At 48.0% G+C, this 62,570-nt stretch overlaps 2 protein-coding genes across 2 annotated transcripts; both read left to right on the top strand.

Annotated features, from left to right (window-relative positions):
• The first annotated feature begins 22,838 nt into the window (after positions 1–22,838).
• LOC130265975 (olfactory receptor 14J1-like) lies at positions 22,839–23,771 on the top strand. The gene has a single exon (XM_056515318.1). It carries the CDS (start codon positions 22,839–22,841, stop codon positions 23,769–23,771), a length of 933 nt encoding a protein of 310 aa, XP_056371293.1.
• An 18,998-nt stretch (positions 23,772–42,769) lies between these two features.
• Positions 42,770–58,464, top strand: LOC130265974 (olfactory receptor 14J1-like). The gene is made up of 3 exons (XM_056515317.1): positions 42,770–42,809; positions 47,590–48,101; positions 58,441–58,464. The coding sequence occupies exons 1-3, from the start codon at positions 42,770–42,772 to the stop codon at positions 58,462–58,464; spliced, it is 576 nt and encodes a 191-aa protein (XP_056371292.1).
• Positions 58,465–62,570: the final 4,106 nt, after the last annotated feature.

Below are 62,570 nucleotides of genomic sequence, written 5' to 3'. Positions count from 1 at the left end.
GAGAGATCTTGGATCAGTATCAATCACTGAATGCTGCAATCACCTCTGCTCTAAAGACAACAGTACAGAATACACCCTTCAAAATAGGAATGTGTATTTCTCAGAAGCTCTTTAATGTATTTCTCCATAACTGGAGTTGAAAACCTTCCTGATGAACTGCACCAGACCAGAGGGAAATCAAGGCACAGCCATGGTTTGTTAGGAAACCTCTCAAGAATTCAGTCATAATAAAACTCTAAAGTTTGTGATCCCGTTCATGGGTCCCACTGAGGGACACAACTGAGAAAGTGTCCCCAGGTTTCAGTTAGAGCAGGAAATTGGAGGCAGAGATAACAGGTGGGGACAAAGAGAAGCCAAGTCTTGGTGCCCTGGGGCACAGCAGGGTCTGTGCCACCAAGGGCTGTGAGGAGACACCTTGTCCTGAGGCACTGGGGCCTCCTGGCACAGCCCCAGCAAGGCTGGGCACTGTCACCCCTTGTGCTGCCCTCAGCATCTCCCCACATCCCAGTGGCCTCAGGGATCTGCTGGGACCAGTCTCTGGGGAGCCTTGGTCAGGAATGGCCCTGGGGGCTCCTCCATGCTCCCAGGGACTGCAGGTTTTTCAGAGGCCTTTGGGTTTTGCTTTTGCCTTGCAGTCCCTGAGAGCTTTGTGCAGTCATGGCCTCAAATTATCTGCTTTAATTAGTCTCTTGAGAGCCTTTGTCAGGAACAACACTCAGCGGGGCTCAAGTTTTCTGGGTACTTCAGCTTTCAAAGTTTCTTTACTTTTTTCTTTCCACATTTAATTTCTAAGAACTAACACCACTCAGGCAAAGATGGAGTTTAATTTTTTTTTCAAGCATTTTAATAATCTTAAGTTTTTCCACTGCAAACAGGCACAAGGTGCCACCAAGGGAATTCTTCATGCCCAAGGCAGAACCCTGCAAGGAATGTTTGAGACCTTTGCACTCCTTGGTTCCCTGAGGCCTTGCAATGTCAAAAAGGCCCCTTTGGTTCCACCAGGTTCTGTACTGTCACAGTGGAAATTTGAGTCCATGGGGCCCCACAATGCTCTTTTTGGTTCCTTGAGGCCTTGTTCTGTCACAATGGACTTTTGGTTCCATGAGGTTCTGTGCTCAGCAATGGTCTCTGTAGTTCCAATGTGTCACGATGGACCCTTGGTTCCATGAGGTTCATTGGTGTCACCATGGTCTCCTTGGTTCCATGAGGTTCCTTGGTGTCACCATGGTCTCCTTGGTTCCAGGAGGCATCACAATGTCACAATGCACCCTTGGTTCCATGAGGTTCCTGCAGCAGGGCATCCTCTATGGACCAGCAGAGCTCATCTGTTCTGTTCATCAGCTGGGGCCATAACTCAGGGCACCTTCCCCCTCTCAGGAATTGCTGAGATAACTGTCCTAGTTTGAAGGACAGGGGTCTGCCAAGAAAGGCAGAAATTTTCCTTTTAAACAGAGACCCGAATTGCACTTCCCCCAAATATTATAAACGTTTGAATCAAGGACTCTGAGGCAGAGATAAGGGGGTAGGAATAACAGCTCTTTTACTAATATATCCAACTGTACCAGCAGAAACAACAGCAATTATTAAAATTACTAACAAAACAGAACAGATAACTCGGTTCCAGTCCTTTCTTTAGCTGAGAGAATGCTCTCTCTCGGCGGGAGCGGAGGCGGGAAGGGGCGGCCATGGCCGCGCCGGTCTCAGAGGGGGAGCGGCTGGAGCGGGCAGCTCCTCGCTCACCGTTCGGGTTCTGGTGCTCAGCTGTGTCCGCAGAGACTGGAGGCTGGAGCAGGGCAGATGCAGGGCAGGTGATCGCAGAGGCTCTGGCTCTCGTGCGTCCGGCCGCGCGGCTCCAAGACCGAGAGGATCCTCCTCCCCACCCCCGGAAACACAAGTCCGCTCCGGAAGCATGAGAGCCCCTCTCCAAGCCGATCCCACCTACCCCTTTTTGTCCAGAGCCCGCAAAGATCCGCGGTGTACCTGGCAGCTCCATTGGCATGACAATGGGAAAAATTCTTTAAATTGACACAGCAATAGGAAAAACACTCAACCCCCAACAATAACCCAGGCCAGACATCTGTCCTGTCCTGAGTTCTCTCTGGTGCCAGGCATGTGGAATTTCCAGCTGACCATGAACATCTTGTCTCGGGAGGAGACTGAAGGGAGACTAAGCCTTGAATTTCTGAGTGACTCACACTTCACTGTACAAACTAGAAAAGCCACACAAAACTTTGATAAAGCAGAATTCTTCTGCATAGTCTCTGCAAACGGGTAGGGCTTCTCTCCCAAGTCTGGATGCATCTTTGTGGTTCCTTTTCTGGAAGCTGAGTGAAAGGGCTCCATGTGTACTCCCTCATCAATTCAGTGGTAAATTACATTGACTCCTGATCTGTGCTATTTCTTCACTAGCTGTAATACAGGTAACTTTATTGTGCATTGTGTTTGTATCAACGTGCACTTCTTTTGTTTATTCTGTGCAGTAAGTAGTCCATTTGAAGATTCTTCTCTGTTTATGTTGATTCCATTCAGTAAATAATTCACTTTAGACTAGACCTAATCAGCCATTCTAAAGAGCTTGTGAGCAAGAGCAATTTGCGCTGCAGATCACCTGAAACAGAGCTACTGCCAGAAACCTGAGCATAAGACAGGACTCGTCTAAGCTTTCATTCCATTTATAACATATTTAATTTAAAAACAAAAAGAGACAAGGCCTTTTCTTTTCCACATTTATTCCTTTCCTGTTTATAGACTGATATCACCAATCTCCAGTTGGCATTGATCCCCAGCACCTCCTAAAGCAGTCTGAATAAATATGAAAATCAAGACACTTTATGGCTGACAATCAACCACACTTTGTCCCTACCCCCACCCCACCATTTTCCCTATCCAAACTCTGGCACTCAGAGCAGCCTTGTGCAAATCTGAGCTTCCTCCACTCCAGGCTGTGCCTGCAGCTTTCAGCTCCTTGGCACCAACTCCCACCTGCTTTCCTTGCAGAAGGAGCTGCCAGAGACACAGAGGGATGTTCACTTATTGTGAGCAAACAAACCAAGGGAAGGCACAGATCCATAAAAACATGCTGCATATTGCATTCACTTCCCACAGCAGACAGTCTCAGACCAATGGGAAACACGTTCGTGCCCAGTGCTGATCCCAAGATGCCCCAAACCGTCCCTGCCCCGATTCTGCCCAGATTTGCTCTTTGCACTGGAGTAATGCTGGACAAGGTTTAGGCCACGGTGGACATGTCTGTTCAAATCTGGGCCTTGCATGCACCAGCCAAAATCTCTATTCAGTTTCTATGTTTTGCTGTCTAGTTATTTTTGCATATTTTACTGTTCGTTCACACGCTTCTTTCACACACTAGCTGTTTTTGTGTGTTTCTTAGTTTAGACCAGTGTTTATAAGAGGTGCACAGGGTGAGAAAACGTTAGGAGTTTTTCAATAACTTGTTGAAACCCGTCCTCCAAGGCCCAAGGAACTTAAATTATGCTAAATCAGGAGAGACGAAGTTGAAAACACAGAATACCAAGATTAGAAAATTCAAGATAACGGGAGTCGACGAAGATTCTGAAGATTGCCAATTACAGACTTTTAGGGGTTTGAATGGGTGGATCAATACCCTAAAATTACCAATTATAAAGTGTGTCCCCAGGTCGTTGATGGTTCCAGAAATGTATTATTAAAGTGAATTGTAAACAATAAATGGGCTTCTGCAAAATCATATTGGTTTGCTGTCCAGAAGTCCTGTGTTTTTTCCTGCATTGCACACACGAGTCACACACTGAAGTCAGGAGCTCCATCCATGCCCAGAAAGAGGAAAAGAGAGAAAGTGGCAGAAGAGCTCTCTTGTGCACAGCTACAGCTGCACTAATGCCAATATTCTGGGCTCACAGGAATTTGATCCATCAGCCTGTGCAGCATCTGTTCCCTGGGTAGGAATCTGGCTGGATGGCCAGGCCCAAGGAGTGCTGGGCACTGGAGCCACATCCAGGGGTGTCCCCAGGGCTCAGGATTGGGGCCAGGGCAGTTCAGTCTCTTTCTTGCTGATCTGGACGAGGCCATCGAGGGCACCCTCAGTCAGTTTCCAGGTGAGCCTCAGCTGGGTGGGAGTGTGGCTGTGCTGCAGGGCAGGAAGCTCTGCAGAGGGATCTGCACAGGCTGGAGCCATGGGCCCAGGACAATGGGATGAGGTTCACCAAGGCCAAGGGCTGGCTCCTGCCCTGGGCTCACAGCCACCCCAAATTCCTGGCCGTGCCCTGCCCCTGATCCCCACAGCCTGTCCTGTTTCCTTCATCCCTGCATGGCCAGGGACTTTCTGGGACAAGGGAGCTCTGCTGTGGGGATGGAGGGAGGTGCAAGTGCCACCACTGCAGTGGGAACCACAACTCATCAGGTTTGTGTCCTTTGGGCTCAGGAACTGGTGAGACTCAGAGGTGTAGACAGGTTTCTCTTCATGGCCAACATAAAAAATGTAACAATGATATAATTTTAATAAACATTACAATTCTTCCCTCAGCTCTGTGCAATGTCAAAGCATTATCTGATGTGTTCTTCATGCACAAGGGATTTCCATACAGGAACAGTTTTAGACAAAGATATTAGAAAGGGTGATTCTGTGATAGATGTAGACATAGTTAATATGTTGACTACTGTGGAACATTAGAGAACAACTGGAGGAGGCAATCTGGGAGCAATGGGATGGCCATAGAACCACGTGGTCTAGTGAAGAGATGTCCTTAGACATGGCCATTTAAACAGGAGAGGTGGAATCACCCAAATGAAGAGGGACATGAAATAATAGACAGTATGGTGGTAACACAGGTAGAAGGGGAGATCAGTATTTCTTCTCCTGCCATCAGTAGAGTTCCAGGAAATTTCGGTACTCTCCTGGTGAGAAAAATTTGACATTTCTTCAAGTACTCAAATGCCCCAGCTTATGAGATTTGCTTGTGCACTGTGCAGGCTGCAGGTCTGCTACAACCCCAGAGGTCTCCTGTCCCATAAACATCTGCTCTGGCCCATTCCAAAATGGGGAGCAGCACGTTCCTAGGATCATCAGGGAGCTGGGGTTGGAAAAGAAGCTCATCAGGCCTGCAGCCCAACTTGTTAGAAACTGGGTCAGATCAAGTAGTTTAAAGCTTGTTTTGGTGTGAATTTGAAACTCCCAAAGGACAGGGAATGGGGCAGCATCTCAGAGCCTGTCTAAGCCCATGGGAACAAAGGTTTTCCATATGTTCTGTCTGATCTCCCCTCATTCCCCTTCCACCCATTGTGTTGTGTCTCCCCCCAGGCCCCCAGTGAAGAGCCTGGCTCTGTGTTCTCCATCAGCTCCTGGCTGGCACTGCCAGGCTGGCATGAGGAGCCCCTCAGCCTTCCCTGCTCTGGGCTTCCTCAGCCTCTGCCGACAGCCAAAGGGCTCCAGCCCACCTTGGAGGCCCTTCCCTCACCCTGCTCCAGCTGCCAGACATCTTTCCTGCCCTGGAAAACCCAAACCAGCCCACAGTGACCTGGATAATCCACATCCTTGATGTCCTGGTCACACAGCCCTGGCCCCTTGTCCCTGTGTCAGGCTCTGGGGTTGATTTGTGGAACATCCTTGGGGGAGGCTGTGGCTCCAGGTGGACCTGGGGGATACAGAGGGACAGGGGTCCCTGCTGGGCATGAACAGCCTTGGAATTCTCTGGGGAAACTGTGAGGGGGGCTGGGGCAGAGTGACCAACACAGTGACCACACACAGCCCTGGATGTCACAGAGCCCCGTGTGAGGTCACAGTCTGCTCTGTCATGGCACAGACACACCCTATGATGTCATAGCTGCTCAGTGACCTCACATAGCCCACTCTGTGATGTCATAGCCCACTCATTGATGTCATAGCCCACTCTGTGACCTCATGTTACCAGGTGATAAACTGCCCACCCCAGGTGAGATAACACAATGCTTATTCTCCAAAACCACTAGCCTCTGGAAACCACACAATGCCTGTTGTGTAAGAAGGGGAACTGGAATTCACCAGCCTCAGTGTCCTGCCAACTCAGCCAGGCTGACTGGAACATTGGGGTCCACGACCATCAGCGACCACCAGAGAGACTCCCAGGATAGAAGAACACATGGGTAAAGGGGAGGGGAAATATGTTAATGATCTGGGGGTAATGATTATCATATGTGTGTTTAGTCCAGGACAATCAATGGATATGTGTGCAGAACACAGAATATAAACAGAAACTTTCCTGTACTCAGCATGCACAGCTTCAGGAGGAGCTGTCCCCTGAGCATCCAGCCAAATAAAGAATGCTGCTTTTTAATGCTGCATGGGTGTTAAGGAGTTTTTTATGTTGCAGAATTTTTAGCAACACTGCCACTTCCCAGGAAAGCTCTGTCTCCTGCTGTTCACAGACAGAGAAGGGCTGGTGGGACGTGGAGTGTTTGGAGGCTTCCTGGGTTACAGTGACCATGAAATAATGGAGTTTTCAATACTGTGTGAAAGGAGGGCATCAACAAAATTTCTTCCCCAGACATAAGGAGAGCAGACTTTGGCCTGCATTCATGGTACAGATTTGGAGAGTACCAAATGAGGTACTGATTTTTTAAGTGAAACAGCCCTTAAAAACAAAGGTGTCCAGGAAGAAATCTTAAGGGAGAAGGAGTATTCTGTTCTTGTGTGCAAAGAGGTGAGACAGCAAGGAAATTGACTGGCCTTACTGCACATGCAGCTGTTTGGAGGAACCTGGGGGAGAAAAAGAGGATGCATCTCCTTTGCACAGAAGGGCAGGCAACTGAGGTTATGATTAAGGATATTGTTAGGTCATGCAAAAATAAAATTAGAGAGGCAAATTAACAATTAGGACTTATCCTGGCCAAGTCTGTGAAGGATAACAAAAGTTATTATATAAATACATTAATGGGAAAAGGAGGGATGAGACCAACATCCATTCTTTATTGCAGGGGATATGGTCACCAAAGATGAGGAAAAGTGTGAGGTACTTAACGCCTTCTTTTCCTCAGTTTTAAACAATAAGCCAGGTTGTTCTCAGGACAAGTGTTCTGAGCTGCTAGATGGGGACAGGTAGCAGAAGAGAGCCCCTGTGTCGTGGGGTGAATTTATGATGCTTGTATATCCCCATTTGTCTGTTCTGTTGGTGTTGAATATTGAGTGCTGCAGCTTTAAGACTGGTTCCAGGAGTGAAGGGGGAGAGAAGAGGTGCAGAGTTTGTTATCAGAGACTGCACTTGTTCCCCTGCATCTTTCACACAGACTGTGTTGTCTGCAGTGGACAGCAGGAGGGAACTCTCCTTGGCTCTTGGTTAGTTTTTGGGTAACTGAGGCAGAGAAATTATCTGAACTGTGGTTTTTTTTCCTTTTTTTTGGAATTGTTTGAACCTGCTCTGGACTGAAAACTCAGAAGAGCACCAGGAGCTCACACCTGTGGCCCACCAGACCTGGCCTGGCTGTGGCATTTCCAGAGCTGGAGGGACTGAGAACAGACTGAGTGAGCTGGGCTGCAATCCACAGAAGGGACATTCTGAATTTGTCGTCTCTTCAGAGCAGTGAGAGGTTTTGTTGTTTAGTATTGTTCGTTTTTGTGCTGAGAAATGTTTTGTCTATTAAATAAACAGCTTGTTTTTCTACTTCTCTCTGAGGAAATATTTCCTCGAACCAGATAAGGGAAGGACTGCTTGAATCTGTTTCCTAGAGGGACCCCATTCAGAGATTTTCTCCCTAAATTTGCCCTAAACCAGGAGACCCTGTCATCCAGGAGGAAGCAGCTGGTGACCTGCTGAGCCACTCAGATGCTCACAGATCTCTCTGGACCAGATGGGATCCATCCTAGGGGGATGAGGGAGCTGCTGGATGAGCTCCGCAAGCTGCTCTCCATCATCTTTCATCAGTCCTGGCTCACTGGAGAGGTCCCAGAGGACTGGAGGTTCCAATGTTTGTGAAATGCAGGCACGGAGAGCTCTCAGGGCCTTGTGCTTTCAGGCTCAGAGATAGAAATGAATACAAGGTTTGGAGAAGGCCTTGGAGAAGGCTTGGAGAATTAGAACATTGAAACAGACGAAAAACAAGGATAAAAGTTTTTAGTTTAAGTAGAAATATGTTTTAAGCAAAGAGAGATATGCATTACGTAAGCAAAGCAGTATGTTAAGTCAGAGAGTCAAAGATTTTAACGTTTAGCAAGAGAACCTTTTATAAAGTTAGTTAGAAGTTTAAGATATATCAATATAAGTTTTTGAAGTATTATATGACCAGTTGGAAAATTATTCATTGCAGGAAAGCCACAAAAAGAAAAGCAATTAATGCTTGGTATAAAAAGATGTTACCAAGTTTTGTAGAAGTATGTGATTGTCTAAAAAAGTAACATAAGGCATTGCAACTAGGAATTAGATGGCTTCTGATATTATGGCATTAACTATATAACACCTTTAATGTCTCACCCTTCTATCAGGCTGACGCCATGAGGCAATAAACCATCTTTTAAAAAAGTCTCTCAGCTGCCCCGTGTCTCATAATTTTGATCACCCAGTAATTGGTGCACTTGTATTGAGGAGCAATTGATTTTATCAAGCTATCAGCCCCAAGTGCAGCAGTTAAAGGCTGCTGGAATGAAACAGAAAATCTGTGGATTTAATTGCTCCTGAAATGATGGAGGAACAGATTCTATTGGCTGTTGCAAGAAAACAGAAAACTGAGCTTGCGGTTGTGCCCAGCTGGAGCCTGTCTAAAGAAGGGCTGTGACAGGATGACAGGTGAGCTTTGGGGAACATGGGACAAAAAATGTTCATGGAACAGAGAGATATTTATATTCATTTAAAAGCTTTAATAAGGTCTAATTCACGTGCTGTGCCAAATCAAAAGACCTTTTATGCTGGGCATAGAAAAATTTTGCAGACACTGTCCTTACCTCTGCTTTTTCCAAGTCTCTTTGGGACTCTGTAGAATTAAAACTTTATGAAGTGACCACCCATCAAGATTTTGTGGCTGCTAAATTACTCCCAATAAGCCGTATACTTATTGACATTTTCAGTAAACAGCCTGCCTGCAGTGCTTCATTCAGCTTCTCCCCTGGTTTGGTCTCACTCTTTGGATTCTGCTGTTCCTGTAGCTGCTGCTTCTACCACGTCTGTGTTACCTTTAGATGCCTCTAAAACTGCTAATGAAGGGAAAAATGAGAAATTGAAAGCTGTAAATCGGTTGTGAGTATGCAACAGCAAGACAGTGATTCTACTCCTGAAGAAGAGATTGATTCAAAGAAAGAGACTGATTTGTTTCTTCCTGACCCCACAGACCTCTTAAGTCTGGTACAATTAAAAGAATGTCCAAAAACAACTTAAAGCTGACAGATTGCACTGATATTAGGTGTAAAGCAATCAAAGATGGTGGCCTTGATTTAGCACATGAAAAACTTTTAGCTATGCCAGTAAGATACAGGAGACAGAATGCAGACTTGTCAGGAAACTCAAAAATGAGTGTGCAGTGCCACCGTGTGACAGCACAGCAACAACTCAGCAACCTGAGAGTTTTCCAAGGTTGTGTTAACAGAAAGCTAGACAGAAATATCCTTAAGCAATGATTTTACATTACATGGACGATTTGTTTATTGCAGCACAGACACAAGGAGAGATGCAAAAATACACGAGTACTAATGCAAATGTTTCATATATCTAAGGATCAAGAAAAAGCAATTATAAATGCTTGCCCTGATTGTCAACTTGTGCAACCCCCTATGTCCACAAGAGCTGTCAACCCACAAGGGTTACAAAGCCTGACATTATGGCAAAGAGATATGACCAAATATCCATCTTTTGGGAAATTTAAAAACATCAGTGTATCAGTAGACACTTTTGCAGATGCAGTTTTTGCCTCCTTACACACAGGAGAAACATATAATCATGCTTGTCAATATTTTTTACAAACATTTGCTTCGTTAGGACTACCTCAGGAAATCAAAACAGACAATGGTCCTGCATATACAGCTCAAAAATCAGCCACATTTTTAATGGTCTAGGGTGTTTGCCACATTTTTGGATTTCCCTACTCTCCCACGAGTCAAGCTATTATTGAAAGAACACATCACACTCTGAAATCTCTTTTAGATAAACAGAAAGGGGGAGTAGACAGGGAACTCCCCAGATGCAATTAAATAAATCTTTGTCTGTTTTTAATTTTTTTAACAGCTCCTTTGCAAAGCCAGATCCACCAATTTAGGTATTTTTCTAATAGTACACAGGCAATGTTAAAAGAAAATCCTTTAGTTTTAATTAGAAACCCAGAGAAAGGGCAAATTGAGGGTCCGTTTTCTCTACTAACCTGGGGCAAAGCTTAATGCTTGTGTTTCCACAGGAACAGGACCTGAATGGATTCCAGCAAAGAATGTGAAACCATATCATGTGCAGAAACACATTGACAACTCCATGAACAGAGAAATAAGCACACAGAGGTGAGAAACACAGAGACTAATTAATGACTGACGTCTTTTGCCCCATCTGCAAAAATTGTGAACCTTGGGTTTTATGTCAAATAAAAAGTGTGGGAATTGCTGGTATTGTAGAGCTTCTTTAACAAAATCCTGGTGTATATTTTGTTATTTTATTTTAGAGTCAGAAACAAGGTAAAAAGTAATTGAGTTTTTGGTTGTAGTAGGTCACGAAGAAAGAAATAGCCCCTGTATCTCCACTCTCAGAGAGGAGTGCAGAAAAGAATTTTTGAAAGAATAAGAAAATATTCAAATTTGTAAAGTTGAATGCAAACAAAATAACTTAGTGCCTTATCTTTGTTCTCTCCCAGAGCAAGTTTGGGAGAAAACAAAAAAGAAATGTGTTGAAAGATTTTCTAGAGATAAAAGTGAAGCATGGAACTAAATCAAATATTAGACTTACACTGTTTTATTGTTGTGTTTGCGACATTGCCCATTAGTGAGCCCAGAACAAATGTTTAGGTGACTTTAGCAAATGCATCTGGCTTGGACACTGTATGTTTAGACACTAAAACCCCAGAAAATCCCTTTTCCACTTGTTTAGTGAGGCTTCCTGGGGATGCATGGCCAGAAAAGATCAAGACAACTTGTGCTTTAGGAAGTAAAAGCACTGGCAGCATGTGGAGTTGGGATCACAACCCTGTAGGATCCTGGAATCGTGGGGCAGGAGACCTTTCCCAGCCATCCTCAGAGCCTCAGGAAACAGTTCTTCTTAGCTCAGTAAAAATGGGATTTTGCATTAAATTCAGCTATCCGGGGAAATTGTTCTTGGTGATCAAAGATGTTTCCCCCCATCAGCAAGTATATAGAAACCAGACTTCTCGGCGTAACCACACTTCCCCAATACTTGCTTGCCTTGTTATTCCATCACACATCATAGGTGGTCCATGGAGCTTGGGAAGGCTTACTTTGCTAACACCGAGTATAAAAATGATCACTAAAAGTAGATGCAGAGGAAAAAGATTTGTTCATCATTGTGAATCAGAATGTAAAGAGGATTTTGAACCTTGGGGTTTTGGAAAAAGGCTTTCAACATCCACACTTTTACCTTAACTTGCCTCGGCAGTAGCATTAAAGCAGTTGGATAAATTGGGCTGTTGGCTAAGTAAGCAAACCAATGCTACTTCTCGTGCACTGATGGTTTGTTAGCTGATGTCAAAGACGTGAGACATGCAACTTTGCAAAACAGGGCTGCAATTGATTTTCTCTTACTTGCACATGGACACGAAGACTTTATTGAAATGTGTTGTATGAATCGATCTGATCATTTGGAAACCATCCATAAAAGCATACAGCAATTAAATAGAGGAATTTACAAGATTAGGGTTAACCATGGATCTTGGTTAGATGACATGTTTAATGGATGGAATTTCACACCTTGGTTAAAAGAACTTCTAAAATTGTTTCTGTATTTATTAATTGTCATAAGAGTTGTATTAATAATGGTGCCTTGTCTGCTTCAGTGTATACAGCAAATGACTGACAAAGCTATCAAGGGAGTATTCCTGGTTCAAGAGAGAGGGAGAGATTTGGGAATTGCGAGCATAGAGAGCTCTCAGGGACTTGTGCTTTCAAGCTCAAAGACAGAAATGGAAACAATGTGTGATCTAAGACCTTGCAGAAGGCTTTGAGAATTAGAATATTGAAACAAACAAGAAACAAGGATATACGTATATTAAGTAGAAATATGTTTTTAGTAAACAGAGATATGCATTATGTAAGCAAAGCAATATGTTAATAAAGAGAGTAAAATATTTTAAAGTTTAGCAATGAAATCTGTTATAAAATTAGTTAGACCTTTAAGATATATCAACGTAGGTTTGTGGCATGTTATGATTGATTAAGATATGATGCATTGTGGCAATGCCACGAAAAGGAAAGCAATTAATGATTGGCATAAAAAGATGCTACCAAGTTCCATAGAAGTATGTGGTTGGCTGAAAAACTAACATAAGACATTCTAACTAAGAATTAGACGATTTCTGATACTATGGCATTGAATGTAACACCTTTCTTGTCTCATCCTTCTATGAGATTAACACCATGAGGCAATAAATAATCTTTTAAAAGGTCTCTCAGTTACCTCGTGTTTTATAATTTTGATCTCTCAACAGAGAAAAATGGAAGGAACTGTTTGTTTAATAAGCAAAGTACTCACACACATAAGAAATTGAATAATATGAAACAATGAAACCCCTTGTTGCTTTTAAGATATTGCAAATTCAGAAATTCCTTCTGTGGTTGGAGAGAGTCCTTTTGTGGGGTGTGGCTCAGCTCACTCAGTCTCTCTCAGCCCCTCCAGTGCTGGAATGCCACGTCTCGGCCCCAGTGGGACACAGGCGTGAGCACCTGGTGTTCTTCTGGGTGTTTGCACCTGAGCAGGGCTGAACAGTTCCAAGAAAAGGAACAGCCACAGCCCAGGGAACTTCTCTGCCTCAGCTAGCTAAAAAAACAACTAAAAGCAAAGGAGATCTCTCTCTTATTCACTGTCCGTGCTGCAGAACAACACACACCAAGAGAGCGAAAGAATTCCATGGAAGTGAAGATGAAACTTCTGCCCACACAAACTGTGTGTGTATCTTTCCCCCCTTCCTTCTCAGAGCCAGTCCTAAAGATGCAGAACTTTTTTCTGGGCCAAACAGATGGATGGGGATATGTTATAGCACGAGCAGGTGGTAAGTTGCTGCAAGCTTCCTGAAGCATCCCCATGAAGGGAGTGCTACACCAAGCACACAGCAAACACTCACACACAACAGCTGGTTATCTGAAATGGTGGAGGAAGGAAGGGTCTTTGTATGGGTTTCCAGTGGTAGTTTATTTCACCTACACACTGAAAGGCCCTGGGACAATAGACAGGAACAGGTAGAGGGTCCAGGATTATATACTGGTACAAGGAGGAGGAGCCAAACAGCCACATCCAATCACCTGAAGGCGTGGGCAGGAAAAGAATTGCACTGACCTGTAGGGAAACACAAGGTAAACAGACAGGGATACAGACCAATGAGGGTACAAAGAACAAAGAAACTGCTAGAACCTTGACCACGTATGTAGGATCGTATTTAGAGGAAAATGGACATATACTAAATGAGCCAGCTTAAGCCATCTGAAATAGGTCATCTTAGTGGGTAAAAAAGCTGATGCTGCAAGAAGAAAGAAGAAGCAGAAAGTTGCCAAGAGAATATAGGTGTGTCAACCTGAGTAAAATAATATGGTATCAACCAATTAGATGAAGAAAAAGGGCATGTGTGTGCCTCAAGGACAATAGAGAGCCACCAATCAAAAGATGTGTGGGCAAAGCAGAGCAACCAATAAAATAATGTGTGACTGTGTAATCCAAGATAGGAAGTAAATATAAAGAATGTTTAGAAGCAAAATAAATGGTTTTTGCTTGATTCACATTAATTCATGCACAGTCCTTTGTCTTCTGTCCTCAGATGGTGCCAGTGACATGATCTTACTTGGAAGGAAGGTGGCAGAAGAACCCAGAAGGAGAGAGTGGCTGGAGGACAGCTCAGTGGGGCTGAGATCCACAGGTCAGAGGACGGCCTGGGACTGACTAACGTATGTTGCAACGGATGCCCAGTGAGGGGAGCAGCTGGGAGGAGGTGATGGGACAAAATCTGACTAAAGAAGAAAGTCTTTAGTGAACTTTAGTGAACTTTCTCCCCCATATCCTTTCTAAGAGAGGGATTAAATATGAAGAAAGTATCCTCAGAAAAGAGTTATTATGAATTTGGGAACAATTAGTGTCTGTAGAAGCGAATGTTGCGTTTAAAATAGAGACATGGGGAAAAAATAGGAGAGTTTCTGGGGAATGAAGTAAGTAATGGATCAAAGGAGGCAAAAGAACTAGCAATAGCTTGGAAACTGATAATTACTGTAATCCGGGAAATGAAGGCAGAATGCAATGTTGCTGCTGGAGTATTTGCCACTCTGGACCTGAACTCGCTGTCCATATATCTGACATGTATTTGGAAATGACCCTGACATTCCTTCCTTTGCTCCTCCATCAGCACCACCACTGGAAGAAACAAAAGAAGGAGGGTCACAGACTGTGCAGAATTTTTCTCCAGCACAGGACCCAGACATTGTAAGCCCCCAAGGGTCAGCCCAGCACAAAATAATCTGATTGAAAATTGAGCCTGAGGGAGAGAGCTGCAATCTTTCCACCACAACCTGCCCTTCGTACCTGCCACCTGTTCCTACAACTCCCCTTGCCAACTCCACCATCTCCCATTGGCCAGTATACACAGCATGCAATGGGTGATCAACCTGTATGGGCAGTGGAGTTATTTAAGATATTGCAAGATTTGGAAAAACAAAAAACACCTGCATGAGCAATTCATACCAGACAACATGGCAGCCTGGCATCAACCAATTAGATTAAGAAAAAGATGTGTGCTTGCCTTGTGGAAAATATAGAGGTACTAACCAAGAGATTCATGGACAAAGTGGAGCTACCAATTAAATATTGTGTGACTGTGTAATCCAAGATAAGAAGTAAATATAAACAATGTTTAGAAGCACAATTCATGTTGAATCATGCACAGTCCTTTGTCTTCTCACTAGACATGCCAAGGCCATTTGGACCAGTCAGGCCAAGCCAATTAGACCTGTTATCTGTTCCCTTGGATCCATGGGGCCCCGCAGTGTCACAATGGCTCCTTGTTTCCATGGGACCCCTCAGTGTCACAATGGTAGTGTCATACTGGATCCTTGGTTCCATGAGGCCTAGATGTGTCACACTAGCCTGTTGTTTCCATGGGGCTCCACAGTGTCACAATGGTTCCTTCCTTCCAAGAGGCCTTGCAGTGTCAGAATGCTTTCCTTGGTTCCATGGCACTGCAGAATGACACAATGGTCCCTTGGTTCCATGAGGCCACTGCGTGTCACAGTGGTGTTCATTATCCCAGAAGGCCTTGCAGTGTCACAGGGGTCTCCTTGGTACCACAGTATTGGGATGTAAATATTATGAGAGACAGGGGAAACTGAGCGACCTTTTTAAAGTTGATTTATTGCTTTATGGCATCAGTCTCATCAAAGGTGTTAGATCCAACACCATAATATCAGAAGCCACTTAATTCTTAATTACAGCATAATTAAAATTATATTTTCATTAATATAATATTATTATAATATGATTAATTTTATTATAATTAATTATAATATATACTTCTATAATTTTTTAGCCAATCAAATACTTCTACAAAGCTTGCTGGTGTCTTTTTATACCAATCATTAATGGCTTTGCTTTTCATGGCTTTACTGCAATGCGTTATTTTTAACCAACCATATAACATTTCACAAACTTCGTGTGTTGTTTTCACGTCGTTGGTGGGAGGGGTGGATTCACCTCAGAGCAAGCTCCATGAGGCTGGCAAGTGGGAGGGGCTCTCCCGTATCTGGCAGCTTCCTCTGTGAGCTGCTGGCACCAATCAGAGAGCTGATTTGGTGATGGGCGGCTCTGGAAACCAATGAAAAGTTATTTTGCTTTCACAAATCACAGTGGATCAGGTTTGTTAGCTCTCTTTCGGCTTCTGGTCTCCGGGCGTGGTGGTCCCTGGCCGGGGGCTGCGGCCCGGCTCTGGGCTCGGCCTGGAGTTCGGCCCAGTGCCCCAGCTCTGCGGGGAGCCCAGCTTGGGACCCCGGCCCCGGCTCTGCGGGGAGCCCGGCCCGGCCGCATGGTACTGGCCCCGCCCCCTTCCCCGACCGCATGGCCCAGCAGGGGGAGATCGGGGAGCCACCAAAGGCTCTCCCTCCCCCCCCACCTCCCCTCCTCGCTCTTAGACAAGAGGCCTCTAGCTGCCCATGTTGTTCTTCACGATCTGGATACAATTGCAACTTCTTTATGCCTGGTAAGATCCCTGATTTTCTAAGCTCCCTTGAATGAGAAGAAATAAAGCATGGAAACTGCAGACGTCAGCAGAATGAAGATAAAGTTCCTGGTGGGAAGAGATTGAAAAGATGCAAACTGATAAGTAGCTGAAAACCTTTATGTGGGCTAAGGAGATTGTGACTTTGCTAAAATTCCTTTAAACTGTGAAATATACTTGGGAAGGTTTGGATGCTTGAGAAGAAGACCTTGTTTTTGCCTTGAGGAAATTGAGCTCTCTGTTCTGGAACTGAAATGTGAACAGAGACATTTAATAGAGAAAGAGATGACTTTTTGCCTCGGGGAATGGAGCTTTCTCTCTGTTCTGGGACTGGAATAAGGACAGAGACATTTAATAGTGAAGGAGATGAAGAGAATCTTGTTTTTCAGCAGCCTGCCTTTAAAAGTAATACCCCATGTGTGTAACATAACCCATTGCACAGCTCTGAAAGGACTGTGACAGAATGAGAGGCAAGTCATAATCTGCAATATTTTCCCGGGCGGATGTGGATTGTGAAGGTGAAGATGCCCCCTAAGCCATAACCAAAAAAGGGACTTTTCTCTCTTAAGTGTACTGCACTGATTATTTGAATGTATCACTGACTGAAGTGCTCTCTGTATGTTTGTTGGTAAGAAATGTTGAATGAAGGGGAGGAGGGAACAATCTAGGGATCTTATTCTGAATATTTTTTTTTTTTTTTGTGTTATTAATAAATTTGTTCTTGTACCTTTCTAAGTTTTAAGCCTGTCTTGCCTCTACTCCTGGGTCCCGTCTCTAAAACAAATTAAATATATTAAGGTTGCAAACCCAAGTGTCCTAGTTTGGACAAACTTCGGGGAAAAAACCCCCAGAAGAGCTCCCCAGGGAATAAACCCCCAATTCTTTATCCCACTGGACTTAAGAAAAAAATATTTCACTCAGGGGGAAAAGTGGAAAAAACCTATTTATTAACACATACAAGAGAAACACTTCCCAGCACAGATCCAGATGACAAAAAAAATTTTCACCGAGAGAGAAAGAGAGACGTGGACGATTCGATCTTCACTAGAAGGACGAGATGCTTTTCTGGCCAGTGTCCAGAGGCAGGACGCAGGGTTCCTCCGGAGCGAGCTGGTGCTGATCCTCGGGAGGTGAGGGGGGGGAAAGGGAGAGGGAGAGAGAGAGAAAGGAAAGAAAAAACAGCCAGCAAGCCTTAAACAACAGCGAGCTAAAACAAATAATTCAAGCAATATAAAGCCAAAAAATCAAGCAAAAAAAACCAGCTAACTAACAAACCAGGCAACGAACTACTACCACAGCAGTGAAAAGCCACAAGCAGCAGCAGCCAGAGCCAAGCAAGCAACGGCAAGAAGAAAAAAAAACCAAGACCAGTCCACAGAGCCGAGCCCAGGCGGCCCCTCCCCCTGGAGAAGACAGCTTCATGGCCAACGGGGGCAGGGTGAGGAGTCAGTCAAAACACCAACCCAGGACACCAAGTCACACCGTGACACTTAGATTGATATATCTTAAGCTTTTAGCTAACTTTATAAGAGGTTCTACGGCTAAAATTTAAAATCTTTCACTATCTTACTTAACATATTGCTTGGCTTATATAATACATATTTCTGTATATTTTTACTTAAACTACAAACTTATATTCTTGTTTCATGTCTGTTTCACTTTAATGCTGCAATTCTCTAAGACTTCTCCAATGTCTTAGGTCAAAGCTTGTATCCATCTCTATCTCTGACCCTGTACACACAAGGCCCTGAGAGCTCTCTGTGCCTGCATTTCCCACACCACAGTATCACAATGGACCCTTGGTTCCATGGGGACTCACAATGACAGAAGGGTCTCCTTGGTTCCATAGGGCCCTGCAGAGCCCCTTGATTCAACAAGGCCTCAAAGTGTCATCAGGATTCCATGAGGCCCTGCAGTGTCACAATGGACCTTTGGTTCCATGGGGTCCCGCACTGTTACATGAATCCTTAGTTCCATGGGGCCCTGTAGTGTCACAATGGAATCCTCGGTTCAATGGTGCCCCACAGATTGACAACTGCCTCTTGGCCTGAGGAGACCCATAGTGTCACAACAGTTCCTTGCTTCCATGAGGCCTTGCAGTGTCACAATGGAGTCCTTGGTTCCATGGGGCTGCAAAGTGTCACAACAGACATTGATTCCATGACACCCCACCGAGTCACAATGGCCCCCTGGTTCTGTTGAGCCCCACAGTGTCACTAAGGTTTCCTTGGGTTAAGAAGGCCCTGAAATGCCACAATATCCCATTTGTTTCACAAAGACTCAAATTGTAAAAATGGCCTCCATGGTTCCATGAGGCCGTGCTGTGTCACAATGAAACCTCAGTTCCATGATGACCCATAGTGTCACAATGGTCTCCTTGGTTTGCAGTGTGAGAATGTCCCCTTGGTCCCTTGGAGCTCACAGTGTCGCTCTTGTGCCCTTGGTTCTATGAGGCCCTGCAGTGCCACAATGGTCCTTTGGTTCCACAATGCCTCAAAGTGTCATCATGGTCTCCTTGGTTCCATGGTGCCCTGTAGTGTAACAAAGCTCTCCTTGGTTCCACAGTGTCAGAATGGCCCCTTTGTGCCATGGAGCCCCACACTGTCACTGTGGTCCCCTTGATTCCATGAGGCCCTGCCGTGCTACAGTGGCCCCAATGGCTACAATGGTCTCTAGTGAGACCCTCTACAACTGCCTGAACAGAGGTTGTAGTCAGGTGGGAGTCACTCTCCTCTCCCAGTCAACCACTGAGAGAACAAGAGGACACAGTCTTAAGATAAGCCAGGCATAGTTTAGGTTTGGCATTCGGAAAAAATTCTTCACGGAAAGAGTGATTGGGATCTGGAATCTTTTGCCCAAGGAGGTGTTGGAGCCACTGTCCCTGGCGGAATTTATAAAAAGATTGGACGTGGCACTCAGTGCCATGGTCTAGCTGATGAGGTGATGTTAGGTCAAAGGTGGACTTAAAGGTCTCAAAGGTCTTTTCCAACTTCATTAATTCTGTGATTTAGTGTCATAATAGTCTCCATTGTTCCACAAGGCCCCACAGTGTCACAATTGTCCCCTTGGTCTCATGAGGCCAGGCAGTATCAGAATGGCCCCTTTGTTTCATGGAGCACCACAGTGTCTGTATGGTCCTCTTGGTTCCACAAGGTCCCACAGTGTAACAATGGGCCTTTGGTTCCATGACGTTCCTCAGTGTCACAGTGATCTCCTTGGATCCTCAGTGTCACAATGGCCCCTTGGCTCCCTGTGGCCCTGTGGTGTCACAATGGCTCCTGTTTGCAGGAGGCACGGAAGTATCAAAATGGCCCTTTGTTTCCATGAGGTTCCACAGTGTCACAGTGGTGTCCCTGGTTCCATGAGGGTCTCCTGCATCACAATGGCCCCTTGGTTCCATGAGGTTCTAAGGTGTCACAGTTGAATCCTCAGTTCTGAGAGGCCACACTGCCAAGTCTTGAAGTATCAGAATAAGACTCCTTGACACCAATTTGGTGTGGAAGAGGACATCATTTATTTATGCCTTAGGTTTAACCCGGGATAACTCCTAACCTTATTTGGAAAACTGATTCTACAAGTGTATTGTTTATATTCAGTCACCACATGTGTATAACAATTTACACATTTCCATAAAACCCAACCCAAATTCCCAAGATCAAGAGTCCTTGTTTTTCTATCACCACACACTTAAGCAAGATGTCTTCTTCTCTTTCAATTGTCCCTCCTGGAAAAGCAGGCCCGGCATGCCTTGTTCCTGTGATAAAAAATCACAGACACAGTAAAACTTGAGTTAAAACATTTAGAATCAGGGCCAAGGCTTTGTGTGGCCAGGCAGAGGCAGGAAGGATGCAGAGCTGTCAGCAAAGGAAGGGGCCAGCAAGGTGGGGCAGCCGGGGGATGACGACAGCCTGCAGGGACAGAGGCACACCGTAGGACAGCCTGGGCTGCAGAGGGCACAGGGATAGGCAGCAGCTGAAAGGCCCTGCCAGAGCCAACTGCTGCAGCACTTGGGCCATGGCTGCTGGCCCTGGGCCTGAGGCCAGCAGGGGACAAGTGAGCCTTGCTGTGCTGGGGCCTCATTGCCTCCTTGTCCCTGCTCAGCAGCCTGGCAGGGGCTGCCCCTTGGTCCTGCCCTTGGCATTTCACATCCCCAGAGCCAATTGGCCCGGGAAGAGCCCTGAGCAATGAGGGAGGGACAGGATGTGCCTTGCCAGGGGCTGGGGCACAGGCCTTGGACTTTTTGCATTCCTGAAACACGTCCAGGTTTGGTCAGCATCAGAGACACCTTTCCCTTGTTTGTCCACTCCTGTCATCACTGCCTCCAATGTTCTACTGTAACTTAAACCTGGGGACACTTTCTCAAGTGTGTTCCTCCATGGAACCCATTAAAACTTCAAGAAACTTTGGAGTTTCAATCTCACTTTGAGTATTTAAAAAGTTTTTTGAACACTCTCTAAGGGACTGAGTCTGATGTAAACAGCACCAAGGCCCTGAGAGGTTCATTAATGTCCTTGTGCTGTGTCTGTGCTGCTGAGCTGGGCTGGACTCATGGCACAGATGCAGCTCCCAAGCTCAACCAAGAAAAGCTTCAAAAAGACATTTCTGCTGATGAGCAGCTCCTGTCCCAGCTCAGCAGGGCTGAGGGCACTGCCTGCAGGCACTGAGGGGACAGGAGCCAGGCACAGACAGGCTAAAGGCAACCAGGATTGGGAAGACATTAAGCTGATACTTCACTTCGGAAAACATCTTTACAGCTCTCTACATGGTGAGAATGTGGGGGTAATGATGTCTTGGGTTTTAGCTTTTATATTTTCCAGATTCTCCGCTGTTTAGTCTCTTACTCTGAAACTTCGTGTTACATGTTAGTAAGTTCTCTTCATGGGCTAGTTAGACAAAGCAATCGATTCCCAGATAGACAATCAAGTACAACCGGTACCCAAAAATCATAAACAACGGCTTAGAGCAGAGGGCAAGCCAGGGAGCTGACGTTCCATAACCTGGGGCTGTGGTTGGATAATTGTCCCCAGGATACTGATCAACCAAAATTAATTAAAGCGTAAAAATCTTGTGAGCAGTATCCATTTGGATTTGACTTGCATTTGGTTCCTGCCAGGTTCTTGCACTGCCCAGCGTACCCTTTCAATAAATACCTGTTTTATTCCATTTGCTTTGTCTAGCCTCTGCTCCCCGTCAGCCTTTCCAGGCATCAGTTCCAGGGCAATGTCCCCTGTGCTCCGGGAGAGATGTCTTGGAGCCAGCACATCCCACAGCCTAGAGGATGTGTCAGGAGGATTGTCCCAGTTTCTCTGAGGCAGGGGAGGAGGAGGAAAAGGGGGAGGAGGAGGATGAGGAGGAGGATGTGCTGCAGAGCAGGGCTGCCCTGGGCACCGTCAGAGGGAGAGGTCAGGACGGTTCCTGCTGCCAGGGACGGCTGCAGGGGCTGAAGCTGGGGCTGCAGCCAGGGCTGCCCAGGGCTGTCCTGCACAGCAGCTCCTGCAGCCCTCAGGGCTCTTGGCCAGCCCAGGGCATGTGCCACCTGCCAGGGGCAGCTCTCAGCGTGCCTGGCAGCTCCCCATGGACTGTGGGGAGAAGTTGGAGGGGGAAGGAGCCACCCCCATCAGGGCAGATTCCTCCTGCTGTGCAGATGGTGCTGCATGGCCAGGGATGCTCTCAGCTTTCTCCTCCAGGGAAGGGAAAGGGGCTGTCAGGTGTGTCTGTGTCACTGAGACTCCTGCACTGTCCCACTGGGCATCAGAAGATCTGCCTCACATCTCCCTCACAAAGTGCCTCCCCACCCTCCTGTGCCTACAGACAGCAGCAGCAGCACCTTGGCTTGCAGCATCTCAGTTTGTCTGAGCTGCCATTAAGGCCCTGCTGGCAGGGAGATGCCCCTGGGCAGTGCCCTGTGCTGGGAGTGGTGTGCAGGGCAGAGCTGAGGCCCCATGGCTGGGCTGAGCTCTGGGAGCACTGACAGGGACAAAGCTTGCATAGGAAGAAATAGGTCCCAGTAGGCACAACTCCAGGCAACTGAGAGCCACATCAAACCTGGATATCCCATCCTGTCTAGCTGCATAGGGAAAGAAACGTGGGTTTAGAAAATCTTGCTTTGAAACCAGAATATTTAAAATGTCTTCTTTATTTTTCAAGCACATTTAAGTGCAGTCATTCTGAAATACAGGTAGGTGTATATGAGTGAAGGGCAGCTGTGTGGGACGAGCAGGTCTGACTCTACTCGGTCACAGGGACCCCTGTGTTCCCCCTGGGCTCCCCAGTGTTCAGGCTCAGAGCAATGCCTAAAGAGGATTTCTCTCCCTTCAAAGAAAGCAAAACCCCATGCTCAAAGATAAAAAAACAAAGTGAGAGGAATTTCCCCAATAAAAGAGAAGCAATTTTTAGTAAATCTCTAAGAAAATAGCTTAAGATTGACACAAGGAAACCTATCCTAACTACTCTGTCTTCTTCCTACAGCTCACCATGCCCTGAGTGAAGGTATGTCCAACAGCAGCTCCATCAGCCACTTCCTCCTGCTGCCATTGGCAGACACAAGGCAGCTGCAGCTCCTGCACTTCTGCCTCTTCCTGGGCATCTCCCTGGCTGCCCTCCTGGGCAACGGCCTCATCATCAGCGCCGTAGCCTGCGGCCACCACCTGCACACCCCCATGTTCTTCTTCCTGCTCAACCTGGCCCTCACTGACCTGGGCTGCATCTGCACCACTGTCCCCAAAGCCATGCACAATTCCCTCTGGGACACCAGGACCATCTCCTACCCAGGATGTGCTGCACAGCTCTTTTTCTTTCTCTTCTTTATCTCAGCAGAGTATTCCCTCCTGACCGTCATGAGCTACGACCGCTACGTGTCCATCTGCAAACCCCTGCACTACGGGACCCTCCTGGGCAGCAGAGCTTGTGCCCACATGGCAGCAGCTGCCTGGGCCAGTGGCTTTCTCAATGCTCTGCTGCACACAGCCAATACATTTTCCCTGCCCCTGTGCCAGGGCAATGCCCTGGGCCAGTTCTTCTGTGAAGTCCCCCAGATTCTCAAGCTTTCCTGCTCACACTCCAGCATCAGAAAGGTTGGGCTTCTTGTGGTTAGTGCTTGTCTTTTTTTGGGTTGTTTTGTATTCATTGTTTTCTCCTATGTGCAGATCTTCAGGGTCGTGCTGAGGATCCCCTCTGAGCAGGGACGGCACAAAGCCTTTTCCACCTGCCTCCCTCACCTGGCTGTTGTCTCCCTGTTTGTCACCATTGGGACATTTACCTACCTCAAGCCCCCCTCCATCTCCTCCCCATCCCTGGATCTAACAGTGTCAGTTCTGTACTCAGTGGTGCCTCCAGTCCTGAATCCCCTCATCTACAGCCTGAGGAACCAGGGGCTCATGGCTACAGTGTGGACACTGATGACTGAATGCTTTCAGAAACATTGAACTACTTTTCAGGTTCTGCAAATCACTTGTAATAAAAGTTATCTTTGTTAGTTCTTGTTTGGTTTGGTTGGAGGTTTGTTCTTTTCTTTCCTTCGCATCTGTTTCCTAATATTGTCAACAAAGCAACTTCATTTTCGCTGGCATACCTCATTTTGTTTTTCTCCAAATTTACTGTTACCCAACGACTGTGTAAATGAGGAGCTGTGCTCTCAGTGGCATTAAACAAAATAAAAGATCTCCCACCAAAGTTTCCTCGAGAGATCCCCTTTTGTTCCTATCTCTATAGCTGCAGCAGCAATGTCTGTGTGCAGAGCTGGGGCAGATCAGTGCTGGCACAGCAGCTGTGCCCAGCAGCAGCAGCACTTGCTGTTGCCAGTGCTGCTCCCGTGCCACTGCCCTGCTGCCCTCCTGCCCCTCGTGTTGCTGCAGGGCCTGAGTGCTCTCGGGGCCGGGCACAGCCCTGGGGGTGGCAGTGCCGGGGCTGCAGCAGGGACAGGCCATGGGCACTGCTGGGGCAGCGCTAACGCCTCAGGGCAGGGCCTGGGGGCTCCAGGCTCCTTGGCCAGGCTCTCTCCACAACACTTGGCCAGGCCAATGCTGAGCGGAGAAAACCCCTGTGAGCAGCCCCAGGCTGGCTGTGGGCAGGCTGGGGGCAAACAGCATGGCTGGTGCTCTGCAAGGTCCCTGCAAGGGACAGACCCTGGCAAGGAGCAGCAGAGCAGGGGCTGATCCATCCCCACTGCACTGGACACCCCAGGGCAGCGTCCCAGAGCGTCCTCATGCATCTGCCAACAACATCCCCCTCTGCAGCCCTGGCCTCTCCCCCAGCTCACACAGGTACCGCATCCTTGCAGGCACAGACACGGCAGCACTGGCTCAGGAGCCCCTGTTTGCACTGCACAGAGCAGCACCCCCATGGTGCTGCTGTGGGGAGATGGAGCTGAGTGAGCACAAATGCCATCAGCCCCTGGGCCAGCAAGGGCTGGGGCACGGGAGGGAAACCACTCAGGTTTGTCGTGGCCTCTGAAGTCAACCAGAAAGTTTGTTCCCATGAGCTGTGAGCTTCCTGTCCCACTGCAGACATTGTTCCTCAGAGCCAGGGCTGCCTGGGAGCCACCCCCAAACTGCCCAGAGCATTTCCTTGGCTTCACCTTTCCTTTCTTTCCTCTCTCCCAATCCAGATTTCTTCCTCTTGCATCCCTGTCCCCTCCCCTGCAAACAGCCCATCCCTGTTTGCCCTTTCCTCTCTGGCCCCACTTTTCAGTTCCTGAGCTGGCACCATGGGAATGTCCCTTGGAGAGCAGGATCATCCTACAAGTGCTGCAGGAATTGTCTGCAGGGTCCTGCAGTGCCTCGTGCTGCTCCCTTGCCAGAGGCACCACAGGCCAGGGGGGGGCACATCTGGGCTGCTGTGTCTGGGTGTGGGGCTCCCTGTTCTGGGCAGTGAGGAGGGGCTGGAGAGGCTCTGCAGGACTGACAAGATGGGCTTTAGGGCTGTGTGTAGAAGCTGAGGGACCTGGGCTGCTGCACCTTCTGAAGAGGAGGCCCAGGGCTCATCCTGCAACTGCTCCAGGAGTGGTTTCAGAGAATCACAGAATCAGCCAGGCTGGAAAAGGTCTTGGAGATCATTAAGGCCAGCCTGTGCCCTGACACCACCTTGTGTCCCTGGGCCTCCTCTTCTCCAGGATCAACAACCCCAGCTCTCTCAGCCACTCACCACAAGACTTGTGTTCCAGACCCTTTACAAGCCTTACTGCCCTTCTATTGGAAATGCTCCAGCCCCTCCATGTCCTTCCTAAATTGGGGACTCCAAGAGTCCTTGCAATGGAACAATGGCCCTTAGGTTCCACAAGGCCCTGCAGTGTCACAGTGGCCTCTGTGGTTCCACCAGGACCCAGACTGTCACCATGGACTCTTTGCTTCCATGTAGCCCCACAGTGTCACAGTGGCCCCTTGGCTCTGTGGTGCCATGTCATACACAGTTTCACTCTGGTCCTCTCAGTTCCATGAGGCCCTGCAGTGTCACAATGGCCCCTTGCTTCCCCTGGGCCCTGCAGTGTCACAATCATCACAGAATCACCCAGGCTAGAAAAGACCTTTCAGAGCATCGAGTCCAACCTGTGACCTAAAACCACCTTGTCACCCAGACCATGGCACTCAGTGCCACATCCAGCCTATGCTGAAACACTTCCAGGGACGGTGACTCACCCACCTCTCTGGGCAGCCCATTCCAATGCCCAATCACCCTTTTTGTCAAGAATATTTGCTAATGTCCACGCTTAAACTTCCCTGTGGCAGATTAAGGCTGCATCCTCTTGTCCTGTCACTGTTCCCTAGGAAAAGAGCCCGACTCCCATCGGCTGCACCCTCCTGTCAGGGAGTTGTAGAGTGATGAGGTCTCAGCTGAGCCTCCTCTTCTCCAAGAAACAATCCCAGCCCCCTCAGCTTCTCCTCGTGGAACTTGTGTTCCAGACCCCTCACCAGCCTTGTTGCCCTTCTCTGGACATGCTCCAGCTCCTCCATGTCCTTCCTAAATTGGGGGCCCAGAACTGGACATTGCACTTGAGGTGCTGCCCAACCAGTGCTGAGCACAGGGGAAGAATCAATGCCCTGCTCCTGCTGGCCGGAACATTCCTGATCCATAGGAGTCCCAGGAGTTGGATGACAGGAATTTTAGGGATGGGTTGTTATAATGTGTCTTTGATTGTGAACCATGAAAAGTCTTGATTTTCAATATCTCTTCAGACTGCATTAGAAGGTTCTGGGGATCAATATCATTTTGACATTGCTGATATCAATCTATAAAGAGGGAAATAATACAAAACAAAATCCATTTCTCTCCATTATTTTCAAGATAGTATATTCACTCGGATAAACCTTCTGAAATATTTCTAAGCAACCACAGAATAATTGAAAACTTAAATTATTCCCAGGGGCTTTACTTGTTTGGATGTTTTGAGCAAATGTTTATGAGTCCTTGTCACTGAATTTCTGAACTGAAGAGCTCAAGAAAGAAGAGGCTTTCAGAAAAGTAAAATTCACCAGCAACCTCCAACTGTCTGAGGATCCATCCTCATCAGAGCAGGAATGAACAGAAATGGGCACAGCTTTGTGGCTGCCCCAGCTCTGGGATGGGCCCTGGGCCTGGAACAGGAGCAGCTCTGGAGGGCCCCAAGGCCGGGGCTGTTGTGCTGGCCAGGGCAGATGGGATGGCAGCAAGGGCTGCAGAGCTCTCAGGAGCTCAGGGAGAGGGGAGCAGGGCACACAGGGAGCCTCCTTTTGCCTTGGCCAAGCACCTTCCCGATGACCGCCCCAAATGGCCACACACACTGACCACACTGTGCTGACCACCCTCACTGACCAGAACCACTGACCACACCCAATGAACACACCCATTGCCAAGACACCAATGCCCATACCCCCATCGACCACAGCCCACCAAATTTTCCCACTCATGACATCCACAGCCCACGTCCCCTGACCACACCCTATAACCACTCTGCACAGCTTGGGCCCCCTGACCACACCCCAATGACCCAAAAACTGACTGTAAACCCACCAACCACTCACAATCACAGCACCCACTGACCACACCCACCGTTCACACAAGCTGCCCACACCCAGTGACCAAACTCCTGGCCACCCAAGTGATCACACTCACCTGACCACCCAACTGACCATAACCTGACTCACTACACGCCACTGACAGCACCCAGTGACCACATCCACTGACCACCAACTGACCATGCCCACTGACTGCACCCATTGACCACACCAAATAGCCACTCCACTGACCACACCAACTGACCACACATCAGTGACCCACCAACTGTCCACACCCACTGACCACCCAAACTGACCACCACCAATGAACACACCCACTGACCAAACCCACTGCCCAGACACCAATGCCCACACCCCACTACCCACACCCACCGACAATACCCACTGACCAAATACAGTGACCACCCCCACTGACCAAACCACATAGACCTGCTCAGTGACCACAGCCACTGACAACACCCTTGGCCCACACACCACTGCCTACACCCCACTGACCACACTCACTCACCACACCCACTGACCACTGTGCCACTGACTGCAGCCAATGACCCCACCCATTGATCACCCATGAACACACCAATTGACCATCCAAATGACCACACCTACTTACCATCCCCCCACTGACTTCCCAACTGACCACATCCACTGACCACAGCTGCTGATCACAATCTACTGTCCACACCCTCTGCCCTCAACAACTGCCTGGACATCAATGGCCACAACCCACTGACCACACTGCCACTGACCACATACCACTGACCACCTCGAGGGACCACAACCACTGACCACACTTCTACTGCCCACTCCCACAAACCATACCACAATGACCATCCACAGCCCACAACTACTGACCACGCTGCACTGCTCACACCCACTGACCACACCCACTGACCACCCCTAACTGAACATCCCTACAGCTACCTTCAAAGTGACTGCACCTACTGTCCACAGCCAGTGTCCACAGCCAGTAACCACACCTTAATGCTCACATAGCACTGACCACCCCTCACTGACCACACCCACTGACTGCACCCCACTCACCTCCCAAATGACCAAACCTCCACTGAGCACACACACTGAATACCCCCACTGACCACAACCACTGACCACACCTTCTGTCCACACTCACTTGCCACATCCACTGACCAAACCTGCTGGCCACACCGCTGCCCACATCCCCCTGCCCACCCAACTCACCACATTCCCTTCCCAAGGGCCAGGGGACAAGGTCCAGCAGCTGTGCTGGTTCTGCAGAGCCACAACAGCCCCTGGTTCCATGAGTTTCTGTACTGTCAGCAGCAGTTCCTTGGTTCCAGTGATGGCCTGCTGGGTCACAGTGGATGTTTGGTTTCACGAAGTTCTGCAGTGTCACCATGGCCTACCTCGTTCCATGAGCTTCTCTGGTGCCAAAATTGATTCCTTGGATGGGCAGGTTAACAATGGACCATTGGCTCCATGCAGCCCCACTGGGTCACCATGGACTCCTTGGTTCCATGAGGTTCTGGTCGTGTTGCCATGGTCTCCTTGGATCCAAAGTGTCACAATTAACCACTGGATCCACGTGGCCCTGCTGTATCACAATGGGCCCTTGGTTCCACGGGACCTCAGTGTCACAATTGACTCCTTGCTCCCATGGAGCCTCTCAAAATGACCCCTTAGTTCCATGAGGAATACACAAGTGTTTTAGAAACATTGAGAAAACCATGCCTAACACAGCTGAGAACATGTTTCCATTCAAATAAAAAGTGAAATCTGAGTGATACCGAAATAATGAGAAAAAGGACTAATGTAGATATAGTAGTAGTCATGCTAAGGCTTAGAAAACTGCAGTTTTCGGACAGGCCCTGGAAACCAACATTGTGAAACAATAGTTAAAGAAATTAGTAGGGCGTATAGAACATTTAGAACTGTGAAAACAATAAGGAATCAGTAGGGCATATAGAACATTTAGAAACTTACAAGATAAGGCTAAAGTATAATAATAAATAAAGGGTTCTGGTGATGGGAAAACATGCAAGGGGGGATTAAGGGGGGTAGCCTATAGTTCTGAGTAGACAAGCATACAGAATTTATAACTTTTAGGAATGATATCTACAAGATATATGTATCTGTATTGTCTTGAAGAATGTGTACTTTGGCAAGTAGACCATTTTGTAAAAAGGTATAAAGACCTGACGGAAAAAGGGAACTGTGGGATCCTGACTTTGGACGCTAGTCCGCAGGTTCCCCGGGCCCTGAATAAAGCACCGCATAAACTAACTCTGTTAGTTTGTGTTCTTTTTTGGGGCATCGGGCAACATGAGGACGGCACCAGCAGCTTCCATCTGCAACAGAGATCCAGGGAAAAGACAGGGTGTCCTGGTTTGAAGGACAGGGGTCTGCCAAGAAAGGCAGAAATTTTCCTTTTAAACAGAGACCCGAATTCCACTTCCCCCAAAATATTATAAACGTTTGAATCAAGGACTCTGAGGCAGAGATAAGGGGGTAGGAATAACAGCTCTTTTACTAATATATCCAACTGTACCAGCAGAAACAACAGCAGTTGTTAAAATTACTAACAAAACAGAACAGATAATTCCGTTCCAGTCCTTTCTTTAGCTGTGAGCACGCTCTCTCTCGGCGGGAGCGGAGGCGGGAAGGGGCGACCGCAGCCGCGCCGGTCTCAGGGGGGAGCGGCTGGAGCGGGCAGCTCCTCGCTCACCGTTTGGGTTCTGGTGCTCAGCTGTGTCCGCAGAGGCTGGAGACTGGAGCAGGGCAGATGCAGGGCAGGTGATCGCAGAGGGTCAGGCTCTCTCCTCCATTCAGCCGCGTGGCATCCAAGACCGAGAGGATCCTCCTCCCCGCCCCCGGAAACACAAATCCCCTCCGGAAGCATGAGAGCCCCTCTCCAAGCCGATCCCACCTAGCCCTTTTGTCCAGAGCCCGCAAAGATCCGCGGTGTACCCGGCAGCTCCATTGGCATGACAATGGGAAAAATTCTTTAAATTGACACAGCAATAGGAAAAACACTCAACCCCCAACACAGGGACAGAGAATTCAGCTGAAAGACTCAGAGAATTCTGCTTACAGAGATCAGTTCTGCTCCCACTGTCCCTTGCAGAAAGGTTACTATGATACTTTGTGTCTTTTTCCTAATTACTTATGATCAGACAAGTATCATAGCATGGATGGAAAAAGGATACAAAGGAGGCTCTTTCAGTCTCAGTTTATTCCATGGCGATGGTGTGGCCCGAAAGAGGGCGAGACTCTTTGGGAACCAGGTATTCAGGAGAGGGGAATGGGAGTGGCCTTGGCTGGCAGCCAATGGGATGAGGACACAGGGGGACTAGGATCAGAATACCCAAGCCCTCGGTGGGCTACAAGTTCACAGGGGAAGGTCACAGGACCGGAAGGAGGACATGAACTGGGGACTAGCTGGAAGGAGGTTGCAGGGCATGCTGATTTCATTTCTTTTACCTCATTTACCGAATTACAACACCTGTCTTTTGTCCCTGGACTCTTTCAGTGTGTAGGTGAAATAAACTACCACTGGAAACCCATACAAAGACCCTTCCTTCCTCCAGCATTTCAGGTAACCAGCTGCTGTGTGTGAGTGTGGTGTTTGCTGTGTGCTTGGTGTAGCACTCCCTTCATGGGGATGCTTCAGGAAGCTTGCAGCAACCTACCACCTGCTCGTGCTGTAACATATCCCCATCCATCTGTTTAGCCCAGGAAAAAGTTCTGCACCTTTGGGACTGGCTCCGAGAATGAAGGGGGGAAAGACACACACACAGTTTGTGTGGGCAGAAGTTTCATCTTCACTTCCCTGGAATTCTTTCGCTCTCTTGGTGTGTGTTGTTCTGCAGCACGGACAGTGAATAAGAGAGAGATCTCCTTTGCTTTTAGTTGTTTTTTTAGCTAGCTGAGGCAGAGAAGTTCCCTGGGCTGTGGCTGTTCCTTTTCTTGGAACTGTTCAGCCCTGCTCAGGTGCAAACACCCAGAAGAACACCAGATGCTCACGCCTGTGTCCCGCTGGGGCCAAGACATGGCATTCCAGCACTGGAGGGGCTGAGAGAGACTGAGTGAGCTGAGCCACACCCCACAAAAGGACTCTCTCCAACCACAGAAGGAATTTCTGAATTTGCAATATCTTAAAAGCAACAAGGGGTTTCATTGTTTCATATTATTCAATATCTTATGTGTGTGAGTACTCTGCTTATTAAATAAACAGTTCCTTCCATTTTTCTCTGTTGGGAGATCAAAATTATAAAAGACGAGGCAACTGAGAGACCTTTTAAAAGATGATTTATTGCCTCATGGTGTTAATCTCATAGAAGGATGAGACAAGAAAGGTGTTACATTCAATGCCATAGTATCAGAAATCGTCTAATTCTTAGTTAGAATGCCTTATGTTAGTTTTTCAGCCAATCACATACTTATATGAAACTTGGTAGCATCTTTTTATGCCAATCATTAATTGCGTTCCTTTTCATGGCATTGCCACAATGCATCATATCTTAATCAATCATGTAACACGCCAGAAACCTATGTTGATATATCTTAAACGTCTAAATAATTTTATAACAGGTTTCACTGCTAAACTTTAAAATCTTTTACTCTCTTTATTAACAAATTGCTTTGCTTACATAATGCGTATCTGTTTCCTAAAAACATATTTCTACTTAAACAACAAACGTATATCCTTGTTTCATGTTTGTTTCAATATTCTAATTCTCAAAGCCTTCTCCAAGGCCTTAGATCACACATTGTTTCCATTTCTGTCTCTGAGCCTGTATGCACAAGGCCCTGAGGGCTCTCTGTGCTCGCAATTCCCAAATCTCTCCCTCTCTCTTGAACCAGGAATACTCTCTTGATAGCTTTGTCAGTCATTTGCTGTATACACTGAAACAGTCACTGAATTTTTTAAATTTCCCAAAAGATGGATGTTTGGTCATATCTTTTTGCCATAATTGCAGGCTTTCAACACTCATGGGTTGACAGCTCATGTGGACATAGGAGGTTGCACAAGTTGAAAGTCAGGACAAGCATTTATAATTGCTATTGCTTGATCCTTAGAAATACAAAACGTTTGCATAAGTGCTTCTGAATTTTGATGAAAATTGTCATGAATTAATTGATCTTGTTCAAAAATGTTAGGTAAGGCTCTTGTAACAGCCATTGTCTATTTATCTGCTCTTGCATTTCCTTCTGCTAAGAAATGAGGAATGCGCCCTAATATGGGAAACAAAATATTTGTTCATTCTCTGTTGTATAATTCTGTAAAGACATGTGAGATAACAATACAGATCATCATTATTAACTTCTTTTAAAACTGATCTTCTATTCTAACAACATTAGCAGCATAAGTGGAATCTGTAATTAAATCAAAAGATTCTTGAAAGAGTTGAAAAGTTCTGACAACTGCTGCTAACTCAACAATTTGAGGAGAGCAAAACCTCTTGCTGCTCTGAAGAGATGACAAATTCAGAATGTCCCTTCTGTGGGCTACAGCCCAGCTCACTCAGTCTGTTCCAGTCCCTCCAGCTCTGGAAATGCCACGGCCAGGCCAGGTCTGGTGGGCCACAGGTGTGAGCTCCTGGTGCTCTTCTGGGTTTTCAGTCCAGAGCAGGTTCAAACAATTCCAAAAAAAAGGAAAAAACCACAGTTCAGATAACTTCTCTGCCTCAGTTTACCAAAAACTATCCAAGAGCCGAGGAGAGCTCTCTCCTGCTGTCCACTGCAGACAACACAGTCTGTGTGAAAGATGCAGGGGAACAAGTGCAGTCTCTGATAACAAACTCTGCACCTCTTCTCTCCCCCTTCACTCCTGGAACCAGTCTTAAAGCTACAGCACTCAGTATTCAACACCAACAGAACAGACAAATGGGGATATACAAGCATCATAAATTCACCCCAAGGCACAGGGGCTCTGTTCTGCTCCCTGTCCCCATCTAGCAGCTCAGAACACTTGTCCTGAGAACAACCTGGCTTATTGTTTAAAACTGAGGAAAAGAAGGCGTTAAGTACCTCAGCCTTTTCCTCATCTTTGGCAACCATATCCCCTGGAATAAGGAATGGATGTTGGTCTCACACCTCCTTTTGCCATTAATGTATTTATAAAATAACTTTTGTTATCCTTCACAGACCTGTCCAGGTTAAGTCCTAATTGTTAATTCACCAGTTGCCTGCCCTTCTGTGCAAAGGAGATGCATCCTCTTTTTCTCCCCCAGGTTCCTCCAAAAAGCTGCATGTGCAGCAAGGCCAGTCAATTTCCTTGCTGTCTCACCTTTTTGCACACTAGGACAGAATGCTCCTTCTCCCTTAAGATTTCTTCCTGGACACCTTTGTTTTTAAGGGCTGTTTCACTTAAAAAATCAGTACCTCATTTGGTACTCTCCAAATCTGTACCATGAATGCAGGCCAAAGTCTGCTCTCCTTATGTCTGGGGAAGAAATTTTGTTGATGCCCTCCTTTCACACAGTATTGAAAACTCCATTATTTCATGGTCACTGTACCCCAGGCAGCCTCCAACCACCCCATCTCCCACCAGCCCTTATCTGTTTGTGAACAGCAGGAGACAGAGCTTTCCTGGGAAGTGGCAGTGTTGCTAAAAATTCTGCAACATAAAAAATCTCATTAACACCCATGCAGCATTAAAAAGCAGCATTCTTTATTTGGCTGGATGTTCAGGGGACAGCTCCTCCTGAAGCTGTGCATGCTGAGTAAAGGAAAGTTTCTGTTTATATTCTGTGCTCTGCACACATATCCATTGATTATCCTGAACTAAACACTCATACGATAATCATTACCCCCAGATCATTAACATATTTCCCCTCCCCTCTACCCATGTGTACTTCTATCCTGGGAGTCTCTCTGGTGGTCGCTGATGGTCGTGGACCCCAATGTTCCACTCAGCCTGGCTGAGTTGGCAGGACAGTGAGGCTGGTGAATTCCAGTTCCCCTTCTTACTCAACAGGCATTGTGTGGTTTCCAGAGGCCAGTGGATTTGGAGAAAAAGCATTGTGTTATCTCACCTGGGGTGGGCAATTTATCACCTGGTAACATGAGGTCACAGAGTGGGCTATGACATCACAGAGTGGGCTAAGACATCAATGAGTGGGCTATGACGTCACAGAATGGGCTATGACATCACAGAGTGGGCTATGACATCACAGAGTGGGCTATGACATCACAGAGTGGGCTATGTGAGATCACTGAGAAGCTACAACATCATAGGGTGTGTCTGTGCCATGACAGAGCAGACTGTGACCTCACACGGGGCTCTGTGACATCCCAGCAGGGCTGTGTGAGGTCACTGGGTTGGTCACTCTGCCCCAGCCCCCCTCACAGCTTCCCCAGAGAATTCCAATGCTGTTCATGCCCAGCAGGGTCCCCTGTCCCTCTGTATCCCCCTGCTCCACCTGGAGCCACAGCCTCCCCCAAGGATGTTCCACAAATCAACCCCAGAGCCTGACACAAGGACAAGGGGCCAGGGCTGTGTGACCAGGACATCAAGGATGTGGATTATCCAGGTCACTGTGGGCTGGTTTGGGTTTTCCAGAGCAGGAAAGATGTCTGGCAGCTGGAGCAGGGTGAGGGAAGGGCCTCCAAGGTGGGGCTGGAGCCCTTTGGCTGTGAGGAGAGGCTGAGGGAGCTGGGCTTGTCCAGCCCAGAGCAGGGAAGGCAGAGGGGCTCCTCATGCCAGCCTGGCAGTGCCAGCCAGGAGCTGATGGAGAACACAGAGCCAGGCTCTTCACTGGGGGCCTGGGGGGAGACAAAACACAATGGGTGGAAGGGGAATGAGGGAAGAACAGACAAGACTCTGAGATGCTGCCCCATTCCCTGTCCTTTGGGAGTTTCAAATTCACACCAAAACAAGCTTTAAACTACTTGGTCTGACCAAGTTTCTAACAAGTTGGGATGCAGACCTGCTGAGGTTCTTTTCCAACCCCAGCTCCCTGATGATCCTAGGAACGTGCTGCTCCCCATTTTGGAATGGGCCAGAGCAGATGTTTATGGGACAGGAGACCTCTGGGGTTGTAGCAGACCTGCAGCCTGCACAGTGCACAAGCACATCTCATAAGCTGGGCATCTGAGTACTTGAAGAAATGTCAAAGTTTTCCCACCAGGAGAGTACCGAAATTTCCTGGAACTCTACGGATGGCAGGAGAAGAAATACTGATCTCCCCTTCTACCTGTGTTATCACCATACTGTCTATTATTTCATGTCCCTCTTCATTTGGGTGATTCCACCTCTCCTGTTTAAATGGCCATGTCTAAGGACATCTCTTCACTAGACCACGTGGTTCTATGGCCATCCCATTGCTCCCAGATTGCCTCCTCCAGTTGTTCTCTAATGTTCCACAGTAGTCAACATATTAACTATGTCTACATCTATCACAGAATCACCCTTTCTAATATCTTTGTCTAAAACTGTTCCTGTATGGAAATCCTTTGTGCATGAAGAACACATCAGATAATGCTTTGACATTGCACAGAGCTGAGGGAAGAATTTTAATGTTTATTAAAATTATATCATTGTTACATTTTTTATGTTGGCCATGAAGAGAAACCTGTCTACACCTCTGAGTCTCACCAGTTCCTGAGCCCAAAGGACACAAACCTGATGAGTTGTGGTTCCCACTGCAGTGGTGGCACTTGCACCTCCCTCCATCCCCACAGCAGAGCTCCCTTGTCCCAGAAAGTCCCTGGCAATGGAGGGATGAAGGAAACAGGACAGGCTGTGGGGATCAGGGGCAGGGCACGGCCAGGAATTTGGGGTGGCTGTGAGCCCAGGGCAGGAGCCAGCCCTTGGCCTTGGTGAACCTCATCCCATTGTCCTGGGCCCATGGCTCCAGCCTGTGCAGATCCCTCTGCAGAGCTTCCTGCCCTGCAGCACAGCCACACTCCCACCCAGCTGGGGCTCACCTGGCAACTGACTGAGGGTGCCCTCGATGGCCTCGTCCAGATCAGCAAGAAAGAGACTGAACTGCCCTGGCCCCAATCCTGAGCCCTGGGGACACCCCTGAATGTGGCTCCAGTGCCCAGCACTCCTTGGGCCTGGCCATCCAGCCAGATTCCTACCCAGGGAACAGATGCTGCACAGGCTGATGGATCAAGTTCATGTGAGCCCAGAATATTGGCATTAGTGCAGCTGTAGCTGTGCACAAGAGAGCTCTTCTGCCACTTTCTCTCTTTTCCTCCTTCTGGGCATGGATGGAGCTCCTGACTTCAGTGTGTGACTCGTGTGTGCAATGTGGGAAAAAACACAGGACTTCTGGACAGCAAACCAATATGATTTTGCAGAAGCCCATTTATTGTTTACAATTCACCCTAATTATACATTTCTAGAACCATCAACGATCTGGGGACACATTTTACAATTGGTAATTTTAGGGTATTGATCCACCCATTCAAACCCCTAAAAGTCTGTAATTTGCTGTCTTCAGGATCTTTGTCGCCTCCCGTTATTTTGCATTTTCTAATCTAGGTGTTCTGTGTTTTCAACTTCTTCTCTCCTGATTTAGCATAGTTTAAGTTCCTTGGGCCTTGGAGGGGGGTTTCAACAAGTTATTGAAAAACTCCTAAAGTTTTCTCACCCTGTGCACCTCTTATAAACACTGGTCTAAACAAAGAAACACACAAAAACAGCTAGTGTGTGAAGGAAGCGTGTGAACGAACAGTAAAACATGCAAAAATAACTAGACAGCAAAACATAGAAACTGAATAGAGATTTTGGCTGGTGCATGCAAGGCCCAGATTTGAACAGACATGTCCACCGTGGCCTAAACCTTCTCCAGCATTACTCCAGTGCAAAGAGCAAATCTGGGCAGAATCGGGGCAGGGACGGTTTGGGGCATCTTGGGATCAGCACTGGGCACGAACGTGTTTCCCATTGGTCTGAGACTGTCTGCTGTGGGAAGTGAATGCAATATGCAGCATGTTTTTATGCCTTCCCTTGGTTTGTTTGCTCACAATAAATGAACATCCCTCTGTGTCTCTGGCAGCTCCTTCTGCAAGGAAAGCAGGTGGGAGTTGGTGCCAAGGAGCTGAAAGCTGCAGGCACAGCCTGGAGTGGAGGAAGCTCAGATTTGCACAAGGCTGCTCTGAGTTCCAGGGGTTGGATGAGGGAAATGGTGGGGTGAGGGTAGGGATAAAGTGTGGTTGATTGTCAGCCATAAAGTGTTTTGATTTTCATATCTATTCAGACTGCATTAGGAGGTGCTGGGGATCAATGCCAACTGGAGATTGGTGATATCAGTCTATAAACAGGAAAGGAATAAATGTGGAAAAGAAAAGGTCTTCTCTCTTTTTGTTTTTAAATGAAATATGTTACAAATGGAATGAAAGCTTAGAGAAATCCTATCTTATGCTCAGATTTCTGGCAGTACCTCTGTTTCAGGCAACCTGCACCCAAATTTCTCTTGCTCACAAGTTCGTTAGAATGGCTGATTAGGTCTAGTCTAAAGTGAATTATTTACTGAATGGAATCAACATAAACAGAGAAGAATCTTTAAATGGACTACTTACTGCACAGGATAAACAAAAGAAGTACAGATAAATACAAACATAGTGCACAATAAAGTTACCTATATTACAGCTAGTGAAGAAATAGCACAGATCAGGAGTCAATGTAATTTACCACTGAATGGATGAGGGAGTACACATAGGGCCCTTTCACTCAGCTTCCAGAAAAGGAACCACAAAGATGCATCCAGATTGGGAGAGAAGCCCTGCCCATGTGCAGGGACTATGCAGAAGAATTCTGCTTTGTCAAAGTTTTGAGTGGCTTTTATAATCTTTTAAGTGAAGTGTGAGTCACTCAGAAATTCAAGGCTTAGTCTCCCTTCAGTCTCCCAAGACAAGCTGTTCCTGGTGAGCTGGGAATTCCACCTGCCTGGCACTGGAGAGAACTCAGGACAGGACAGATGTCCGGCCTGGGTTATCTCAGCAATTCCTGAGAGGAGGAAGACGCCCTGAGTTATGGCCCAGCATATGGACAGAACAGATGAGCTCTGCTGGGCCAAAGGGGAAGTCCTGCTGCAGGAACCTCATGGAACCAAGGGTGCATTGTGATATTGTGATGCCTCCTGGAACCAAGGAGATCATGGTGACACCAATGAACCTCATGGAACCAAGGGTCCATTGTGACACTTTGGAACTACAGAGACCATTGCTGAGCACAGAACCTTATGGAACCAAAAGTCCATTGTGGAAGATCAAGGCCTCATGGATCCAAAAAGAGCATTGTGACACCGTGGGGCCCCATGGAACCAAATTTCCATTGTGACAGTACAGAACCTCATGGAACCAAGGGGCCTTCGTGACATTGCAAGGCCTCATTGAACCAAGGAGTGCAAAGGCCTCAAACATTCCTTGCAGGGTTCTGCCTTGGGCATGAAGAATTTCCTTGGTGGCCCCTTGTATCTGTTTCCAGTGGAGAAATGTGAGAATTTTAAAATGTTTGAAAAAAATTGAAACCCCCTCTTTGCTGGAGTGATGTCAGTTCTCAGAAACTCAGTGTGGAAAGGAAAAAGTAAAGAACCTTGGAAAGCTGAAGCACCTAGAGGCATTCAGCCCCACTGAGTGTTGTTATTGAGAAAGGCTCTCAAGAGACTAATTAAAGCAGATAATTGGAGGCCATGATTGCACAAAGCTCTCAGAGACTCCAAGGCAAAAGCAAAACCCAAAGTCCTCTGAAAAACCTGCAGTCCCTGGGAGCATGAAGGAGGCCCGAGGGCCATTCCTGACCAAGGCTCCCCAGGGACTGGTCCCAGCAGATCCCTGAGGCCACTGGGATGTGGGGAGATGCTGAGGGCAGCACAAGGGGTGACAGTGCCCAGCCTTGCTGGGGCTGTGCCAGGAGGCCGCAGTGCCTCAGGACAAGGTGTCTCCTCCCAGCCCTTGGTGGCACAGACCCTGCTGTGCCCCAGAGCACCAAGACTTGGCTTCTCTTTGTCCCCACCTGTTATCTCTGCCTCCAATTTCCTGCTCTAACTGAAACCTGGGGACACCTTCTCAGTTGTGTCCCTCAGTGGGACCCATGAATGGGATCACAAACTTTGGAGTTCAATTATGACTGAATTCTTGAGAGGTTTCCTAACAAACAGTGCCTGTGACTTTATTTCCCTCTGGTCTGGTGCAGTTCATCAGGAAGTTTTCCTACTCTAGTTATGGAGAAATATTTCAAAGAGCTTCTGAAAAATACACATTCTTGCTTTAAATGCTGCATTTTATTCCTGTTCTCTTTAAAGCAGAGGTGATTGCAGCATTCAGTGATTGATATTGATCCAGGCTCTTGCCTCAGGAGGTCTGGCCTGCTCAGACAAGCTGTGCCTTGAGGTCTGACACAGTGTGGACAACCTTGCCCCACATTCCCCAACCCTATCCTGTGTGTCCTTCCTCACCCGGACCTCTTTTGCTTGGAAAAGTAGTTTCACTCAGGCAGAGGGATGTTTCCTTTTTGTTATCTTGCACGCCATCTACAACTCCTAATTTTCCCCAGAGCAAACAGACACATTGCTCAGGTGTGTTCCAGCCCTAGCCGCCACCAAGGAGGTTCAGGCCGGGGATCGGTGCTTCGGGGGCGGTGCCCAACGTCAGCGCCATCTTTCCTTTCTGCCTCTAACTCCCGTCATGCCCGCGGCCCCATAGAGCCCCATTGGAGCTGGGACTACAATGCCCGTCATGCCCTGCACCCCACAGAACCACGATATCTCCCCATGTGTCCCATAAGTGTTCCCAGATCCCCAAGGATCCCTAAGTGCCCCCTCTGCTCCCATTCGGGAACACCCAAAAGCATCCCCAGATCTCCTGAATGCTCCCAACACCATGATGCCCATTACAGGCACTCCTGGGAATTAATCTCCTGCCATTCCCCATGAGCTCAGAGCACTCCATAACCCAGTCATGCACCTAAAATTCCTGCCGTGGCCTGCTGCCTAAAGAGCCTATTAGAGCTCCCAAAACCCCCCCTAAGTGCTCGCGAACCACATAGGTTTCCTCATGAGAACACGAACTCGCTGCTCAGAGGCAAAAGTGTCCCCCAAGTGCCCTCCCGAACCCCAAATTCTCAGCAAGAACCACTTCCGGAACTTCAGCACCCATCATGCTCCGCAGTCCTGGTAAAATGCCATTCTAGCTGAGACTTCATCTCCCATCATGCCCTGCACCTCACCAAGAGGCATTGCAGTTGCGCCTACAGCTCCCATGATGCTCTGCGAGGCTTAAAACCCTGTTATTCCTGCGTCTACAACTCTCATTGTGCTCCGCGCCCCGGAGAGCCGGTTAGAGCCCCCCAAGTGCCCGCCCGGATTCCCCTCCTGCCCTCCAAATGCCCCCTGGACACCCAAGTGCCACTGCGAAGCCCAGACCTTCCCTCAGGATCCCTAAGTTCTCTCTGAGATCTCACTCGATGCCCCCAGGTGTCCTCCCGTCCCTCAACTTCCTTCTAAATTCTTTCCCCAGATCCAAAACTACCCCAAATATGCCCTAGAAATGTCTCCCTGGACAAGAAATGCCCACATTGACCCTGCCTGAGAAAATAATGATAATAAAGATGACAAAAAAACTACAAATATTATGAATTATCTTAAAGAGGGAGAAATCAATAACCAATAGAGCTTATTTAATTAACGAAGGGAACTGTGTAACTTAGAAAGAATGACCAATAATTTTTTTGGTTGCTAATTACATATGAAGTTTTAATATAAAAATTAAAAATTAGAGTTTGGAAATAAAGAATAGTAATATTTTAAATAAGAAAAATATAACCCTAATTTCAAAATTATGAACATGTTTTTTTAAAGATGAATTTAGCAGGTTTTTTTAATATTATGAATTCTCAGTCCCAGGTGGGAGATATCATGACATGGTAAGGTTGGGTGTGAGGAGCAGGTTGTCTAAACAGGGTCAGCCCACAAGAGGCTGTTTCTTCAACATGTCCAGACCTCATAAGGAGATATTTGGCATCAAGATCACTTGGGGAATGCTTCTATCACCATCTCTCTGAACTGAAAAAAAGAAAAACATTCCCATGAAAATAAAGTCATGAGGGGCATTTTGAATTCTTCCTCCTTAACAGAATTCCAAACTGACTCCATTCAGCTGCACAAACCCTGGAGACTTGAACACAATGGAAGAATGAAAAAGAGCTACCAAGGGCTTTCTGTATTTTAATAATCCCCACGGTGGATTTGGGGCTGAGTCCAGGAGCCCCAGGCACTGAGAGAAGGTTGAAGAAGCTGCCCAAGGAGTCAGAAGCAAAACTCCAAGTCCCAAAGAGTATCACTGGCCCCAGTGAGGGCAGGGACTGCCAAAGGCTCCCCAGGCACTGGTGAGAGCAGATCCTTGAGGGCAGGATTGCAGGAGCCAAAGGCTGTGAGCAGGAACTGCAATGCTGAGCAAGGCCTGGGCTGGTTGGAGGCAGCAGAAAGGCCAAGGGCTGAGCCCAGGCCTGGCCCAGCAGGGCCTGTCCCTCACGGGTAGCTCGGGGCTGTTCCTGGGGCACTGGGATGGGAGGGGGGCAGCAAGGACAAATGGCACCAACCTGTGTGACACTGCAGATGCTCATGGAACCAGGGGCCAGTGTGACACAGCAGGGCCTCATGGAAACAAGAGGCCATTGTGAGCCTGCGGGGCTGTAACACCCCAGAGCACTGAAATGCTGGGGGTGACCAAAGGTTCCTTTACTCGAGTTTGGTGCACAGGAGAAACACCAGACAGATATTCTCAACATGGCCAGATGCAAAGAATATTCTTAGTAGGAAGAGACCCACAAGGATCAGCAATTCCAGCTGTTAAACAAATGGCCCAGTGATACAAGCACCATGCTCTAACCAGGTCAGCTAAGAGGCCAAAGCGACACAAAATTTTACTGGCAAAATATAGGCAGTCAAGGAACTTGGGCAAACGGTTTAATACAACATCCAGTTCAACATAAAACTCTTACCATAGCATTAACTTAATTCAAGCTAAAAACCTTTAATCCTTTATATGTTTAGTTACCCCAAAATTTTCCAGGTAACTAGGACTAGATGGAGGACAAATAGAGAACAACAGAAGATCTATAGTAAGACACACACATAGGCACCAAGTGCTCGAGTTCCAACACTACTCACAGAAAATCCCCAGCAGAAGGCAGGATCCAGGCCAGGGGCTGACCTCCTGCTCTGGGTTTAACCCCTGGGCCAGCATGGGCCCGCCCCTTTGGACAGACTGCCAGCTGCTTGTCCAATCAGAGTCAGGGTTGGCTCCACCAATCAGAGCTGGGTGCACTCTGCCTGCTGTGTGATTGATAGGCAGGTCGGCCAATCAGAGCTGGGGAGCACCATGGTTTTGTGCAGGGCTCTGTCCTCCCACAGACCAAGGCCTGAGCCAACCCTGGTCCCACACGGGCACTCTGAGCATCCCAGAGTGTCTGGGACATCGATCTCATCCAGACTCTGACAGCGACCATGGTTACACTGCGGAATCTCACGGAACCAAGGGGCCATGGTGACACCGTGGGGCCCAGAGTGTCACAGAGGAGCCGTTGTGACACAGCAGGACCGCATGGAGCCGAGGGGCCATGGTGACACTTCAGGGCTTTGTGGAACCAAGAACCCATTGTGACATTGCAAAGTGTCATGGAAGCACAGGGCCATTGTGCCACTTCAGAACCAGGGAGAACATTGTGACACTGTGGGGTCCCATGGAACCAAGGGAACATGGCTGTGCCTCCCAGAGGCCACTTGACAGGTCTGGCTGCCCTTGGCATGACGAGGCTGCTGCTCATCTGCTGCTGAAGCACCGGGGCTCTGTGCTTTCCTTCCTATGGAAAAGAACTGTTCTTCTCCCTGAGGTGTACAGGGCCAAAACTGAGATTCTTTCTCCAAATTTCCTCATTTGTAAAGATTTTCCCCAAATGAAATCTGCCAGGAGAGACAGATCTGGCTGGCTGTAGCTTTCTAAGGGCTGGCTCTCATCTGCCTTTGAAACACTGGGGCTTCGTTCTTTCCTTCCTAATGAAAAGAACTCTCCTTCCTGGCCAGGCGACCACAGCCAAAACCGAGATTCCACCTTCAAAAATCTCTCTATACAAGGAGAGGCCCCAGATGAAAGACAGGATAGACATCTGGCTGGCTTGCCCTATGGTCCCTACCCATCATCTTCTTCCAAAACATTTGGGCATCACAATTTTCTTTCTTATTGAAAAAAGTATCAATTTTGACCAGGCACCCATGGCCAAAACTGAGATTTCACCTCCAAAACTCTGTACATCCAAGGATTGTTCCCAAGTGAAAGCTGCCAGGACAGACAGGTCTGGCTGCCCTTGGCCTCATGGGGGCTGCTGCTCAATGTATTTTGTAATACTGGGGCTCAGTGCATTCCTTCCTATGGAAAAGAACTGTCCTTTTCATCAAGGTGTCCCTGGTCAAAATTGAGACAGCCCACAAAATCCTGTACATTCAAGAACTTCTCCATGAAAAAACCTGCCAGGAAAAACAGGCCTGGCTCTCTTGGCTTCCCAGTAGACACCTGTCTTCTCTTCCTTTGAAACACATGAGCTCTGTGCTTTCCTTCCTATAGAAAACAGCCACCAGTCTTATCAGTGCAGAAATGCAGAAATGGCTGAGTGTGGGATTCCACCTCCAAAATTCCCTATATCCTTTCCTATAGAAAACACAAATTCCCTTTCCTATAGAAAGGATTTCTTTCACACAGAACCTTCCAGAACAGAAAGGTTGGGCTGGCCTTGGCCTCTGATGGCCACCTTTCATCTGCCCCTGAAACAGCAGCGTTCCATGCTTTGCTTCCTATGGAAAAGAGCCCTCCTTTTCCTCCAGGCATCCATGTCTGAAATTGATATTTCACCTCCAAAATGCTGTGAATCCAAAGATAGCTCCCAGACAAAACCTGCCACTACCAGCTAATCTGACTGTACTTGGCCTCTGTGTACTGCCCGTCATCCGCCCCTGCAACACTCCTTCCTGTGGAGACCATGGTGACACTTTGGGGACCCCATGGATCCAAGGGACTATTGAGACACTGAGAGGACTTCATGGAACCTGGTATGTCGAGGGATGCCTCTCATCAGCCCCTGGAGAACTGAGGCTCTGTGCTTTCCTTCCAAGGGAAAAGAACCTTCTCTCTTTCCTGGTGCCCATGGCTGAAATGGGTACACCCCCTAAAAACTTCCCTATATGCAAGAGTTACTCCCAGCCAAAGCCATGACAGATAGATCTGCCTGGCCTTGGCCTCCTGAGGGGTATCTTTCATCTCCCTCCATACACTGGGGCTCAGGGATTCCTTCCAGTGGAAAAGAACTGCCCTTCTCACCTCGGTGTCAATGGCCAAACTGCGAATCTACCTCCAAAATTGCACCTATCTAAGGATTGCGCCCAGACAAAGGTAGCCAGGACACACAGGACTGGCTGCCTTGTCCTCTGGTGATTTTCTTAAAATATGAGCAGAACTTTTTATTTGCCAACAGCTTGGAGAGAGCCCAGAGATCTCCCAAAGTGGGCTTTGGAGGCCTCCAGCACATGACCACAATACAGAGACAAAAGACTTCTGTGCTCAGTAGAGTGGATACTGAGAACAGCAGAGATGAGCACTAGAAAGAATCGAAGTGCGATTTCAGTGACAGAGGATCCTTTAGACATAGTAAAGATCAGCCAGAGAAAGAAAGCATTAATGCCACGTGCAGCTGGGGAGGCCCGGACTGAGAAAAATGAGAAAGGAATTTCTCACCCAGAGCAGGGCTGTGGTGCAACACGTCCCCCAGAAAGAGTCTGGAGCAGCCCAAGGCTTTGTGTGGCCAGGCAGAGGCAGGCAGGATGCAGAGCTGTCAGCAAAGGAAGGGGCCAGCAAGGTGGGGCAGCCGGGGGATGACAACAGCCTGCAGGGACAGAGGCGCAGGGCATGGACACCGTAGGACAGCCTGGGCTGCAGAGGGCACAGGGATAGGCAGCAGCTGAAAGGCCCTGCCAGAGCCAACTGCTGCAGCACTTGAGCCATGGCTGCTGGCCCTGGGCCTGAGGCCAGCAGGGGACAAGTGAGCCTTGCTGTGCTGGGGCCTCATTGCCTCCTTGTCCCTGCTCAGCAGCCTGGCAGGGGCCGCCCCATGGTCCTGCCCTTGGCATTGCACATCCCCAGAGCCCAGTGCCCCGGGAAGAGCCCTGAGCAATGAGGGAGGGACAGGATGTGCCTTGCCAGGGGCTGGGGCTCAGCCCTTGGCCCTTTGCATTCCTGAAACACATCCAGGTGTGCTCAGCATCAGAGACACCTTTCCCTTGTTTGTCCCCACCTGTCATCACTGCTCCAGTGTTCTGCTCTAACTGGAACCTGGGGACACTTTCTCAGGTGTGTTCCTCATTGGAACCCATTAAAATTTCAAGAAACTTTGGAGTTTGATTGTGACTTTAAAATCTTGAGAAGTTTTTTGAACACTCTCTCAGGGACTGAGTCTGATGTAAACAGCACCAAAGCCCTGAGAGGATCATTAAAATCCTTGTGCTGTGTCTGTGCTGCTGAGCTGGGTTGGGCTCCTGGCACAGAGGCAGCTACTGGCAAGCAAGAAGACCTTCAAAAAGACATTTCTGGTGCGCAGCAGCTCCTCTCCCTTGGCTGAGGGCACTGCCTGCAGGCACTGAGGGGACAGGACCCAGGCACAGACAGGCTAGAGGCAATCAGGATTGGGAAGACTTTGAGCTGAGACTTCACTTGGGGAAACATCTTTACAGCCCTGGACATGGTGAGTCTGTGGGTGCAGGGCAATGTCTCCTGTGCTTCTGGGGAGAACTCCTGGAGCCAGCACACCCCACAGCCTGGGCGATATGTCAGGAGGACTCTCCCAGTTTCTTAGACCAAGAAGAGGGAGAGGATGTGCTGCAGAGCAGGGCTGCCCTGGGCACCGTCAGAGGGACAGGGAAGGATGGCTCCTGCTGCCAGGGACGGCTGCAGGGGCTGAAGCTGGGGCTGCAGCCAGGGCTGCCCAGGGCTGTCCTGCACAGCAGCTCCTGCAGCCCTCAGGGCTCTTGGCCAGCCCAGGGCATGTGCCACCTGCCAGGGGCAGCTCTCAGCCTGCCTGGCAGCTCTCCATGGACTGTAGGGAGAAGTTGGAGGGGGAAGGAGCCACTCCCATCAGGGCAGATTCCTCCTGCTGTGGAGATGGTGCTGCATGGCCAGGGCTGCTGTCAGATTTCTCCTCACGGGAAGGGCAAGGGGCTGTCAGGTGTGTCTGCCTCACATCTCCCTCACAAAGTGCCTCCTCACCCTCCTGTGCCTACAGACAGCAGCAGCAGCACCTTGGCTTGCAGCATCTCATTTTGTCTGAGGTGCCCTTAAGGCCCTGCTGGCATGGAGATGCCCCTGGGCAGTGCCCTGTGCTGGGAGGGGTCTGCAGGGCAGAGCTGAGGCCCCAGGGCTGGGCTGGGCTCTGGCAGCACTGGCAGGGACAAGGCTTGGATAGAGAGAAACAGCTCCCAGTAGGCACAACACCAGGCAGCTGAGAGCCACATCAAACCTGGATATCCCATCCTGTCTAGCTGCACAGGGGAAAAAATGTGGGTTTAGAAAATCTTGCTTTGAAACAGATCTTTCAAAGTGTCCTCTTTATTTTTCAGGCACATTTTAAGTGCAGTCATTCTGAAATAAAGGCAGGTGTATATGAGCGAGGGGCAGATGTGTGGGACCAGCAGGTATGACTCTACTCGGGCACAGGGACCCCTGTGTTCCCCCTGGGCCCCCCAGTGTTCAGGCTCAGAGCAATGCTTAAAGAGGATTTCTCTCCCTTCATAGAAAGCAAAACCCCGAGATCAAAGATAAAAAAACTAAGTGAGAGAAATTTCCCCAATAAAAGAGAAGCAATTTTTAGTAAATCTCTAAGAAAATAGCTTAAGATTGACACAAGGAAACCTATCCTAACTACTCTGTCTTCTTTTAACAGCCCCCCATGGCCACAGTGAAGCAATGCCCAACAGCAGCTCCATCAGCCACTTCCTCCTGCTGCCATTGGCAGACACAAGGCAGCTGCAGCTCCTGCACTTCTGCCTCTTCCTGGGCATCTCCCTGGCTGCCCTCCTGGGCAACGGCCTCATCATCAGCGCCGTAGCCTGCGGCCACCACCTGCACACCCCCATGTTCTTCTTCCTGCTCAACCTGGCCCTCACTGATCTGGGCTGCATCTGCACCACTGTCCCCAAAGCCATGCACAATTCCCTCTGGGACACCAGGACCATCTCCTACTCAGGATGTGTTGCACAACTATTGACTTTTGCTTTTTTCATTTCAGCAGAATATTCCCTCCTGACTGTCTTGTGCTACGTGTCCATCTGCAAACCCCTGCACTACGGGACCCTCCTGGGCAGCAGAGCTTGTGCCCACATGGCAGCAGCTGCCTGGGCCAGTGGCTTTCTCAATGCTCTGCTGCACACGGCCAATACATTTTCCCTGCCCCTGTGCCAGGGCAATGCCCTGGGCCAGTTCTTCTGTGAAATCCCCCAGATCCTCAAGCTTTCCTGCTCACACTCCTACCTCAGGAAATTTGGGGCTTCTGCTTTCACTACTTCCTTAGCACTTGGCTGTTTTCTGTTCATTGTTTTCTGCTGTGTGCAGATCTTCAGGGCTGTGCTGAGGATCCCCTCTGAGCAGGGATGGCACAAAGCCTTTTCCACCTGCCTCCCTCACCTGGCCGTGGTCTCCCTGTTTATCAGCACTGGATCATTTGCCTTCATGAAGCCCCCCTCCATCTCTTCCCCATCCCTGGATCTGTCCCTGTCAGTTCTGTACTCAGTGGTGCCTCCAGCCCTGAATCGCCTCATCTACAGCCTGAGGAACAAGGAGCTTAAGGCTGCTGTGTGGAAACTGATCACTGGATGGTTTCAGAAAAAGTGAAATACTGGCCCATTTCTTCAAATCACTTGTAATAAAAGCAATCTCTTATTGTTTCAGTTGGGCTTGTGTGTTGGCTTGTTCTTTCATTTCATTTGCTTTATTTTTCAATTTTGCCCGCTAAGAAACACCATAATTTGTGCCCTTTCTCATTTTGCATTTGTCAACTATTTCTGTGACACAGTCTGTGTCAATGAGGAGCTGTGCTGATGGTGGCTTTTAAGAAAATAAAGTATCTCTTTCCCAGCAAAGTTTTCTCCAGAGATCTCCTTTCTGTTCCCTTCTCTGGAGCTTCAGCAGCAATGTCTGTGTGCAGAGCTGAGGCAGATCAGTGCTGGCACAGCAGCTGCGCCCAGCAGCAGCAGCACTTGTTGTTGCCAGTGCTGCTCCCGTGCCACTGCCCCGCTGCCCTCCTGACCCTCGTGTTGCTGCAGGGCCTGAGTGCTCTCGGGGCTGGGCACAGCCCTGGGGGTGGCAGTGCTGGGGCTGCAGCAGGGACAGGCCATGGGCACTGCTGGGGCAGCGCTAACGCCTCAGGGCAGGGCCTGGGGGCTCCAGGCTCCTTGCCCAGGCTCTCTCCACAACACATGGCCAGGCCAATGCTGAGCGGAGAAAACCCCTGTGAGCAGCCCCAGGCTGGCCGTGGGCAGGCTGGGGGCAAACAGAATGGCTGGGGCTCTGCAAGGTCCCTGCAAGGGGGAGACCCTGGCAAGGAGCAGCAGAGCAGGGGCTGATCCATCCCCACTGCGCTGGACAGCCCAGGGCAGTGTCCCAGAGCGTCCTCATGCACCTGCCAACAACATCCCCCTCTGCAGCCCTGGCCTCTCCCCCAGCTCACACAGGTGCCACATCCTTGCAGGCACAGACATGGCAGGACTGGCTTAGGAGCCCCTGTTTGCACTGCACACAGCAGGCATCAGCACCCCCATGGTGCTGCTGTGGGGAGATGGAGCTGAGTGAGCACAAATGCCATCAGCCCCTGGGGCCAGCAAGGGCTGGGGCACGGGAGGGAAACCATTCAGGTGCTGTGGTGGCCTCTGAATTCAGCCAGAAAGTTTGTTCCCATGAGCAGGGAGTTTCCTGTCCCACTGCAGATGATGTTGCTCAGAGCCAGGGCTGCCTGGCAGCCACCCCCAAACTGCCCAGAGTATTTCCTTTCCTTCACCTTTGCTTTCGTTCCTCTTTCCTCAACCTGATTTCTTCCTCTTGCCAATCCTTTTCCCCTTTTTTTTGTCTGCAGGGTCCTGCAGTGCCTCGTGCTGCTCCCTTGCCAGAGGCACCACAAGCCAGGGCGGCACATCTGGGCTGCTGTGTCTGGATGTGGGGCTCCCTGTTCTGGGCACTGAGGAGGGGCTGGAGAGGCTCTGCAGGACTGACAGGATGGGCTTTAGGGCTGTGTGGAGAAGCTGAAGGACCTGGGTTGCTGGACCTTCTGAAGAGGAGGCCCAGGGCTCATCCTGCAACTGCTCCAGGAGTGGTTTCAGAGAATCACAGAATCACCCAGGCTGGACAAGACCTTGGAGACCATCAAGTCCAACCTGTGCCCTGACACCACCTTGTGTCCCTGAGCCTCCTCCAGGATAAACAGCCCAACCTCCCTCAGTGCTCCTCACAGGACCTGTGTTCCAGAGCCCTCACCAGCCTTGTTGCCCTTCTCTGGACACGCTCCAGCCCCACCATGTCCTTCCTGAATTGGGGAACTCAGAACTGGACACAGGACTCAAGGTGCAGCCTCACCAGTGCTGAGCACAGTGGAAGAATCACTGCCCTGATCCTACTGCCCACACCATTCCTGATGCAGGCCAGGTGCCATTGGCCTTCCTGGCTACCTGGGAAACTGCTGGCTCATGTCCAGCCTGCTGTCCATCAGTGCCCCCAGGTGTCTTTCTCCTGGCTGCTTTCCAGCCACTCTGTCCCCAGCCTGTAGCCAGGAACTGCAGGAGATCTTTTCTCCAAAGTGCAGGATCCAGTAAATGCTCTTGTTAAACCTCACCTTGTGGGATTTGGGCCCTGGATCCAGCCTGTCCAGGTCCCTCTGAAGAGCCCTACTACCCTCCGTCAGATCCACAGTCCCAGCAAACTTGGTGCCACCAAGGTTCCATGAGGCTGTAGAGTGTCACAATGATCTCCATGATTCCATGAGGCCTCCCAGTGTCACAATGCCCCTTTGGTTCCATGGGATCCGTTGGTGTCACAATGTCTCATGGATCATTGGGCCCCACAGTGTCACAATGGTGCCTTGGTTCCATGAGGTCTCACAGTGCAGCAATGCTCTCCTTGGTTCCACAGTGTCACAATGGCCTCTTTTCCCAAGGGGCACCACGGTGTGAATCATGTTTCCTCCATTCCACGAGTCCCTGAGGAGCAGCACTGGTCCCTTGGTTCCAAGGGGCCCTGCAGTGTCACAGTGGCCCCATCATCACACGAGATCCTGCTCTGTCACAATGCTCTGCATGGTCCCACAAAGCCCTGCAGTGTCACTGTGGCCTCTTGGCTCCATGAGGCCTCCAAGAGCCACCATGAATTCCTTGGTGCTGCAGTGTCACAATGGAGCCCTGGTTACATAAGATCCTGCAGTGTCACGAGGGACCCTTGGTTCCATGGGGCACCACAATGTCACAAAAGTTCCCTTAGTTCCAAGAGTCCTTGCAGTGGAACAATGGCCCCTTGATTCCATTGGGCCCCAGGCTCTCACAAGGCTCTCCTTGGTTCTGCAGTGGCACAGTGGCCCCTTGGTTCCACAAGGTCCTGCAGTGTCACAGTGGCCTCCACCAGGACCCAGACTGTCACAATGGACTCCTGGCTTCCATGTAGCCCCACAGTGTCACAGTGGCCCCTTGGCTCTGTGGTGCCATGTCATACACAGTATCACTCTTGTCCTCTCAGTTCCATGAGGCCCTGCAGTGTCACAATGGCCCCTTGCTTCCCCAGGGCCCTGCACTGTCGCAATCATCACAGAATCACCCAGGCTGTAAAAGACCTTTGAGAGCATCAAGTCCAACCTGTGACCTAACATCACCTTGTCACCCAGACCATGGCACTCAGTGCCATATCCAGTCTATGCTGAAACACTTCCAGAGACAGTGACTCACCCACCTCTCTGGGCAGTCCATTCCAATGCCCAATCACACTCTTTGTGAAGAATATTTCCTAATGTCCAGCCTAAACATCCCCTGCTGCAGCTTTGCAGCTGCCCCTCCTTGTCCTGTCACTGTTCTCTGGGAAAAGAGTCTGACCCTCTCCTGGCTGCACCCTCCTGTCAGGGAGTTGTAGAGATTGATGAAGACTCCCTGAGCCTCCTCTTCTCCAGGATAAACAGCCCCAGCTCTCTCAGATTCTGCTTATGGAACTTGTGTTCCAAACCCCTCACCAGCCTTGTTGCCCTTCTCTGGACACGCTCCAGCCCCTCCATGTCCTTCCTAAATTGGGGGCCCAGAACTGGGCACAGCACTCGAGGTGCTGCCCAACCAGTGCTGAGCACTGGGGAAGAATCACTGCCCTGGTCCTGGTGGCCACACCATTCCTGATCCATAGGGGTCCCAGGGGTTGGATGAGGGATATGGTGGGGAGGTGGTGGGGACAAAGTGTGATTGATTGCGAGCCATGAAAGGTCTTGGCTTTCATGTCTATTCAGACTGCATTAGAAGGTCCTGAGGATAAACATCTCCTGGACATTGCTGATGTAAACTTATAAACAGCAAAATGAAACAAAACAAAATAGATTTCTCTCTGCATTATTTTCAAGATAGTATATTAGCTTGGAATACGCTTTTGAAGTCTTTCTATGTAACCACAGAAGAATTGAAAACTTAAATTATTCCCAGGGGCTTTTCTTATTTGGGTGTTTTGAACAAATATTTGTGAGTCTTTCTCCTTTAATTCCCATCCTGAAGAGCTCAAGGAAGAACACACCTGCAGAGTAGGAAAATTCATCAGCAACCTCCAAGTGGCTGAGGATCCATCCTCATCAGAGCAGGAATGAACTGCAATGGGCACAGCTTTGTGGCTGCCCCAGCTCTGGGATGGGCCCTGTGCCTGGAGCAGGAGCAGCTCTGCAGGGCCCCAAGGCCGGGGCTGTTGTGCTGGCCTGGGCAGATGGGATGGCAGCAGGGGCTGCAGAGCTCTCAGGAGCTCAGGGAGAGGGGAGCAAGGCAGACAGGGAGCCTCCTTTTGCCTTGGCCAAGCACCTTCCCAATGACCACCCTAAATGGCCACACACAGTGACCACCCCCACTGCCCGATCCTTCTGACCACTACACATAGACCACCCAACTGCACAAACTGTCTGACCACCCAACTGACCATACCCTGACTGACCACATGCCACTGAGCACATCCACTGGCCATACCAAATAACCACACTCTCACTGACCACATCCACTGACCTCATCCACTGACCACCCCCATGACCATGGCCACTGACTGCACCCACCTACCACACCAACTGACCACTCCACTGATCACATCCCCTGAGCACACCAACTGACCACACCCCAGTGACACATCAGCTATCCACATCCACTGACTGCAACCCACTGACCACACCACTGACCACCCCCAACAATCACCCCGAATGACCACACCCACTGACTGCACCCACTGATGGCACCTACTGACCAAACCCACTGCCTGGATGTCAGTGCCCACACCCCATTGCCCACTCCCACCGACAGTACCCACTGACCAAACACAGTGACCACCCCCACTGACCAAACCACATGGACCTTCCCAATGACCACACCCACTGACAACACCCTTGGTCCACACACCACTGCCTACACCCCACTGACCACACTCACTCACCACACCCACTGACCACTCTGCCACTGATGGCACCCAATGACCCCACCCACTGACCACCATCCATCACCACAACAATTGACCACCCAGCTGACCACACCTACTTACTACCCCCCCACTGACCTCCCAACTGACCACATCCACTGACCACAGCTACCGACCACACCCCAATGGTTAAAACCTCTGGCCAGACACCAATGTCCACAACCCACTTACCACAGCCACTGAAACACAACTGACTACACTGCCACTGACCACAACCACTGACCACAAAACTGACCACCCAAACTGACCACATGCCACTGACCACCTCCATGGACCACAACCACTGACCACACCTCTACTGCCCACACTCACACACCACTCTCACTGACCATATCACAATGACCACCCACAGCCCATACCCACTGACCACCCAAACTGACAAAACACACTGACCACTCTCCACTGATCACACCCACTGACCACATCCTCCAGCAACCTTCAAACTGACTGCACCTACTGTCCACACCCCACTGACCACAGCCAGTGACCACACCCCAATGCCAACATCCTACTGACCACTCCTCACTGACCACACCCACGGAATGTACCCCACTCATCCCCCAAATGACCATACCTCCACTGAGCACACCCACTGAACACATCCATTGACCCCATCCACTGAGCACACCGAATGACCACCCAACTGAGCACCCCTCCATTGACCACAACCACTGACCACACCTTCTGTCCGCACCCATTTCCCAAAGCCACTTGCCACATCCACTGCCCACATCCCCCTGTCCACCCAACTCACCACATTCCCTTCCCAAGGGCCAGGGGACAAGGTCCAGCAGCTGTGCTGGTTCTGCAGTGCCACAACAGCCCCTGGTTCCATGAGTTTCTGTACTGTCAGCAGCAGTTCCTTGGTTCCAATGATGGCCTGCTGGGTCACAGTGGATGTTTGGTTTCATGAAGTTCTGCAGTGTCACCATGGCCTACCTCATTCCATGAGCTTCTCTGGTGCCAAAATGGAATCCTTGGATGGGCAGGTTAACAATGGACCATTGGCTCCATGCAGCCCCACTGGGTCACCATGGACTCCTTGGTTCCATGAGGTTCTGGTCGTGTTGCCATGGTCTCCTTGGATCCAAAGTGTCACAATTAACCACTGGATCCACGTGGCCCTGCTGTATCACAATGGGCCCTTGGTTCCACGGGACCTCAGTGTCACAATTGACTCCTTGCTCCCATGGAGCCTCTCAAAATGACCCCTTAGTTCCATGAGGAATACACAAGTGTTTTAGAAACATTGAGAAAACCATGCCTAACACAGCTGAGAACATGTTTCCATTCAAATAAAAAGTGAAATCTGAGTGATACCGAAATAATGAGAAAAAGGACTAATGTAGATAGCCGGGGTCTCCTCCAGGAAATCCCGGGGCGTGCCGTGGAGTCGTCCGGCCCTCAGCTCAATCCTGCAGACAGACAGGAAGGTCCCATCTGGGGTGCCAAATGAAGCACGGAAAATAGACTTCACAACCCGGAAAGTTGTGGAGTAGGTACGTATTTTATTCAGCGCTGGACGCAGGGGGAGAGCATCCTCCCAAATCCTGCGTACCTTACATGCTTCTAACCTTCTATTTATCTAGGAAGTACATGCATATTCTAAATCGCCTATACATATTGATTATCTGCCCCGCCTGTTTCCCCGCTTCGTATGGAAATTAGCTGCATATTCACTGTGGCTGCGTAGTTTATTGAGTCGGTGGTCTTCAAATGAGTCTGTGGGCAGAAAACGATGAAGTAAAAATCTTCCTCACTAGTTGAACTCTTCACCTTGTCTTTCCACGCATGCGCTTTTAGTCTCTTGGTCACGATATTTTGCAGACTTTGTACTTTTAAGGAGAGGGACCCCTTTCCTTATACATCAGGAGTCTCTTATCATGCATTCCTTTCCTTAGAAGCACACAGTAACTGATACTATATGTTATACATTGTGCATTCCTTTCCTTATAAGCACACAGTAACTGATACTATATGTTCTACTCGTCACTCTATTTAACCCTTAAATCCCCTGTTTCAGTCCCCACTTTTCTAGAAAATTAGTAAATTCTTTTACTGAATACACGATTTCTTTTTATCCATCCTTACGATATGTATCTCTTAATGCCTTACCATGTACTCTCGACAATGAAGTTAGTATTGCCATCCATTGTAGCATCTTCCAATTCCAAATAAATAGTACAAAAGACAGCAGTATGCTTAGACTAACTAAAACCAATAACACAATTACTGGATGACATAATGTATTCAAAATTCCAGTTGCAGTTGGGGACCACCCGAAAAGAGCATCCCACCAATTGTGGCTTGCATCCTGCTTAACCCTTTGTAAGACTCTATTTATTTCTTGGACATCATGGTGAACAGTGACTAAAGTCTTTTGCCCGCTCTCTTTGATTTCTTCCAAAATTTTTGCTAAGTCTTGATGTTTTACCAGTTGCTTTACCAATGTAAGGTTCATTCCAATGGGCGTAGGTGATAGTTTGTGGTATGTCGTGTAGTTAGACCTTATCAGCTGGTGGGATGTAACTGGTGATGAATATGAAAAATCACATCCCATAATTTTAACAAAATTACAAATACAGAAATTAGAGTTATTCTTAACAGGCAGAGTTACATTCTCATTGTCTATGTTCACAAAAACACAAGTGGTTCTTAAACATACACATCCTTGACCAGTATATATAAGCATAGTCTTTTGATCAGCATCTGGATGAATTTCAAAGTGGCATACACCCTGCTCGGTGTCAAGGCATATGTCTTGAGCATCAATTGTATTGCTTTCACAGATAAACCCTTGTTGTTCTCTAGTAACACAAGATTCTACATTCACAGTTTGCCATTTCCCATTTACTGTCCAGGCCCACGCCCTATGCTCTGAGGGATACAACACCGTCCCCTCATGATTGAGTCCCAATGCAATGATGGGATGAATATCATAAACTGTGACATTACGTCTGGTAAGCACAAAGGTAGTGGCCATATTAGTAACAGGATCATAGGTGAAATTTACTAGAGTCCACCAGGATTGGAATTTTCTTTCAAAATCATTAGCATTGTCCCAAACAACTTTTCGGACCTCAATCGGAAAAGTGCCTTCACTCCCTTCTCTTACAGCCAAGGCAGCTGTGGATTGGATCCATAACTGCGCTTGTACACAACTGAAAGCTAAAGACACATTATCTTGAACCGTGCTAAGTGCGTCTATTATTACATTATGGTCCTCGTCCTCAGTCTTTGCCCAGTTTGGTAACACCTTTGAAACCTGCCACTATTTCCTAATGCCAATAAAGATGATAGAGGTTGTCCCAGTTTTGTCAAATCATTTGTTGCAGTTGCTAGCTTATTTGCTAGTATTTCAGAGTCAATGCCATTCAATACTCCTAATCCTGTTCCAAACATTCCCGTTAAATCTCTTCGCATCCTATCCCTAAGGTGTACTTGCTTCTGTAACCATGTTGTCCACCCTTCTAGAGATGGTTTTAGGAAGGAGGAACATGCTGGTTGAATCTCTGAAATATTGGTTTGTATTAGCAATTCAACACGCTTGAGAGACCATTCTGGGTTGAATAATAATTGCTGTTGTCCTGTATTTCTCACTATATATGGGCCTACCTCATAAATCATAAGTTTAAGTTCGAGTGGCGTACTCTGAGTCTGAATCGGAACAGGTTCAGTTATGGCATTTATTCTAAATTTAAATGAGACCCCAAGACCTCTATGAGACCAAAGGCATACCACCTCAACAGTCCTATCTAATGTAAAATTATACCAACAATCTGGCTCACTGCGTTGCTTACAAATCTCATTATGTCCGTTTGCAGGGGGAGATGACACACTAATTTGAGCTGGTTTCTCATGGGTAGTTCCATTAATCATTCGACATCCTATTCTGATGGTCTCTCCTACAGTCCCTTGAAGTGACCACAACCCTTGTTTCTGCCATTCTTGCTTTTCATATACCTGGTTTCCATGAATGACTACAGTTGACAAGTTCAAATTTTGTACCTTCCCCATATATCCGGTAGACTTAACAAAAGCCTGGGACCAAGGCCATTCAACATTGCTCTGGCTAAAGGTACTTTTCAATTCTTGGAATATAATTATATTTACAAACAAAACAATTAAATTCCTACGTCCTGAATCACCGAACACCCCTAACTGTAATATGCTCATTTTGTTCGTGTAAACTTGAGCTTTAGTCCGTTATCACCAGATATTACTTTGCAAGGAGCTTCTGGAGCTTTCTTCACCCGAGAATGGTGGATCCAAGCGCTCTGTTCCTTGATCTTAATTGCAGTGAAGGTAGTGAGTAGCACCTGGAATGGTCCTTCCCACTGTGGTTCGAGGTTTTTTTCTGTAAAAGACTTAACATATACATAATCTCCAGGCTGTATATTATGCACTGGTCCATCCAAAAGTCTGCCCCGAGTTCCAGCCACATGTTTTCAATTTTTCTGAGCTGTTTGCTCAAAGCCACCATATAGGTGGCCAGTGTCTCCTCTCCAACTTGGGTAGAAGTTCCCCTTTGCACTCCATATGGCCTCCCGTAAAGCATTTCAAAAGGACTTAACTTTTCTTTAGTCCTTGGCTTAGTTCAAATTCGCATCAATGCCAATGGGAGTGATTGGGGCCAGGGCAAATTAACTTCTTGTCCTAACCTCACAATTTGCTGTTTAATTAAATGATTCATTTTCTCTACTTGGCCACTGGACTGAGGATGATATGGGGTGTGAAGTTCCCAATCTATGCCCAAGTGACGACTAATTTGTTGCACTATCTTTGAAATAAAGTCTGGTCCTCTATCTGAGGATATAGTGGCTGGAACTCCAAAGCATGGTATTATTTCTTGTAACAGCACTCTAGTTACCTCCCGTGCTTTGGCAGTTCTAGTTGGGAAGGCTTCTGGCCACTCTGAAAAAGTATCTGTCATCACCAATAAGTACCTATACCCCCCTTTTCTTGGAAGTTCCTAAAAATCAATTTGCCACTGCTGCCCAGGCCCCTGGCCTCTTCCAATTTGACCAAGTTTTGGTTTAGGGGTATTCTTAGGATTAGTCTGGAGGCAAAGGTCACACTGCCGAGTAACCTGGGTAACAACAGTATATAAATTTCTAGCAGTAATCTTTTCAATTAGATGGGTATATAGAGCATCTGCTCCCCAGTGTGTTTTCTGATGTTTCTTTTTAACTAGGGACCATAGTACGTAGGAGGGGATAACCAGTCTCCCTTCTGTAGTGACAGCCCATCCTTCCTCATTATATGTTCCTTTCTGACCATCAGTTAATTCCTTATCTTTTTTATCGTATATTGGCTTACCTTCAAGGGATATCTGTCCATCTGGAATCAAGGTTTCCTCAATTGCTATCTCACCCTTTGCTGCCTCTTTTGCCTCTCTGTCCGCCAGCTCATTTCCTTCTTCCAGTTCTGAGCTCACCTTCTGGTGTGCCTTAATGTGCATAATTGCTACCTTCTCAGGCATCTGGATTGCTTCTAATAATTGCATTATTTCTTGTGCATGTTTTATGTTCTTTCCTTGTGAATTTAACAGTCCTCTTTCTTTCCAGAGAGCTCCATGTGCGTGCACAACCCCAAATGCATATCTTGAGTCTGTATATATATTTATTCTCTTCCCTTTTGCCATTTCCAAGGCATGGATCAGGGCAACTATCTCAGCCTTCTGTGCAGAGGTATCTATTGGCAAAGATCCAGATTCTAGTACCTCTTTACTGGTGGTAACTGCATACCCAGCATATCGCTTCCCACCGATGATGTAGCTGCTTCCATCAGTAAACCAGGTTTCTGCATCATCAAAAGGGGTGTCTTTCAAGTCTAGTCGGCTGGAGTAGGTGGCTTCGATAGTCTCCAGACAATCGTGGTGTACTGGTTCTCCTTGATTTCCACTGAGAAAAGAAGCTGGGTTAACAATATTAGTCACCACTATTTCCACATCATGTTGTTCCACCATAATAGCTTGGTATTTCAAGAACCTTTGTGGGGAAAGCCAGTGCCCCCCTTTTACCTCCAATACTGCAGATACTGTGTGAGACACCAATACAGTCATTTTCTGGCCCAGGGTGAATTTGCGTGCCTCTTGAATATTCATCACAACTGCTGCCACCGCTCTGAGGCCCCCTGGCCATCCTTTGGCCGTTGCATCCAGCTGCTTAGAGAAGTAAGCAACTGCCCTTCGGTATGGCCCGAGGTTCTGTGCTAGTATTCCCAGGGCAATCCCCTGTTTCTCATGGAAGAACAAAAAGAATGGTTTACTTACATCAGGAAGTCCTAGGGCTGGGGCTGACATAAGAGCATCCTTTAATCGACAAAAGGCTTGAGTGGCCTCTTTAGTCCACTTGAGATCTCTGCTGCCATTTGCCATAAGCGTGTACAGAGGTTTAACAAGCAACCCATAGTTGTAGATCCACAAGCTACACCATCCTGTCATTCCTAAAAAGGTTCACAGTTCCTTTATTGTCTGGGGTTGTGGAGTTTGGCATATTGTTTCTTTACGCTGTTGCCCTAAGGTCCATTGTCCAGCACTAACTTCATATCCCAGGTAGATAACCTTCTGCTTCACCACCTGAGCCTTTTTCTTTGATACTCTATACCCCTGGAGTCCCAAAAAGTTTAAGAGACTCACCGTCCAGGCCACACATGCTTCTTCCGTCTTAGTGGCTATTAGAAGATTGTCTACATACTGCAGCAGCTTTCCTTCTTCTGGGGGGGCCTCCCAGGCCTCTAAGTCCTTGGCAAGCTGCTCCCCAAACAAAGTAGGAGAATTTTTAAACCCTTGGGGAAGTACTGTCCATGTGAGTTGAGTTCTCCGTCCAGTTCTAGGATTTTCCCATTCAAATGCAAAAATTTTCTGACTGGCTTCATGGAGAGGGAGGCAAAAGAAGGCATCTTTCAGGTCTAAACCAGTAAACCAAGTAAACTCTGGTGTTAAGCATGTTAATAAAGTATATGGGTTTGCCACTACTGGATAAAGATCTTCAGTTATCTTATTAACAGCTCGCAAATCTTGCACCACCCAATATGAACCATCAGGTTTCTGAACAGGTAAAATAGGAGTATTAAACTCAGATTGGCATTCTTTTAGTAATCCTAATTGTAAGAAGTTCTCAATCACTGGCCTAATTCCTCCCTGTCCTCTTTTCTCAAAGGATACTGCTTGATCCTAACTGGTTGTCTCCCTTCTTTGAGTTTAATTATTATAGGAGGTGCATTTTTCGCTCTCCCTGGCACATTGGAAGCCCATACTCTGGGGAACACCTGACTAATTATTTCTTCTCTAATTTCTTCTTCAATTTCAATGATTGTCAATATTAAACTCAACACTTCTATATATTTTTGGTCATTTACCTCCAAAGTAATCTCCCCATCCTTAAATACAATGGTCACTTGTAATTGTTCCAATAAGTCTCTTCCCAGGAGCGCCTTTGGGGAATTTGGCATGTATAAAAACTTATGAGTGCCCCATTTTTTCCCAGATTTATATTTTAGAGATCTTCAAAAATAAGCCTTTTCAGACTGGCCAGTGGCTCCTTGTACCGTAACATAATCTTTTCCCACAGGCACCAGGGCCTTATTCAATACTGAATATGTCGCTCCTGTATCAATTACAAACTCTACTCCCTTTCCCTCCTCCCCCAGCTCCATTGTTATAACCAGGGGATCTGCTGGGGGTTGATCTCCCGGTCCCCTTCAGTTTCCTTTTGCATATGCGATCACATCTTTTTCCTTGTCCCTCCTTCGTTTAGGGCATTCATTCTTCCAGTGCCCCAACTCTTTACAAAACGCGCACTGATCTTTACCCAATCGAGGTGGACCCCCCTGTTCCCCTCGTCGACCCTGCCCACGACTTTGTCCTCCTCTTTCTTCTCTCACCACTGCCACCAATTTCCTCACATTTTGCTTATATCCCTCTTCTCTATTGCTAAATACTCTCCATGCCTCATCTAGTAAATTCTCTAAATTCCTTCCCTCGGGCCCGTTTATCTTTTGAAGCTTACGCCTAATATCCCCTGTAGATTGACCCAAAAATAAATTCACTAGTTGTTGAATCCCCACTTCTGCTTCAGGGTCTAGAGATGTATTGCGCCGCATTGCATCCCTTAATCGATCCAAAAATTCAGATGGTGTTTCAGAGGGACCCTGTTTAACAGCATATAGTGCTGACCAATTTATAGTTTTAGGTATTGCTCGTTCCATCCCTTTTGCTATCCATTCTTGGGAGCTTTCTAACTTTTGCATTTCTGCTGTCCTGTCTGGATCCCACTGTGGATTCTGGAGGGGGAAATACTCCTTTACATCCTTTTGCTGGGCCTTATAATAATCCTCTGCTAGATCCCCTGCTGTTTTCAGGATTAATTGCTTTTCTGTTTCAGTTAATGCATCCAGCAATAATTGTATATCAGACCAATCTGGATTATGTTGTTTTATAATATACCGCAAACGCTTTGCTGTAGTTATTGGGTCACTACGGTAGTTTTTAGCAACTTTTTCCCATGCTTCTATATCAATAGTAGAAAAGGGTACTTTTACTAGAACTCTCCCTCCTTCTGGTCCCACAGCCTGTCTCAAAGGGAGCTGTAGCACCTTATTTCTCGTCCTAGAAGACACAGGGCTTCTGGGAGGAGAATGGGCTGGAGTACGTATTCCTTCTGAATCATCATCTCTCTGTCCCCGAGTTTGAGGAGGAGATTTGAATAGGTCACTCATATCCTGTTCCTGCATATCCAAATTGTGCATTTTGTCTAATCTGGTACACCGCTCACCTATATCACATGCTGAACAACACCTTTTAAGTTTCCCTTTATTTGCTTTCCTTTCCTTCTCAAGGGCTAAAACTAAAGGGTCAGAGGGTGCCTTAATCCCACAGTCTCTCTGCCATTCAGGGTGGTTTCGGAGAGAGAAGAACATATCACAGTAGGAGACCTCAGTCCATTTGCCCTCTCTTCTTAAAAACAGCATTAGTTGCAGCAGAGTATCATAATCTAAAGTCCCAGTGGGTGGCCACCTTACTCCGTGGTCTAGTCTATAAAGTGGCCACCAATGGCTACAGTATTTAATTAGGGTGGATTTATTTTCAGTGCCGCCAGTTCCTGCAACTTCTTTCCAGTGTGTTATAATGCACCCTAAAGGGCTGGCTTTAGGGACTTCTGTGCTCTGTGTAGATCCCATTCTTCTCTTTTCGTCCCCTACCTACTTTACACCTAAAACTTTTCCTTACTGAACTTTAGAATTTCCTTCCAATCCCCTTCAAACACACAATACCAATGGCTGGATCAGTCAATTTGTTTCCTTTCTCTATCTGGCTGTCTATTAGGTTCACAAATCCCAAGGATCACGCCCAAACCGTTGGAAAGGGGACCCCTTTTCACTCGTCTCAGTACACAAACAAAGCACACAATGTACCGACGCAGCACACACTCGCTCTTGTACGAACACAGCACACTTATTATTCATACGTTTTACTAACAATCATTATATTCTCAGCACAGCTACAGTCCCGCTCGCATCACACCGCACACTACA

The sequence above is a fragment of the Oenanthe melanoleuca genome, unplaced genomic scaffold (genome assembly GCF_029582105.1).
Source record: "Oenanthe melanoleuca isolate GR-GAL-2019-014 unplaced genomic scaffold, OMel1.0 S001, whole genome shotgun sequence".
Lineage (NCBI taxonomy): Eukaryota > Metazoa > Chordata > Aves > Passeriformes > Muscicapidae > Oenanthe > Oenanthe melanoleuca.
The sequence above is the reverse complement of the archived record's forward strand: the minus strand, read 5'-3'. Positions and strand labels throughout refer to the sequence as shown.

Bases quoted from the DNA above. Each gene is read 5' to 3' on its own strand.
- LOC130265974 (XM_056515317.1), top strand. From the start codon at position 42,770: ATGGTTACACTGCGGAATCTCACGGAACCAAGGGGCCATG. The intron at 42,810-47,589 runs GTGACACCGTGG...TTTTCATTTCAG, and splicing joins CACGGAACCAAGGGGCCATG to CAGAATATTCCCTCCTGACT. The intron at 48,102-58,440 runs GCCCTGAATCGC...TCTGTCCGCCAG, and splicing joins TGTACTCAGTGGTGCCTCCA to CTCATTTCCTTCTTCCAGTT.
- LOC130265975 (XM_056515318.1), top strand. From the start codon at position 22,839: ATGTCCAACAGCAGCTCCATCAGCCACTTCCTCCTGCTGCCATTGGCA.